We start from the raw sequence: 72,089 nt of genomic DNA, 5'->3' as shown, positions 1-72,089 counted from the left end.
CTTCGGATGGCCTAACCCATAGCGTTCACACGATATGTAGTACGGAATGCCGCTTCTGACTAGTTCCTCCATCGCCCATGTTGAGTAAAGCCACTATGGGCTATCGAAGATTTGCCTCAAAAAGGGCACCTTCATCCACTCATGATGCTCACCTACAACAACAACGTCATTAGCCCCAACCAATCACTATAACACTAAGACAAATTTCTCACACAACACTTAACTGGGCATTCTCTCCCACCATCTGTACGGTTTTTTACTTTATCTCACACGCAATGGCCTAAAAGGTCTATGAAGCCTCTGATCCGAATAAACCATCTGACTCTCACCTACCGTAATGCCTTCAATTAAGTACCAAACAGTGAAAAATACATCCAATAACACACCAGACAACCAACATGAAACAAAACTCAACTTGTATTGATAATTTGTACTATTACATATACAATTGTCTACATACTAACGGCCAAAAAGATCAAAGAATTCATATACTGGAATCAATACAAAACAAAACGTAACAAAATTAAGCAGAAGAGATAGTGTGACATTCATTCTACGGCACCTCTTTCACCATCTGGCTTGGCTTCTGCAATTGGAGCGGGTTCTGTCGCCTTCTGTTTAGAAGCCTCAACAACATCACCTTCTTCTGTAGCTTCCCCGTTCGCATTATAAATCGACCCCAGCGCGTTGCCTTTCAACTTCAGCTTCTCCAGATGATGTGCCGGATAGGTAATCTGAAGATCCCCGAGTTCATTCAGATACTTGTCAACATTGTACTCTCCTACTTTCACATCGACGCTTTTACAATACATCTCGAGTTTCGCCCATTTCTCCTCTGGTGTCTGTTTCTTATTACGCAGTGCCAGATCAAGGTACTTTGCAGTATCCACCTTGGCCATCCTCATGAATTTTCGTTCAGTGATCTCACGATCTCGGATGCGCTGTCTAGTGGATTCCACTGCCGCCTCTTCTGCCCTCTGCAAAAGTAAAGACATTATGTCATCAACACACGTGCCATATAGACCCAATATCTTGCCAATACATTAATGACTACAGAAATAACGCATACCTCAGCCATCTCCTTCAACTGCTTCTCCGTTTTGATGATCGCTTCTTCTTTTTCCTTCAGCCTCTTCTCTAACTAGAGTTCCACCTCCAGCTTCTGCTTCCTGGTATCTACTACGCTTATCTCCAGCACCTCTGACTTTCATTGCAGTTCTTTCTTTTCTTTCTCCAAAACCTCTTTATCTATCTACAACGACACTATATCCTCATGAAGGTCATTTATCATGCTGTCGAGCTTCCCCATACGGGCTTCGTGTTGAATGCAGACTTGATTTCTCTCCATCCACTTATTGGTCATTGCCACCAGATCAGCTTTCAGTTTGCCTCACTCCACCTCGAGTTTGACAGTGCCCACTAGCTTATCCTCTATGGCGGTCACCTTCTTTTTAGCCTCTGCCAGCTCTATTTCTAACTTCTTTATGGCTTTCACAAGAACATTTTGGTTCGCTTCGGCCATCATTCTCCGCGCTCGCTCCTCTTCTAACTTCATCGCCTGTTCTGCCAGTTTGGAGCTGTTCTGCATACTCCCGCCTCACAGCAGAAGCACATACGTCGCTCTGCCAAACATCAATTACACATCAAAAATCACATTACACACTTGCCACGTGATCTATTCTATAATAATAAAAGGTGCTAGTTTTCAGCCGACTTACCATCCAAATGTGGTCCGACACTTGTTGCAGCTAGTCACCTTGCCCACTCAGCCATCCAATAGCTTCTACAGGAAGATGGGGTCTGCTTATGTGTAGCATTTCTTCCATCACCTCCGTAGAGGCAGAAGGACCATATTCGGACATGACCCCCGCTCCGTCATTTGCTTCTCCCCTACTAATGCAGTAGCAGAAGCAACGGGGGCAACCGACTCCCCACCTTCTGCTAACGATGACACCATAACACTGTCAGACGTTAACGCGATTGTACCCACCCCAGAAAGATATGGCTTGGAAGGGCATACAAGTAAACTATCATCTTCACCTAAGTGGCTTGGCAGGTACACTGGCGTCTGCACGACAGAAGACGTTAGTTTCTCTAGGAAAGCACTAGGAGACTCGAAAGTACTTGTACCCTTCGGAGATACGATGACAACCTCTCATGGGTGGGACTCAGAAGCCACAGGTGGTGATGCAAATACGGCAACATTAAGAGTATACACACCCGCTACTTCGGCAGCCCCCGATTCCTGACGTACGGGGAGAGTCTCAGAAGTGACGGTCATGCCTGGCTCAACTGGCTGGGGAGGAGTGTTCACAAACTCAAAACCACCTACGAAGGCGTCCTCTAGAAGCCGGTTCTTATGAGAAGCAGAAGAAAGGCGTCTCCCCTCTGAGCCATGCTTACGACCAGCATCAGAACCCCCAGCCAAAGCAGAAGCAGAGGGTAATGCCTCTGACGACTTCATACAGACACCAGGGGACTTTGCCTCAACTGGTAGGCCACCTTTCGCACCATCTACAATCGTCGCCTCAAGTGGTTTGGTTGGTATGGGAGACACGACCACAGCATGAGCCGCCCCTTCTGGACTTGCCTTCAAAGAGGACCCAACTACATCCGAAGGAGAAGACGACCCAGGTAAAGATCCAGTGGGGGTAGACCCTCGGGGTTTCTTGCACAACGATAGGGCCTAACCAGTTGGTAACTTCCCTGGAGTAAGCTTGGGGATTGCAAGGGGAGAACCCTTAGCAGTAAGGGTAGATCCCTTTGGGATATGAAGCTTGGACGAAATACACTTCCCATCATCTAAATCTTCGTCAGAGGATTCCTCGCACGTCTTCCTCTTCCCTAAGGCATCTTTAGGCAGAGGCACCTGCTGAAGAGGCTAGATTTGGAGAGCATCAGAAGGCGTGGAGGATTGCCCATGAATACGGGAAGATCTGCGTGACAAAGCAGACTTATCAGGAGATGACTCTGCAGTAGTAGCTGAGGCAGAACCCTCTTTCTTTTTATTGTCGAGGATCCCTTGGCGCTTGGCGCATGCAGCGAAGGCCTCAGAGCACGCTCTTTCACACTCGGTCTTCGATAAAGACAGAGTCGAAGAAGCAGGGGGAGACTTCTTCAAAAAAGCTCTCAGCTGCTTTGCACAAGTAGCTGTAATTTTACCTACGGATATGTCACCCTTCTGTGATCTAACTCGCACGGCACCAGGATCGACTCAATCCATGAAGCAGAGCCGGGTCTTAATTTGCATACAGTAGGGGTTCATCACGCCCCTAATACTAATGGCGTTCTCTTTGGTCTCATGTAGAAGCCCCTTCTCTGTCAGCAACCTCTGTCGTTCAGGACTCATGTTAACCTGAGGCCATGAAAAATCTGATACGAGGAAGTAAAGCAAAGTCAGAATAATAGGCAATCATCCAGATATGATTAACTCACACTAAAAGCAATAAGGAATAAAATAAGAACATAACTCACCTTTTATGAACACCCTGGCCAAGGGAAAAATGTCTTGAGGCAGAAATTCAGGATACCATGCTCCACCAATGGCGAAGAAGTATTTATCCCAATTTTGATGGGAACTGTCGAAATCAGTTAAAATCGTCTGATCCTTTTTAGGAGAAAGATAGAAGGTTTTCCAGGGTTTACCTTCTATCGCCTTGTTCGTCGACTTGGTAAAACATGCATAAATGTCATTTGACTGAATTTCGACGTTCCTAAGACTCCCTATCATCTGAGCGCCAACTATGGATTGAATAGCGTTTGGAAAAAATTGAGAAATGTGAGCTCCGGAGTTCGAAATTACATGCACCAACAGAGCAGAAAGAGGGAAACGGAGCCATTCGATGTGTCTCAGACTCATGACAATTTCAGTGGGCTTGACTACATCCTTGAATCTCCATTCCCGAAGTTCAGCATCCGAAAGCATCCGCACCATGACGTTGTCAGGAAAATCGAACGATTTGCTTATGCGTTCATACGCATTCTTGTATCCTTCACGATCCAAAGGTTCGAGAGATGAGCATGAAGACATGATCGAGAAGGTTGAGATTATCGTTGTAAGATTAGACGAATGGGTATCTTTAGGGCTTTTCCCCTCAGAGTTCTTTTCTGGAAGGTTTAAAATAAAGTTTGAAAAATTTGAATGAGAATTAATTTGAAATAGAACTAGTTAAATGAGAAGTAACATTCTGAATCGAGTGCTTCACTCGGTAATTGTGTTTGCATTAAGTTTTGAATGTAGCTTGTCAGGAGATTGAATGATCGTGTACCTATGAATCGCCTCGATTTGTGGAGAATGACGGCTTTAGGTGAAATTTTTGGCATTGAAGAGTCGGCCCAAGATTCGAGTAATTTAGCATGCCTCTTCCGTTCGAAGCTTGGGCCAGGGGGCATCTGTTGGGCCCAAAATATTCGGCCCAAAGTCCTTTCCTCATTTACCGAACATTCAAAACTGATCGTTTTGACCTGCAGAAGCTCCGTAGGCAGAAGCCACGGGTCAGAGGCGGTCTGCGCCTCTGACCTCCGAATACATAATTTAAAATCAACATGTTTTGGAGGGAAATTTGGTTATCTTTCCTCCACCAATCAAGGGTTTTCTTAAACTAACTAACCACTTTACATTTTTTGTTATACGAGATTCTTAGAAAAACAAAGGCATCGAACTTTTTACTGACTTAAGCATCGGAGTGTCTTTCTTGCAGGTAACCCCGACGAGTCAAAGACGATCTTAATCACCGGAATAGTGACAAAGCATCATCTACCGTTGGATTATACCTCCAGATATAGAAAGACAAATTGTTGCTTCAACAGTAACATTACAATAAATATAATTATCAGTATAATAAATTCTATATTTTCCTACGGATTTCTTACCTACAAATATATATTGGTAGGGAAAGTAATATTTTCCTTGGTAGTTAATATTTGTAGGTGATTATTCATCCATTATATTATATTTCCTAAAACATTATTGTAAAATCTTTTATTGAATCTTTTATTAGCTAACTTTAATTTAGACAAAAATATTTTAAAGTTATTGAGGAAATCAGTAGCATATCCTTATTGATTCATAATATATTATCAAATTGATTCAGTTGATTTTTTAGTGTGAAAATATCTTTTAAACGTGAATACATTTTTACCTTATTTATCACAATTAATCATTATTTGGTAAAAATATGTATTTCAATTATCTTAAGATTATTTTCAGAGATTATGTTCATTCTGGAATAAAGAATGTGTCGAAAATGAACATGGTCAAAAGAAATGACCATGTTCGTTCTGCCAGATAAAACTGATGGCATTGCTGACTCTTCAGTTTCCATTTCTGTCGACACAAAATTCATCTGGCTGGCTGATTTCCTAAATCAAAGGAATTTGCAATTTTATTTCAAAGATCTCAGAAAATGATGGTCTTTTGACGATTTCCTTGCCTATAAATATCTTGCCAAGGCCTTTGGAATTTTTATCTCTTCCATTTTGAATATTTGTAAAACACTATGTTATGTTGAAGAGTATTTTTATTTGTAGAGATTAAGTTTGTTCATTTAATATTTATGAGAGTTCTGAGTGTACGTATGGATTTCTATCTAGTCCCTTGTAAATAGGTAGTGTCTATTGTGAACGTGTTCATAAAGATCTTTAGGAAGAAGTGAGCATTCGCTGTTCTTTGAAGGGATTTCAAGAGAATCAACGTTTTATCAAAACCAGATTCATAGAGAAGAGTACAATAAGATTGCGACAATAGTTTAAGAGGGAGTCTTACATTGTTTAAGTCAATGCTTTTGTACACATTATTTCTTTACTAATTGGTTTATTCTCTAGGCGTGGCCTAGTGGATGTAGGTTATCTGAAATGAGTTCTGAACAACGTAAAAATTCTTGTGTGTTGAATTTTTTGCCTATTTTTCTGTTTTCGTTTAAACAATTGCATAAGTAGTGTTAAAAAAACTGGAATCTGTCTAAACAACATAATTATTTTTCCACTTTTAATTAAGTTGTTTATTTTATATCACTTGGTAATATTATAATACAGAATTTCAATTGGTATCAGAGTGGGTCACTAAACTCTTAGTGAGATCTTGTATTTTTCCGTTTATTTTGTGCCTTGTGAAATGTCTTTCTTTGTAGAAGGTGGATCTATAACTCACCCTCCCTTACTGAATGATTCTAACTATCCTTATTGGAAGGTTAGGATGAGAGCCTTTATTAAATCTCAAGAAGAAAAGGCGTGGAGATCAATCTTAACCGGTTGGACACCTCCATCTGAATCAAATGATGTAACAAAGGTAAAATCTAAACTTAACTGGACCGATGGTGAAGATAAACTACCTAGTTATAACAACAAAGCCTTGCATTCTATCTCTAATGGAGTTGGTGAAGGATACATAAAATTAATATCTTCTTGTGAATCTGCCAAAAAAGCTTGGGAAACCCTTCAAACTCAATTTGAAGGAACTACTGATGTCAAGCGTTCTAGGCTTGTTATATTAACTACAAGATTTGAAAATCTTAGAATGATATAAACTGAGTCTCTCACTGATTTCTATGAAAGACTATCTGACATTGCTAATGAATATTTTGCTTTGGGTGAAAAATTGGAAAATAAAATGTTAGTTCGGAAAATTGTTAGAGTGCTTCCTGACAAGTTTCAAACAAAGATCACAACAATTGAGGAGGCAAAAGATCTTGACACAATGAAAGTAGAGGAGTTGATGGGTTCTCTACGAATGTTTGAACTCAATCAACAAATTCGTTGAAAGGAAAAACCAAGTGCTCCCAAAGAAAAATCAGTTGCTCTCAAATCATCCAAGATGAAAGATTCAGATGAAAATGATGATGACGATGAAATGGCTTTTTTGACCAAAACTTTTCAAAAATACATGAAAAGGATTGGTAACAAAAAATCCACGTTCAAATCTTCCAAAGGTAATCATTGCTCTAAAGCTTTTGACAATAGCAATAAAAGAGGTGTGCAATGCAGGGAATGTGAAGGATTTGGTCATATTCAATCTGAATGTGCCAATACACTGAAGAAAAATAAAAAGGTAATGGCATCTACTTGGAGTGATCAGGACTCTAAAAGTAGCGATGAAGAAGATAACTGAAACCTTGCCTTAACCTCCATTGTTTCTGGATTAACTATAAATTCGTAGGTTAGTAAAAGGCTTGTGTGTCTGAACAACACAGTTCTAGAAGAAAACTCTGAATGTGAATCCAATGAGTCTGGTCTGGATGAGGACTCTTTGAAAGAATTGTACAAAAATAGATAATTGCTTAATGACAAGCAATAACAAATCCTTACAGAAAAAGAATGATGAACTTGAAAACTCTGTGAAGAATCTTGAGGATAAAGTTATTGCCAAAGATTATGAAATTAGGAGATTATCAAATGAAATTAATCACATGGTAAAAGGTGTTAAAATGCTTAATCCAAATTCTAGGATCTTGGATGATGTCATTGGTGCAGGACAAAAAGCTGGTAATTTTTCTAGATTAGGATCTGATGGTTTTAAATCGAAAGGCAAAACCATTTTTGTGAAATCTGGCATTCATTCTGGTTCAACCACTAACGTCTCTACAGGTACATCTCAAATAGGTGATGCTATAAAAGTACAATCTGTTTCCACATCTGTTAAACAGACCAAGTTTCTCAAGATAAATAAAATAGATTGGTTCATTCTAATTTGTCATTTTTGTGGAGTGGAAGGGCACATCTGACCCAGATGTGTTTACTATGATGAATTTTTCCAATAACAATTATTTCAATCATTATACTACAACAAAATAGGTTGTGAAAAAACCATCAAAAAGTGTTTGGATTGTAAAAACAAGAACAAATTGTCTTGCTGCTTTTACTTGTCATAAATCTCGTGCCTCTAACTCTTGGTATTTTGATAGTGGATGTTCTAAACATATGACAGGTGATGCAAATATACTCACAAATTTTAAATCTTTGAAATGTGGTGTTGTAACTTTTGGTGATGGTATGTTAGGTAATAGTGTTGGAAAAGGTATCGTAAGTCTTGATGGATTACCACAGTTGAGAAATGTTTTGCTTGTTGAAGGCCTTAAGGCTAATTTAATTAGCGTAAGTCAAATTTGTGATCAATGCTTCAAAGTAAAATTTTCTCGTGATGATTGCAATGTTATTGATCAAAATGGAATTAGTGTATTGAAAGGATATAGATCTATTGATAATTGTTATACACTTTCACCAACTCTCACATGTCATTCGACTATAGGTAATACCACTGACTTATGGCATGAAAAATTGGGTCATATAAATTTCAAAAGTTTGAAAAAGATTGCAAGTGCAGGGTTAGTTCATGGTTTACCCAAATTGGGTAAAGAATCTGCAGGTAAATGTGAACCATGCCAATTGGGGAAATAATTAAAAAACTCCCACACAAGTGTTACAAGAATTAATACTTCAAAAGTTCTTGAACTTTTGCATATGGATCTCATGGGTCTTATTCAAGTTGAAAGTATTAATGGAAAAAGGTACATCTTTGTGTGTGTTGATGATTTTTCTTGTTTTACTTGGGTTGACTTTTTAAGGGAAAAATCAGACACTTTCGATGCCTTTAAAAATCTTTGCATAAAACTAAGAGTTGAAATGGAATGCAATATAGGTAAGATTGTGAGAATCATAAGTGATCATGGTAAGGAATTTGAGAATATTGTTTATGATGATTTTTGTAAATCTCTAGGTATTTCTCATGAGTTCTCGGCTCCCAAAACTCCTTAACAAAATGGGTTTGTTGAGAGAAAAAAATAGAACCTTGCAAGAAATGGCCAGAGTAATGCTGAACAGTAAGAAACTCTCCAAATGATTATGGGCAAAGGCAATATTTGCTACTTGCTACACAATTAATTGAGATTTTCTTTTCCCAGGCACCTCCAAAACTCCTCACGAAATCAGGAAAGGTAAAAATCCCAATGTAAGTTATTTTCATGTTTTTGGGTGTATATGCTATATTCTTAGAGATCATGAGAATGTCGGAAAATTTGATTCAAAAAGTGATGTAGGAGTATTTCTTGAATATTCTACGAATAATAGAGCTTATCGTGCTTATAACATGAGAACTCAAATTGTTATGGAATCATCCAATGTGGTTGTTGATCATTTAAAAGATTTTTCTTAATATTCAAATGAAGAAGAAATTGATAGGTTCATTGCCGAAAATTCTCAGACAGAATCTCCTGCTGTGACAATAGGTGATGTTATGCCTTCTTATACAGAAAAAGTTGCAACAAAAGCTGAATATGTTCCACAATCATCTGAATGACCAACAAAGGAAGGGCCAGAAATCATCCCACATTCAATACATAGATAACCTTCTCCCAGAATTAAAAAGAATCACCCTGCATATCTCATTCTTGGTGATATTGAATAAAGTATGGTGACAAGAAAAAGGTTTGTGAATTTGGTTCAATTCGTTTACTTTACATCTAGCTTTGAACCAAAAAATGTGAAAGAAGCTTTGAGTGATGAGTCATGGATAAAAACAATGCAAGAGGAATTAGAACAATTCACAAGAAATGAGACATGGACTCTTGTTCATAGACCAAATCATACCAATGTTATTGGTATCAAATGGATCTTCAAAAATAAAACTGATGAATTTTGTACAATAATAAGAAATTGGGCTAGGCTAGTTGCCCAGGGGTATACTCAAATTGAAGGAGTTGACTTTGATGAAACTTTTGCCCCTTTCGCAAGACTTGAGTCAATAAGATTGCTATTGGTTGTTGCTTGTATTGTTGGTTTCAAATTATTCCAAATGGATGTTAAATCTGCCTTTTTAAATGGAATTTTGAATGAAGAAGCATTTTTTGAACAACCAAAAGGTTTTGAAGATCCACATTATCTTGATCATGTTTTTCAACTTAAAAAGGCTCTCTACGGTTTAAAACAGGCTGCTACAGCTTGGTATGAAAGACTGACTCAATTTCTTGTTTTGAATGGTTATAAAAGTGGCAGAGTCGATAGAACTCTTTTCATAAAAAATGTTGATTTTTGATATTGTTATTGCACAAATCTATGTTGATGATATTGTTTTTGGCTCTACTTCTAACACCTTAGTGCAGGAGTTTGTCAAACAAATGACAGATGAGTTAGAAATGAGCATGGTAGGTGAGTTAAACTATTTTCTAGGACAGCAAGTCAAATAGTCAGAAGATGAAACCTTCATCTCTCAAAGTAAGTATGCAAGAAATCTGATCAAGAAATTTGGGATGGAGTTTGCTAAACATGCCAAAACACCAATGGGAACCACAGTCAAACTGACCAAGGATGAAAATGGTGTAAAAGTAGATCCAACATTGTACAGAAGCATAATTGGAAGTCTTTTGTATCTCACAGCTAGTCCTCCTGACATTAGCTATAGTGTGGGGTATGTGCTCAGTATCAAGGGAATCCTATGGAATCCCATGTGACAGCTGTAAAGAGAATCATTCGCTATGTGAATGGTACTCAGGAGTATGAAATTTGGTACATAAAAGAAACAACTTCTAACCTTGTTTGTTTTAGTGATGCTGATTAGGCAGGCAATGCAAATGATAGAAAGAGTACAAGTGGTGGATGTTTCTATCTGGGAAATAATCTGGTTTCTTGGCATAGCAAGAAACAAAATTCAATCTCCTTGTCTACTGCTGAGGCTGAGTACATAGCTGCAAGAAGCTGTTGTACTCAATTATTATGGATGAAACAAATGATGACATATTATGGGTTTGATCTTAAAACCTTGACTATTTTTTGTGATAACACTAGTGCAATTAATATCTCAAAAAATCTTGTTCAACATTCTCGCACTAAACACATTGACATTCGTCATCATTTTATCAGGGAACTTGTTGAAAATAAAACTTTGATCTTAGAATATATTGAGACGGACAAACAAATTACAGATATTTTTACAAAAGCCCTTGATACAGTTAGGTTTGATTCCCTCAGGAACTCCTTGGGGGTGTATCCTAATTAATTTTTGTTTGTATTGTGCCATATTCCTGTGCTAGAACAAGTTGTGTAATTTCTTCCTGTTCTTGTCCACCGAAAAAGTCTCAATCATTTTGTCAAAATGTATTTTTACTTCAGGTTAGAATTTATAGTTAATATATATCATGTACATTTTTAAAAAATATAAAATCAAAATCAAAATAAATAGTCCCTCCAATTAATATTCTTCCAAATCAATATGTGTTTATAGTGTATGAGCATTTGATCCTTGAAAAGTATTTTCAGGCTCCATCTTAGAATAGAGCTACCTACACTGTTGTGTAATTGTTATCTTTGAGTAAGTTGGAACTATTTAACAAAAAATTATGTAGAAGATACTCTACCACTGATAAAGGCTGCCTTCAGTGTAGTGTGAAAGCGTCTAATTTTGGTACTCTTTGAGAAAAAGGCTAAAAATTGCCACATAGGGCAATGTCCTTGAAAAAGGCTAAAATTGACATACAAGGCAATGATCTCTACTTTCACAATCACACACAAATGCTTAAGATATACTATTGGAAAAATTTGTAAGACTCATACACACTCCTTAATTTGGATAAAATATTTTTTGTGTTAGAAGTAAATATTTTGCGATAATATTTTTTTTGAAAATAAAACCATGATTTATATTAAATATATTTTCTAACCTTATAGTAAAAATTTGTTATGAATTAATGATTGTTTCTCTCTCCACAGACAAGGGCACGAAGACTTTGGGCACAAATAAAAATGGGATATTTTTGGTACATTTTGTTATATATATAATAATTAAATAAATATTAATAAAAAAACAAAAAAGACTATATATATAGGAGAATCGAATCCGTGTGTATCAAAAAGGGCATGTTGTATCAATTTTATTTTGTCTTTATCACATATTTTTTTTTAAGATCAAAAGTTTCCTATTACAGCCTGTTTCCAAATTTTGTTTTTGTGTGCTAATGTTACCAGTTATTTTTCTTTTGGGATATTATTGTGTACTTTACAAAAGTGTATATTCCATTTAATTCTCTAAAAGGGAATAAAGATCAAATCCCCATCTCTTTCATTCTTTATATTCGGACATCCTAGGCCTCATTCTCACAACCGTCTACATCCTTCTTCTTATTTTTTCTTTTTCGGTTTCTCTTTTTCCTTGTGTCAGTTTTCTCTCTTTCTCGCGCAACCATGGTGAAAACTAGAGGAAGTGGCTCTCAGTCTATCAAGGATTTGAAGGCTGGCTCGTTGACTGCATCTCCATCTCTCACCAAGGAAAAGGCTTGAAAGAGTACATTGTCTCAACCTAGCCTCATTGATGCAACCACCACGAAGGGCAAAGTCGTGGTCATTCCTGACCTTGAAACCGCCAAAGCTCCATCTGGACCTCCTTCATCGGCGGTTCCACTCACCACTATTTCTGGGTCTTCCAAAAAGGTCCGAGCATCACTCTCTGATGATGTCTCTGATCATGAAGTTGCGTCGGCCAAAACCCATTCTGACTCCACCGAATCTCCTGATGTTCTTGCACCCGAGAAGAAAAACAAAGGGTGGTTCCAGGTTTCCTCTTCTCGAAAATTCCCTCAGTCGAAAGGTACTAATCCTTCGGATTCCACTCCAAAGGCTTCTTATTCCATGGGTTCCACTCCTCTCTCCACGTTTCGAACAAAGGTGAAGAATATTCCTCCACCTTGTTCCTCATCTGAATCTGACCCATCTGAATCTTTTGCACCCTCTGATGATGATCCCCTTGAAGATGATGCCTCAATTGATGATGATGTTGCATCCAAAGTCGAATCTGACCCATCAGAGGACCCTTCTATTTCTCCAAAGGCAAGAAAGCTGTGAAAATTCCTGAGATTCGAACAAAGTCACCAGTGGTTCCTAAAGCCACAATAGGTTCATCTTTTAAAGCTCACTCTTTGAATTTTTTCTTCAATGACAATGAGAAAAATGTGAAGCATTATGTGCATAGAGATGTTATTTGTGAGAAAAAAATTATGTTCTCTGCCCATAGAGTGTTTGGGGTCATTAAGAATATTGAGGATAGAGTGTGGTTAGGATCTTTAATCGGGTTTGATGGTTTTGTTCCTCGGGTTGTTCACGAATTCTATGTTAATCTTAATGATGATTTGTTTGATAGCAAGTCTTTTATGTTTGGTCAAGTTTATGTTCGGGGCCATTGGTATTTGTTTAGTGTTGTTGAAATTGCCAAGGTTCTCAATGTGACTTCTGTTGTTATCAATGATGTTGTGGATTTTAACAAAGATAAGATTTTATCTGAGTTGGTGGGAGAACATATGGTTTGGGAACAACACTCAGTTCTCATAGTGACCGATCTTACTCATTACTATGCCATGCTTCACAAATTTTTCATCAACAGCTGGATTCCCACCACTCATACCTCCACCATTACCTTTGACACGACCTTCTTTCTGTTCAATGTCGGGACTGGTCTACAAGTTGATCTTGCTACCCTCATTTTTTATCAGATCACTGCCTTAGGAAAAGCCAAAAAGAAAGGCCAATATTTGGTCTTTCCTCATTGGATCTACAAGTTGCTTGATTCTAAAAAGCCTCTCTGGTTGGAATATGAAATCGTGACACCTCCCACTGCCGGTGTAGATTACAAACTCAAGAAGGAATCTGTAGTGCACCAAATATTTTTTTTTAGTTTATTAAAATTTTGTGATTTATTTTATTAAAGTGTTAAGTATGATGAATTGTTTCATTTAAATGTTGTTTATTTTATTTAATTGTTGTTTGTTTTATTTGATTGTTTGATATTTTATTTAATTGTTAGAATTGTTTGTAGAATATTTTTTGTGAAATTACTTGTTAAATGATATATATTTATTTTTATTTTAAAATTTTGATTATGTGAGATTTGGTTGAATGCACTAAGGTGCATGGTAGATAGTGATGCACCCTAGTGATTTAGTGTGTGCTAGTGCATGGTAGCATGGTACACGTGTAGATTTTCTACACACCTTATATTTCCTTTTATTAGATTTTAATTGATTTAATTGAAAAATAAATAAAAGAATGGGTAAGCAATGGTGGACGTGTAGTGTGTAGTGAGAAAGGGATTGATTTTCCATTTATTTTCTAAGGCAATAAAATCAAAATTTGAAGAAGCTAGCTATTTTAGGATAGGAATGTGATCACCATTTATCTTCTATATCAACTATCATAAAAGAAAATAATAAGAAAATTAAGAGAAAATAAAAAGGAGAAAGGAAACTTACCTTTTTATTTTATTTGGTCATTATGAGAGGATTAGGTTAAGAGGGAATGAGAATATTGGAAGAGCATTTTTGCTCTTGGCTGCCGTGAGCTAGAGAGAGAATAGAGAGAGAGAGTGCGGCGTGATAGAGAGAGAAGGAGAAAAAGAAAGAAAGGAAGAAGAAGAAGAAGGAGAAGGAGAAGGAGAAGGAGAAGGAGAAAGGATCAATCTTAGGGTATGGTCTTGATTTTGCTTATGTTTTTCTTTCTTTTAAATTTTTAGTATGTTGATTGAGTTGTTTTTGACTTGTTGTTCCACTTCTTCTCCATCTTGATTTTTCAAAAGAAAACCTCTAGGGTTTGAGCAAGGAGGTGGTCCTAGTGTGTTCTTGATTTTACAATCAAGAAAGGTATTGAAAATTTTCCCTCAATTCTTTGGGTTATTGGTATTTGATGATTGATGTTTTGGAGAGATTATGGCTGAAAGTGGTGTGTTTTTAAATAGGATAATGTGTTGTGTTGATGGAATGTTTTTCTTATATTTTGATGCATGGGAAAATAGACCTAGGCATGGGCATGGGTTTATGTTGTTTGGGTTGATTTTTATGGTTGTGTATTAAGAATATGTGTAGTGATGATGAATATTTAAATGCATGAAAAGAATGGGTTATTTTTTTTGATTAAATGTGTTTCGGCCTAAAGGTGATATTCAAAAGCATGATGGTTATTTTTATTATGTTTTATGTCAATGAAAATTTTAGAAACATGATAGGTTGTGGCAAGATCTTGTATGAAGTTATGATGGTTGTGATCTTTGGAATAATTGCATGGTAATAATGTATTGAGGATATATTTAACACAAGATCAATGGTGGTTATTTGTTCATGACTTGTGAATAAGTTCTAAGGTGAATGATGAATTATTGTATACTCATGGTGTGATTAAAATGGATAAAGAGGTTAGAAGCATGCTAGGGTTTGTGTTGAAATATTGTGCATAAATGAGCATGAATTTTGTGAATATAATGAAAATAATGAATTTTATGATTTAATGTGCTCGCTGATTTTGGGCAAAAATGATGTTGTTCATGATGAGATTAATGTTTTGAGTGCTCAAATAAAGTTTGCAAGTGTTTTGATGTTTTAAGAAATTTAATGTGAAATTTAATCATGCTTTGAAATGATATTGTGTGTAAATAAATACCTACAGATTTTTTTTTATATTTAGATGAAAATATGAGTTTTAAAAAAAATGAAAATGGTGATTTTAATGATAAATTTGATTGCTGGAATTTTTTTTGTAAAAATGTGAAATGTGTTTTAATAAGAAGAATTTGATTAGTATTTGAAATAAATTAAAAATCCTAAACTATGGTAATATTAAAAGTGGTATTTTTAATATGGTATGAGTGTATATTTTAATAGTTATGATTTTTCTTTATTTTGATTAAGAAAAATATTGAATTTAATTTATTTGTGATTTTTTTAAAAATTAAATGTTGGCTCAAAGTTTAGTTTAAAAATTTTAAAATAATTATTTAATTGTCATTTATGAATTTATGTTACATAAAATTAAGCCTTAAAATAATTCAAGTAAAAATATATTTTTCCACACTTAAAATATATATTTTTCTCACAACATTTATGTAACACAATTAATTAAAATTAAATTGATTTTTCTAAGGAAACATGGTAATCATAGGTATTTTTCTTTTTAAAAATAATTTCCAGTGCCTTTGTTATTTCTTTGTAATTTGAAAATAATAAATGTGTCTTTTATATTTTCTTAATGGCTAATTAAAGTTGTTTTTATGAAATAAAAAGAATGTCTTGGGATATTTAATCAACCTAGTAATTTTAAGAAGATAAACAATGGTAAACAACACATGCTACAAGTCTTTTATTTTTAAAACGATAGAAGTAAGACGCATAGAATTATCGTTTTAACCGCCACAATTACGCAACGTTCCCACGTATGCATGTTACATGCAAATTCACTTTTATGTCCAAAACATGTCTATTTTTCAACCATATAGTTTTATAGAAAGATCATGCAAGCGAAGTAGGTAGAATGAGCATTATTCTTTTTATGACCTTATGTGTAATTAAGTATATTTGTATGTTGTGTGTAATTCTTACTATGTGTGCATGGCCCATGCACACATGAATTATATGAAAGGGAAAATTAGTAATTATGTGAAGCTAAGGAATGTCCTTTTGATTATGGTATAGGCTCGTTGAGAAGTTGTGGTTTACTGAGCTTGGACCTGAGGTAAGGAAGTTAGATAGAATTTATGATTGTTATATTATGAATGGTAAGACTGTTGTGTGAATGAAATGTTATGAATTATGAATGCCATAATGTGATGATATATTGGCTTGTATGAACATTGTATGATATGAATGGATGTTAGCGTGATGTACGCGACACATCAAAATGGGTTGCTAAGGATAAGAAGACGTAACCCGAGTTACTAAGGATATGAAGACGTAAGTCCATGGGCGGACGTGTCAAGGTTATTCAAGGACCAGAGACTCTTGTTTACCTCAAAGGGTGGCACAAGTTAGCGGGTCATGTTCATAAGGAATTGTTTATGATTATGTTATGATGTTTGGTGATGTTTATGGTTATGTTATGATGTATTGTTTATGAATGTGTTATGATGTCTGGTGATGTTTATGGTTATGTTATGATGTTTTGTTTATGATTTTGTTATGATGTTATGATGCTTATGATATGGCGGTGGCAATATGTTTATGTTTATGATATTGATGCCAATTTTATGATGATGCTATGATGTATAAAGATGAATGATAGTGTTTGTAAATTGTTGTATCTTACTTGCTTGTTGCTTGTACTTCCTTACTGGGCTTTTAGTTCACCCCCTTACTTTCCCTTCCAGGTAGCAAATAGGTTTTCTATGTGGCACGCGTGGTGATGTGGGAAGTTTTGTCGTCCTGGTGTGTATGGCGTGGGGGCATCCTATGGACGAAAAACGATCAATTAAAAACGCCATTTTAATAATGTTATGTTTTATGAGACATTTTTTTAAACTTATCAGTGGGACTTGAATTATTGGTTGTTTTAGAACATTGCATAAAAACTGATATTTTCTTTTAAAAACTATTGGGCCCAACTTGCATGTTTTTAAGCAAGACCCCACTGAAACCTTTATAATAAGTGGCTTTCTTTTATAGAAATAGTTGAGGACTAGTTTTTAAACATGAAGAGGAAGTAGAATTGGTAGTTGAAGAAGTACTTTGAGCCATACCACGTCTGACGACGAGGATGGAGATAATGGCGAGCGCTCCTGGCTATTTCCACCTTCCTGAAAACGTCTTTGATTACAATTCAGAGGACGAGTCCACTGTTGAGGACTAGAGTTCTATTGCGTAATCGTCGCATGGGGTGCTAATAAATAAGATGGAATAATAAGAATTTTCTAAGACCTTAAAGGATTTATGTTTTGGTTAATTAAACACTTTTTGGGATTGTTTAATTTTGGAATAATTTAAACATTTTGAATGCTATGGATATTTTGTTGCAAACTCTAAACGATGTGGTTTGAATATATGATTTTGCAATATCTATCAAACCAATATGCAATGTTCCTTCCTTATGATTTTCATTTGATTGCCTTAGAGCTTCATCATGTCGACCAGAGGAAGAGGAGGAAGGGGAAGAGGAAGAGGTAGAGGAAAGGGTACCTCCACAAGGTCTGAAACTACAGCCACCCCAGACGTTGAAGTGCCATCTGTTCAACCTGCAGCTCCAGCAGCACCATCATGTATACCAAACTACTTATGTATACATAAATTACATCGTTTAATTAGTAATGATATATATATGAATGTGTATGAATGGTTTTCTTAATTTTAATTTATACATTATGTTTATTTAGATAATAATTTATAAAATTTAGTTATATAATAATATAACATATTATTACATAAAATTTAATTATAAAAACTATGGTATTGTATATTAAAAATATTTATATAATTTTAAATTCACTATAGTATTATTAATATAATTTTATTGGTATTCAAAAAATATATATAATCCGAAATCAAAATTAACTATATATATGAAAAGAAAACAAAAATAATTATATATAAAAAAACTTTTCACAGTGGTTTTTTTAAAAAATCCGTAGAGAAAAATCATACTTTTCACTACAATATTTTATGACTTTTCTCTGCAGTATTTTCATGAACTTTTCTATATGGTCGATTACACTGTTGTTCCCATTACTCCAAAAAATTGCAGTGTATTAAGCAAAAAAATTGCAGAGAAAGCCCAATTTTGTAGTAGTGGAGAAAGATGTGGGACAATATGCTGAAGAGAGAAATTGTGGATCTAGATGACTTCTATGAGGGGGCCCAGAAGTACATACGTGTTGAAGAGGGCCATGAGATGTTACATGTTGGAGAAAACAAACCTCCTTCCAATCCTCCTTCTACCAATACCTCTGGAGACTCCACAAAGAATAGATCATTGTGAAAGAGAAGTCGTTGATCAAGTTGAAGATTGGAAGAGGTCTACAAGAAGACTTCAAGTAGAAGCTAATGGAATTCATCAAGGATAACCTCCATGTATCTAAAAGAATGAAAAATAACGTACTTGGAAAGATAGATCTCATCAACCACTTGGGAGGTATTATGCCCAACCTCACTATAGGTGCCAGGCCTTGTGCAAAATAGGTACCTAATGTAATGACCCAACTATTTCTAAGACCTTGGACCATTAGAACTACTAGACATAGCTACTATTTTGGGAAAGATACATAAGAAATAATATAACTTTATTAAATCTCAAAATATTGTATCAAATACATAATAATAGAAAATATGGCAAGGGTACCCATTGTTTAAAAGAAAAACATAAACTTTAATTCAATTGTTTAAAAAACTAAATGCGGAAAAACATGATCTAAAAGACTAAAAATAAATAACTTCATCCTCGATCGACACGCAGTCCACACATTCCATCAATCCTCAACACATAAGTCAACCTACCAAGAATCCTTCCACCTTCCAGATTCATTTTCCTGCATCACACTAAAAATAAAGGAATGAGCCTAATGCCCAGCAAGGAAAACCTACTAAAAACATACATCATATATCATAAGCATAAAACTACATCATAAACATAAACTATAAAACATATGACAAGAAAAACATATATCATATATCATAAGCATACACTATAAAACATATGGCTATAAAAACATATACCATATAGGACTACAATATTAATGGTCATTAACTCATTAACATGGCATGTGATAAACCATCTAGTTCCCCTGTCTAATATCTGAGCTAGGTTAGACCACATGGCAGTATATGATAACCCATCTAGGTCCCCTGTCTAATATCTGAGGTAGGGTAAACCATAACTCTAAACCATGAAAATGATAAACACTAGGGCTTGCTAGCTAAGCAACTATGAACCCTAGATAACATAAAAAAAAACATAATATAACATAAACTTATCATAACATATTATACATAACATAACATATAAGTATATAGAAATTATCCTATTTTCCTTACCAACACCGGGATATTTGAGAACAAAGACGGGATTTGGAACACTCCTAAAACCAACAATACAAATGGTGAGTATTTCTAAAGAATAAAGAATGAATGTGGAACTAAACCATCAAGAAAAAACTTACCAAGAAAGAACTTAAGTTTCAAGAACCTAATCAAGAACCAGTAACGAAAGTTAGGATCTGAATAAAAGAAACTAAGAAAACTAAAGAGTTTTAAAGAATTGGAGTTAAAGAATAGGAATACCTTAGTTGACCTTATGGATTGGTCTAACTTCAATACCGAAATACACTAATCCTCACTTCCCAAGTATTTTATAAAGCTTAAGAATGGCAAAGCTTTTTCCCAACCCAAGTGTTTATCACTCTTATGGTCTTACTAGCACCTTGGAGTCTCTGATCACAGCTTGAAAAATGACAGGAAGGGCTGGGTACTAGGTCCTATTTATAGAGTTCTAGGAATAAATATCTTCTTTCTGGCTTTGAATAAAAATAATGAATATTAAATGAAAATATTTGAATATTCTTCAGTCAAAGGCTTAGGACTCGGTCAAATCATTCAGAGGTAGGTCTAAGGAGTCAAAGCTTGTTTTAAAAATTAAAAACAAAAATAAAAAAATATAGAATCCTAACTTCTAACTTCCTAAATCTCGTAACTCTAAACTCACCTATAGTAAAATCAGAATAACTGGAGCTATAGGACTTCAATTTAGACTATCTTTATATCCTTAGAAAGATAATTCAATTATCTACAACTTTTTAGAAATATTATTTTTCGAAATTCATAATATAACTGGGTCAAAAATAGGTCAGAAGTTATAGTACCCTAAAGTTACAGAAAATCTATTTAATTATCTAAATAGCAACCTAATCCACAATTATCTTAACTAACCATAAAATAACAAAGTCTAATTCCCTAATAATCATGTTTATGACAAGTGTCATATTCTTATTGGCTTAATCTAAACCTTAGGTTATAATAAATAATACACCTAGGACCAACAATATTAATCAAACCTTATGTTATAATTAATATTCTTAAACTATAGGTTAAACATATAAAATTCATAACTATTGCTATGAGTTTCTAACTAAGTCCCGATTTGAACCAAAATCCACGGAATCTAACATACTACAAACTAATACTAACTACTACTACTACTACTACTACTACTACTACTATCTAGCTAGTTAAGTAAATATTCTGGGACTCTACACCTAACCTCGAGATGTGCAAGAAATTTATAGGCGCCTAGCCTTGTGACATATAGGTGACTAGCCTCGTGAGCCTCAATAGGCGCCTGACCATGTGCAAAATAGTTTCTTGCCTCGTGAGTTATATATAAAAATATTTATAAGACACCATTTTAATCTATAAGGACTAGCTACCCTTATAGAGGCTGAGATAGTCAAAAGTCCCTCAAAAGTGACTTCCTCACAAACACACCCACCCTACAAAGGGACCGCGTCTTAGAAGGAAAAAGGGGAGCCCAAAAAGATCACTAAGTCTAGATTGACCAAGTACATGGAAAAAGGGCTCTAAAGGACGTCCAACTCCCCCGCAATCAATAAATAGGCCTTGAAAAGAGGCGCTTGCGAGGTTTCACAAGAGCCATCTCCCTAGAAGGGTCCTATCAAAGGGGAGATTACATCTAGGACCAAAAAGGGTCCTCATAATAATCATAGTTTGACCAAAGTCACCTAGCCCAAAAAGGGTCTCAAAGAAGACACTTACAAAAAAAGTATTATGCATAATAACGAGAAGGATGTTTCTCAATCAAAAATAAAAAGTTAATACCGCATGCCTGAAGAATATAAAAAAAGGATGGGAGATACATAAAGGGTTAACACACCTCAAAATAAACCAACATCCATACATAAGAGGAGCTCAAATGCTCCTTCAAGGAGCATGAAGTAGAGACATATATAAAAAGGATAAAGAGAAGCCCGATGGCCAATGTGTCCTTGCAATAATAAAAAGTTCACATATGTCTAGTGAATAAGCTAGCAAACAACAAAGCTCCTTACATAAAAAGACTTTCAGGAAAAATACTCACAAACTACTTGAAAGTCCTTGTGAATTTCTTTAGCCAAGCCTCCCACAAAAAATAACTTTGTCTTCAAAGTCCTAGGATTAGAAACAAAACCCCACATCGAAACTACAGTGGCACGAAGTTTCCCTTGCATGGTCAGTAGGTGGTAATGGAGGTTCAGGCGGTAATGAAGGTTCATGAGGGATATTCCTCTCCATGAAGGCTATCTGCACCGATAACTCTAGGAAGGTCATTTAAAGATGAGCCACATAGACCATAGGAACACAACCCTGTCTGCTCCATGGCCTCTCAAGACAAAGTCAAGTTCACTCTCGACAACCCACACCATCTGCCTAAGGGACCACGCTATGAGATATACTAGGCAACCCCTCAAAGTCCATAGGCAAAGGTCTCGTGATTGGCAGGAGTTCAAGGACGTGTGTGTACAAAGGCGATATTCCACGATGTACAAATAGGCTTGTTTATGTTTAGCTACATATGCATGTGTAAAATCTAAGGAAAGGTCCTACATGAAAAGCCTATATAGGAGTCATGTTTTATGCCTATGTTTCAAAATGGCCTCCAAATGACGTCCTAATCGCATGTGTGTAGGTGTGGAGGTGCAATATCCTATGAGGCATAAAAATGAATGCCTAAATTTTCTCTATGCACATTCATGTATAAAAGAAGGCCATATACTAAGCCTGAGGGTCATGACCTATGGTTATGCTATAACACGTCTAAAGACATGGATGGGAGCTCGATGCCTCCAAAGGACCTCAAAAAACCCATGAGAGTCTCTCCATATCTCCTCCCAAGCACCTAAATGACAAACAAGTAAAGAGATGCATTGGTCAGTGTGGATACCAAAAATTAGGTGTGGACACATTCATTTGGCCTCCCATGACACCCAATGCCAATAACAAGGCTTAGTACAACGAAGATCATAGGGACCATGGAAAATGTTATATTATTTCATATAATATAATGTTAGATTAAATAATTTGAAAAAATGTGATTTGTCACACCTTGTAACATATTATTGAGAGTCACAAAAATTAGACACATGTGTGTGCCCAAATGTGACATATTTTGGAGTTACAAAATTAGTTACAAATTTGTAACTCCAAAATATTACCCAATAATGTGTATATTATATGTTACACATTTGAGATTGTATTTCACAAAGCCATGATGAAATATGGCTATTGGAGACATGCTTTTAACTCCCAATAGGTGTTTGGAGGTTACAAAATCATGTGGGAAAGGATTTGGGACGTTTTGGAACGTTTTGGAAAAATGACTTTTTTGTGCTGAAAATGGCCTGCGGCCGCGGCCTGGTGGACAGAGGCCAGTGGCCGCGGCCACTGAAAAGTCCTGGCAGCGTCCAGTGAGGCTGACAACCTATTTGGTTTTTCAGTTTTTTCCAAATTGAACGGTTCTAACATCCCAAATAACTCCCAAATCTCCATTTTAATTCCATAAACATCCAATTAAACATTGGTAACAGCCATGGGGGTTGGTGTAATTTGAAATTCAAAGGGGTATCTCAAACTCTATAAATTGGAACCTAATGCTCACTTGTAAGACACACCATTTTCCATACACAAAGAACTTGGCTGGAATATACACCATAGAGGCTTGATAATTCCAGAGAGATATTTCCTAGAGAGATCCCTTAGTGCTTAGAGAATAGGGAGAAATAAGCATTTGGACAAAGATTTTGAACCTTTTTCAAATTGGTGATCCACACTACTCTACACTTTGGTTGTGTGAGAGTTTGTTCTTTTTATTGGTTTTATTTTCATTCTTTTGATCTTGTTGATCTTATTTACTTGTACTATTATTGTTTTGAGTTTGTAATCTGCTTCTTCTACCTCTTTATATTTACTTGTATTTTGAGCAATTGAGTTGTATTGTTTATTTAATCAATTACCTTGTCTATTGTATTTTTTGCATAGAGTTGTATTTTGTTTTTTTCCATGTTTCCATTGAGTATAAAAATATGTTCTGTAACAGACAATCCATCTCGTAGTCCCAAACGATACCTGCATCTCACAAAGACCGCACATCTTGCACACGGGGCCTAATGGTACGCTTGGCCTCGCTGGAAAGGGCATCGCCTCATGTGGAACAAGGGTCGACGCCTCATACTGCCTCACGTCGCATGCAAGACAGGGAACCTTCCCGAGACACCTCTCTTGAGGTGTTTACTCATCATGAGGTGCACCCTCTACGCGATGTTCTTCCTCTGGGCAAGCTGCATCCTATTCACGAGTCGTCCTATAACCCGTCCACTTATCTCTCTTGCGAGCCTCATGCCCAAGCTCCCAACACGCCTCATCTCACAAGGCTTAGCATCATCTAGCCCACGAGACTTGTACCTAATTTGAGGTCCTTCAGAATCATCTTACGAGGCCCTATCGCATTGCAACATCCATGCCACTTGGAAGGGAATTTCATGAATATTACAAGTGTTTCATTGATGAGGTATTGCCTTTTCCTTCGGGGTAGGTGCCACAAACAAGCATCTCATTGATGAGGCATTTATGTGACACCCTCAAGTGTAGACATCCTCTGGTGAGACCTTGAGCCACGGGACCCCTGGGCATGAGGACCCCTCGTTAGGCCCATTGCCTCATGCATCTCCCATTACCTTAAGTAGGCTCGTGGGGTCCATGGCCTCATCTTTTGCAAGGTCATCTATGTGAGGCGTGTCGCGAGGCTCCTTCGAGCACCAAGAGGTGGATAGCCACTATAGGTAGCACATTCACACACCCATGTTCGCAGAGGGTTTGTTGGTATGAGTCAGGGATGAAAACTCGATAGGTTCAACACCAGGAAATACTTTAAAGGATTGTCCAGATGCCATGGGTAGATTAAGACTTGACCGATGTGTGTGCCTGAAAACAACCCTATGTCTACAAAACAAAAAAGGTTCAATTAAGGTAAAATAAGACCCTACGCATACACTCCTAGGATACCTTAGGCATAGGGAATTCATAAGGAAAAGATAAATACAAACCTACGACGTCTACCCTCATATAAAAGCAAAGAAAAGTGCACATGTGTCATCAACGAAGAAAAGAATACCTAGATGTGCGTAAGTGGGTCCTTGGATATGTGAGGGTGGGCCTTTGGATGTTCAAAGAAGAATCCTTGGTTATGTGAGGGTAGATCTTTGGATGTGCAAAGAAGAATAGTTTGATATGCGAGGGCGGACCTTCGGATGTGTAAAGAGGAATCCTTGGATATGTGAGGGCGTACCTCTAGATGTGCAAAGATGAATCCTTGGGTACGCAAGGGTGGAACTTTCAAAGTGCAAAGATAACCTCTCAAGAGAAAGAAAAAAAACTCACGCTCCCTACGAAACTTGCATGAGACAAAAAAAAATTAAAAGGGTGAAAATTACCTCAAGAGTGCTTTTATGGATGATAGAACCTTTGAGCCCTTGGACTTAGAAGGAATACCCCTAGGCTAAGAAGGTTTCGGTGTGAAAAAATAGGTCAAACCCTTGAGGTATTTACAGGGAGAGCCAAGACTTCTTAGCCAATGGATCATTTCTAAGGTGAAGCATGAAGATCCAAAACATGGATTCATTATTGAAGGGCATGGGATCCGCACTAGAAAATACCCACATTCAATTACAAGGAGGAACTTGGATCACCACCCTAGCTATTTGATTTTTGAGTTTCTCTATACACTACAAAGTAACACGTTAGCCAAATGTATTTTGTGCTCTTCATACACCACAAGATAACATACCAGTGTTGAGCCTTCAGTGCTTCTTAAAGTAAGGTAACGATGAAAGTCATATATATCACATGAGGAACATATGAAGAAGTCTACAAGAATAATCAAAAGTATACTTATTGACTCGGGGGCAAGTCAATATCCCTTAAAGTATCCCAATTCAAGTTGCAAGGTTTGACCTCGCGACGTGCAAGGGCCTCGCCCAATGAGGCTAGGTGCACAAGGGACCCCGACTAAGGGCCTCCCTATGTGAGGTCCGGTGTAATACACCCTTCATTAAGGGCATCACTATGCGAGATCTAGTGCGCAAGACACCCATGCTTGGATGCCTCCAAGGGACTATGGGCCTTTCCCTGAGATGCAAGGTACCTTTCATTGAGGGCCTTGCTTTGCGAGGCCAGTGCACAAGGAACCTATGTCTGGATGCCATTGAGGGACTATGGGTCTTGTGCCAACATGCAAGGCGCCCTTCATTGATGCCCTCACCATGGGAGGTAGGGTGCGAAAGGTACTCGCGCCTGGATGCTGCCGAGGGACTATGGGCCTCGCGTCGAGATTCAAGGCACCCTTGATAAAGGACCTCGCTAAAGGAGGCGAAGTATGCAAGGCACCAATGCATAGATGCCACTGAGGGATAACGGGCCTCGCGCTGAGATGAAAAGTACCCTTCATCGAGGGCCTCACTATGCGAGGTCGGGTGCGCAAGACCTCATGCCTAGGATAGAAGACACCATTATGCACAAGGGTCTGGCTATGCAAGGCCCAACACCCTTCTGTGCATCAAGGAGTCCAATGCTACCATGCTCAAGAATCCATAATCCATTCAACACTTAGCAAAATATAACAAAACATGGAGCAAAGGTGTATCTTGGACATGTGAGAACAACCATTAGGTACATGGTACGCGTACAAGTACGAGACGTACGACCATATAGAGGAAAAAGGTGTGGCTCTGACATCAATGTCACACATGTGATGGTTGTATGAATTATTACGAAGAGTGGGAGCACTACCTACATACCTCTGACCATATAATAGGGCCGACACCACAACCTTTTGACCACTACGTCCTATGCTACTATCCTGACAATGTACCTATGTACAATCTTGTCCCCTGGGACCACAATGTATCACGAGCCATCAGAGTATTACTATAAATAGATCTTCATCCCTCCAGTATAGGGGTTGGAAAATTCATTGTATACTCAGGCTATTAAGAATTGTATGAGTTTTTGCTCCATTGTTGTTATGCATTTTTCAGCTTCTTAAAGTTCTTGCTAAGTTATTTTCTTACTAAGCTTTGACTTTTCTGAACTAACATCATTGACGAGTTCTTACCATCATCAAAATCAATTAAATTTTATTGGTAAATAATTGAATACAAAAGTTCAAATTTAATAAACAAAATCGAATGAGCATCTTAAACATTGAAAAATAAATTTTTTGAGATTAGATTGTTGACCTGTGAAATTGGCCAATGGTCGTATGTACGATATACGATACCTTTTGAATGATATAAATGTAAATATATGACAGAGTACAAATATCTAAACAAAACACACAAAAATTTATAGTAGTTCAGCCCTGTTCTGATGAATAGTAATAACGTAATCCACTTAGTATTTAGTATTGAATCACTCTATTAACAATTACCAAGATGAAATGAAGAGTTCACTCGTCATAGATTTGCACCAAAGTTAATCAAATGATCGATCCCAAAGTCTCTCATTTTTCCCTATAAAAAAACATCCCTTTTTATGAAGCCTTGGGTCCTTTATTTATAGTACCCAAGGGCTGTTAGATGATCAGGAAGACTGGGGATCATGGTTTGGTACACGATCATTGGGAGTGGAGACACGTGTCCACCTTCCCATGATTATGAGATTGTGGGTCTTCTCGTCATTTCTCTGGATCATGGTTGACAATGCACGATTGAAACCTTCGGGAAAATGCTAAGTCTTGGTTGGTTTATGAGACTTAGGTGCTAGGCACGATGACCCTTTAGAGCTTGGCTGCTAGGCCTGTTGATCTTCTGGGTGCTAGGCCTGTCGATATTTTGTGTGTTAGGCCTGTTGATATCAGCTTGAAAGAGCGTGAACTTTATCCAATGAAGGTGTATTTCAGAGTTTAGGTCGACCACCCTATGAAAAATAGGGTAGGGCGACCACCCCATGTGGATCTTAGGCATGCTAGGCTGACCACCCCTAGGGGTTGGGGTCAGGCCGACCACCCCAAGAGGGTTTTGGCCTGGTCGACTTCACTATAGGTCCTGGACCTATCCACCTTTGTTCATCAGTCTTTTTCAATACTTTGTTGTACTTTCCATGACTTGTGATTCCACGTATCACTCTCTCATTTGCCAAATCATATCTTGAATTTTGAGGGATAACATAGATTTTCTTTGTTAATCAAAAACTTTCTTTGTAACTCGTCACTTCAAGATCATGTAATTTCTAATATCATTTTTTTTATAGGATATTTAATTCTTTATGATTTCTAATTTTATATTATATCATTTATGCATTTGAAAAGTGTAAGCTTAATTCATCTGTTTTTTTCCTTATAAGTTGAAAAACAACACAAATCTAGTTTAAATTTTGTTTCATTCTTATAGTTTATTTTAGTATTATTTTATTGTTAACTGTTGACGGTGAGAACTCGTAAACGAAATTAGATAAAAAAATAAAAGTTTAGTAAACAATCAATGAACTTAGATGGACTTGTGATATGAGTCGTGGTGTTACCCATATCCAATACCATAAAGATATGGGCCACATCATGGCAGAGTGTACCTATTTAAAAGGTGAAATTGAGGAGCTCATTCGCAAGGGGTACCGTGGCAAGTATGTTAGAAGGGATAACTCGAGAACAAAGGACAGGCCAGCTTCGAAACGAGCTCAAGAATGAACCCCAAAGGTACAGGGGATGTTAGAAAAATATTCGGAGGTCCAATATTTAGAGGGGATTCGAGAAGAGGAAGAGATGTGCACACCCAAGAGGTCAGGTGAAGCACACCTCTTGCACGATGAGTTTAGAGCAACATCCCCCAAAGAGCTTTAAAGGGGAAAACCATTTGATACTTTCACAAAATCTATGTTCATCGTGAAAAGGGGTGGGCTTTCCCATCCCCTTCATGATGAGCTCATCATGCAAGGGGATGGGCAAGCTCATCCCCATTTAAAGCTCTTTGGGGCATGCTACTCTAAGCTCATCGTGCAAAGGGGTGAGCCTCGCCTAACCTCTCTTCCTCTTCTGGAATCTCCTCTGAATCCAAGACCTCCGAATATTTTTCTAACTTCCCCTTGTACCTCTCGGGCTTGTTCTTGAGCTCGTGACGAGGCTGGCCTGTCCTCTAATCTCGAGTTCTCCCTTCTAACATACCTGCCCAGGTGCCCCTTGCGTATGAGGTCCTCAATTTCACATTTTAAATTGGTGCACTCTACTGTCGTGTGGCTCATATTCTTGTGGTATTGGCAATATTTGCTGGGGTCCCTTTTGGATCGGGTTTGCTTCATCAGCGAAGTTCTCTTGAATGGGACCTAATTTTCGTTCGTGAGGAAGATCTGTTCTATGGTATCTATCAAGTCTATAGAGAAGGTACACGGTGCATGCTTGGGCTCACCTCTGCATTTGTGCCTCCTTTTGTGATCGTCGTTTTGCCTTTTTTACATATGCTGTCTTCTTTAGGCATCGTTCGGGCCATCTGTAGCAGAGTGCTTTGGTGAAGGTTCATTTTCTCCTACGCTGAGATGTTCATGCCCATCTTCAACTCAGATATATTTTTGTGCTCTCTTGAAGAAGACATCTAAGTCTACGACCTCCCTCTTGAACATGTTATCCCATAATTTGCTTTTGGGGCGTACTTCAGCTGTGAAAGCCACCTTGATTTATCGTCTAGTTAAATTTCCCACCTAAGCTGCTTCCATATTGAATCCATGGATATAGCTCTTCAGGCTTTCACTCTCACCTTGCTTTATGTTAGCAAGGCTAGTACCTGGCATAGAATAATCACGGACCGCATGGTTTTGTTGGAAAAATTTGTCGCAAAACTGGTACCATGACCTGATGGTTCCTAGCCATAGCCTCTTGAACCACTTGTACACAGGTCCTTTTAGCATAACAACGAAACTATGGCATATTTCTTTGTTGTTCACCCCACATAAATTTGTTAGATCTTTGAAGGCGTGTAAGTGATACTTAGGCTCTATGGTTCCCTCGTATGGGGTCATGTGAGGTTCCTTAATGTTGGCAGGGAGTAGCTCAATCTAAATTTCCCTTGGGAAAGGTGATTCGTTATCGAACTCATTATCACCTTCGTTGCCTCAAATGCAGTGACTATCCTACTATGAAGGCTTTGTATTTCCGTGTCTAGATCCCCTCTCCTTTTATTCAAGGAGTCTCGTAGGTCCTCACAGTGGACCCTTGCCTTGGATGTGTCCCTCGAAGGAGCTGTAGAGGGTGTGGTTCTTATATCGAACCCTTTTTTATTAAGATTTTCCTTAAGTCGGGTGGAGCTCTCTTGGAAGTAGTGTTGAGTTCGTATCTCCCGTATGTAGGGTCCACATTAGGTTGTTGTTCCCACTCTCCGGGTTGCATTGTTGGTGTAGAATCTTTCCTATGTATTGGGCGAGGGGTATTACTAGTGGAGAGTTGTGTTTTTCCATCATTTATAGGTATATGGGGGTTTCTCTTCATGCATGCTTTCTCTATTTATGCTTAGGGAGGGACGCATCAGACTTATCATGTAATAGGTCATTAAGTACCTCTTCCATGCTTTCCAATAATCTCTAGTATTTTAGGTGTAAGTCATGTATCTCATCTTCATAGCGACGAGTTCAGGAGCTTGAGCTCACTGAGTGTACTTGTGGGCTCTTGTCAAGCCTCTGCTTGGAGGGACCAAGGTCTTGATGGTTTGAACGTGGGGCCACCAGCGGCCTTGATGAAAGGCTAGTTGCACAGCCTTCCACTGGACTGGTGGCATGTGTTATAGGGCCAGTTGTAGGACGAACGGTTGTGGATGATACTTCTTCGTCTTTGCCATTGTCTCTGGGCAAGTCCGGCGCACATCCATTCATTGGCAGATGAGCTTTCTCATGGATGTCGTTAAGAGGGTTTTGCCTAGGTGACCCTTAAATTCTTGGTGATCTTGTTGGCATTTCAAACACCTTGCCATGTTTCCTTACTAGAATGAATGGAAGAACTATTGTTTGTTAGTTGTTATTCCCACAGACGACACTAAACTGTTGATGGTAAGAACTCGTCAACGAACTTATAAAAAAAACCTCAAAGTTTAATAAACAATCAATGAACTTAGAAGAATGCGAAAAGAAATTAGATCATGAAATGAAGTTGCAGAGAAAGAGTGTTTGTATTGCTCAATTGCCTTTGGGTACAACGAGTTTTCAAACCTCATTAAATGATCAAAGGAGGTTGTATTTATAAGAGAGCTCTAATGGCTCTCTGTACAAAAATGTTCTCAAGGAGACAATGGGGTGGTAGTACTACGTGGAAACTCAGAGGATCACGAAGAAAGCATTAGTGGTGTCGGGCTTCACGAGTGTTGGCCTTGGCATCTGTTGGAGGCATGGGAGGAGGTGCTCCTCCTCTTAGTGATGGAGTACTTTTATAGTGTTTTAAAGGTTTATTTTATTTAATTTTTGAGGTTTATTGATTAATTTTTGTGCAGTATGACGTTTTGTTGCCCGTGTTTGATAATATTTAAGATTTTATGGGATGTAATTGATAAATAGCCACATTTGGCTTCAAAAAGATGGAATTTGTTGAAAAAAATACATTTGAGCAACGACTCTAGGAGTTAGAGCCGCGGCGCTGCGATTAGACAGAGAAGTCAATCTATCGAGAATCACAGAGTCGTGACTCCCCTACATTTGAGCCGCGGCGCAAGCACAGACAGAGAGCCCAGGGATTTTCGTAAGTGCCAAGGCGCCGCATCACCCTAACATTCAGTCATGGCATGTATCCCTAGAATTTAACCCAAAATTTCACACGGGTCGCGGCATGCTTAGTCGCAAAATTGTTATAAACCGTAAGTTTTCAGTGTTTTCCCTCACTTCCTCATTTTTTCTCTACACAGTCTGAAATTCCCACCTGCATTACACCATTGTTTCAGGCCAACCAATAAAATATTTCCACAATTTCTTTCATAATCTTCCTATAACCTTGATTCTAACATTTTTCCATCATCACTTTAGCTTAAATCCTCTTTCAATTATATTCTCACCATTGAAAACCTTAATTTCGAATTTTTGGGAAAGCTTGAGGAATATCTATCATCTAATTTTCATTGTGGGTAAATATTTTTCTCTTATTCTCTGAATATTTTGGTGTTTTTGACAATATATTATTGTGATTTAGGTGGTTAAGAGTTGTATTGTTTAGATTGGGTGTTGAGTGTTAGTTTGAAAAGTTTTTCTTGTGTGATTTGTGGTATTTTGTTGTTTTGGGAAGTGTAAAAAACAAGGGGAAGTACTGTCAATTTTTTTATAGAATTTAAGCATTAAGAAGTGTAATGGGACCTAAGAGAACGAGTCATGGAGCATCGTCATCTAGGGGGCAGTTTCTTATGATAGATCACGGTTTGTAAGCAAAGAGGCTCAAGATAGACATGCGAGATTAATAAAATGAAGTTTAGTTCAAGAAAGAGGAATGGATTATCAGAATTTGCCTTTTGATGACTCAACCTATGAGCTTATTAGGGTTATCCTTCAAGATAGAGGTTGGCAATCATTGGTCAATGTGGACAGCATTCCTAAACCTAATGTTTCTCTAGTATATGAGTTTTATACGAACTGGCCTGAGCATGAGAATAATACTTGTTTTGTGAGGGGGAAGCGGGTGCTGGTTAGTACTGCGACGTTCAACAATTTTTATGAACTGCATTCTTACCCAAATGAGCAAGATAAGTATAATGTTTTCTTAGGCACTGGGATTTATTATGAGGAGGTGGCAAAGTTCATTGGTTATCCTGGAGCCAGAGTTACTTATACACATGATGAGCCCAAAAAAATGTACAGGTGTCAACTCAACCAAATAGCATGTGCGTTCTTGTATTTTGTGAGTGCTCGGTTGATCCATTCATCACACTTTTCTGATAATGCTATGGATAGATTGCTTATGGTTTAAGCAATCATGAAGGAGATGAAAATTGATGTGGGAAAATAGTTATGAAATAGTATTGGATTTATTTGTCAGCTCACGACAACTGGTGGATTGGGGGATGGAACTTTTATTACAGATCTGTGTGAAACTTATGGAGTTCTAATGCATCCAACTGATGTTAAATGACGGATCCAATGTATTATTACTTGGAGTGTTGTTTACGGGTATTTTGCACCTATAGCAGTTCCTGATCTAGAGGAACAAAGACCGCGTCATCGTCGGCGTGCCTAGGCTGTTCAACAAGAGAAACCATCAGATGCAGAGGAAAATGTAGCGGCTACTATGTATGAGGATCTGATGATGGCGATTGGTGGACCGATTAATCCTCATGTCCAATATACAAATGCTTAGTAGAATTATATTATTCGGTATAACAACCATATTGAACAATATTGGATGACCAAGAATGCAAATGAGCATACACATGTCGATCAACTGAATGCTTTGGTTAGTTATTGGAACCTGAATGACACGCAATAGCCTTATTTTCAATATCCTCCAGAGTTTCATCCCTATGAGCAGCAACTACCTCCTCCACCAAACTGATGTAGTGATTGGGTAAGTTTTCTTTTCCTTTTATTTATTTTTTAACACATTGCGGGCAATGTGTTATTTAAGTTTGGGGGAGGGATTTCTTTGTTTTGTTTATTTTAGTTTTATTTATTTTGTTTTCGTTGGTTTTAGTGTTTATAATTGTGAATCAAGTTGTTTTGAAAGCCAATGATACTTATAACCATGCGATGTGAGTGATTTTTTCTGACAAATTATGCGAATCTGTGTGTTTGGTGAAAGTAATTTAGTGATTAGCTTTGATCTGAGTTTAATTGTCATAAAATCATTTATTAATAAATTTCTTACAATCCTTTAGTATATGCATGTTTAGTAGGTATGTGGATCAAAATTTTGAAAATATTTTAGAACTTGAAAATTTTGTCGATTGAGCTGAAATTTGAATAATACATGCTTAGGAAGATGATTTAGGCAATTTTTTGTTAAACGATTGAGCCTTTCAAGCCAACCTTAATATATTAAATCCCTAGTTACCCATATTTTGAGCTTAATGTGAATTTTTTTTGTTGTTCGACACTTATTTTGAGCTAAATTGAAACGTTGTTATTTATCTTTCCCTTGAATGTAAACCATGAGCATATGATAAGTGATTGGGGGATGGATTGTAATGGGGTTTATATTGAGAAATTTGTGTCAATAATGAAGAAAAGTTGAGAGAAAAAAATATATATTGAAAACGAACTACACTCCAATTGAAAATACAAAAAAATAAGTTTGGGGGACTGTAGTATCATCATAAAAGAAAGAGAATTGAGAAAAAATATATATAATTCAGTTTATGAATTTTCTCTCAAAGTAAAAAAAAAATGGGAAAGTTGGGGAATGATTTTGGGATCTGCAAGTTGATACAAAAATGGTTTGATTGGTTGTGTGCTTATGGTATACTTTAGCCTAAATGCCATTTTCATCTACCTTTACATTAGCCATTCAATTATAAGCCTAAAAGTCCTATTGATTTGTTGAACATGTGTTATCATATTAAGGGAGATTGATGAATTATGCAAGCATATGAAATACTCTATTTTGATGGAATGATTTGGAAGATTTGACATGAATATGGTATTGTGATTGTGTGTTATTTATTGGTTGAGGCTGATTCGCATAGAAAGATTGAAGTTGATTATTGAATTGATTTACTGAAATTCTAGATGAATGTAGCTTTAAATTATGAGATTGTATTACATGGTTTTCATGAGGTGGAGGCTTGCTAGGTAACCTTGATTCATGTTTGTGATTAGTTTGTTTTAGAAAGTGTCAATAGATTTTACTCGAGGACTAGTAAAAGTTAAATTTGGGGGAGTTTGATAGAGTAGTTTTTATATTGTTTTAAAAGGTTATTTTATTTAATTTTTGAGGTTTATTTAATAATTTTTGTGTAGTACGACATTTTGTTGCCTGTGTTTGATAATATTTCAGATTTATGGGACGTAATTGATAAATGGCCGCATTAGGCTTCAAAAAGATGGAATTTGTTGAAAAAAAAAGGCATTTGAGCCACGGCACTTGGAGTTAGATCCGCGACGAAGCACAAGGCTACGGCGCTGCCTTTGAGAGTCGCAGCACTATTGGCTGGCAAATTTTAGCCGCAGCGCAAGTTTATTAGAGTCCTGACGCTTGAGCAAGTCAGAGACTAGAGAATTCCAGATTTTGGACACCGGCCGCGGTGCCCTTTTATAGAGCCACAACGCTTGAGTGGCATATTTCGCAGAAAAGGACATTTTATTCATAGACAAAATCAAGATTTCACATCCAAAGCACAGATTACTAAAGCATCATTATGACGTTTTATGGAAGAAGAAAAAACCTAAGGAGACTGCTTGTTTTATTATCTGTTTATTATTTTCTATGAACAATTATCTGAATGTTATAGTTATTATGTCTGATATGAACTAAATCCTCTATCTAGGAGTTAATGTAGTCGCTTGAATTTTAATTTAATTTTATTATGATGTTCTATTGATACTTCTTCTTTATTCTAATCTATATGATGTTTGCCTAATGCTGGTAAATGCTTAATCAATATTTGCTTGATTTATGATTTTGATTCAAAAACTCGAAAGATTCGAATTGAATATGTTATCGTTATATAGACATAGGTTACATATTGGACGAGAGTACTTGTATGACTTGTGTAGAAATTAGGTTACCATTCTTAATGCCCACTATGTGTTTAAGTTTATCACAGAGATGTAGAAAACTTGCATATAGGTTGAGATCTTATATCTTGAAAAAGAATAGGAGTCAATTTTTGTTAACCTGCTATTAGAATAGGCAGAAGAGATTTAGAACTGATTAGTAAAATTGATAGAATGAAATGTTGATGATGAAATTAATTCCCTAGGCTTTTTTATTTTTATTTTTATCCTTTGATTCATTGTTCTGTTTAAATTGTGTTCATAGTTTAGAATTATTCATCTTAATTCTAATCACCAAATAGAAATTCAAAAGTAATTTTTGGTAATTGGTTAATAGTCTCGGTGGGAGGATATCCTTTCTTACGGAATTTATTACTTGACACGATCACGTATACTTGCGTGCATATTTTAGCGATCACTTAGTACTTTGTATGACCACTACCATTCTGACCTTGTACGACCACTACTCTCCTTACTTAGTGAGACCATTACTCTTCTGATGGTCGTGTCTAGTTAGTACTCTGTACCACTCAAGCCTTTCTCGTACGTCCTCTTTACCCGTGTCTTAATAAGTCCTTTAGAGCTTGAATGCAAGGAGTTTATAGCTCGTGGTTGAGGAGGTACTTTGCCTCTAGGCTATAAGGACTCTTTGAGCTTGTTTCCTTTCAAGCTTAGCGATGGTCGTAAGTTGGTATTCCAAATTTGTTGAGGCCCTTAAAATCATCTCCTTAGCTTCTAGGGAGTCTTGCACGTGTTTCATGCTTCGGGGAGGGGTCAAACCTATGCTTGGGCTTCAGGGGGGCCCTGAGCATGACCCTTTGCTTAGCTCGCCCCCCTAGTCGCCCCCCTAGGTGAGCTCGCTTCCTAAGCTCACCCTGGGGTTGTAGGGGGTGTGAGCTTGGTCCTTGTGTCTTCTCCATCTTTCAAAGAAACTTTTGGGCATTGGCGTCTTGTTTGGCTTCTCTTGTAATTTCTCCATGATCACATTAGTTGCTTAGTAAACAATAAATTCCATGTAGGCTTGAGCTCGACCCCAAGCTCTATGGAGGCTTGAACTCGGCCCCATGCTCCAGGGAGGAGCGAGTTTGATCCCTGAGGCTTTTCCTATCTCTTAGGACTCCTCTTGGATGCTTGTTCCATGCTTGGCATCTTTTACATTTTTTCCTCATCCTCACCTCGCACTGCCCTTGAGTGAAATGGAGGCCACCAATGCGAGACCATGAGGCTTAGGTGTGTGAGGCAGAGGCCTCGCTAGAGTGGTGAGGCTTTGTAACCCTTAGGTTGATATTTACATTAATAAATTAACTAAATTAATTTTAATATTGATATTTAATTAAAATTAAAAAAAAACATTACTAGTCTGTGGAATTATTTTATTTCTTAATTTTATAATTAACCAAAAAATATTTAAACTTTTTCTGTTAGAGTTAAATATGACTATAAGAAAATTATAAATCATATATGTAAGGAAATTCTACAATAGGGCATGCCTTTTGTCCACACCGGTAGGGGCGTTTCTGTTTTTAGTAAGTAAAGAAATTATAACCCAAATTTTTTTATATGACGGTGTATATTGTAGTTATAGTAAGCATCCCACCAAGTTTTAAGAAATTTTGAATCATTTACAGTGCTAAAAAAAACTTTAAAAGAATTTTTTTCACGAGCGTATAAAAATAGGCTTAAAAACAACCTATTATCGTCTTTTCGATACATGGAAAGATTATAATTCAATTTTTTTTAAATGACGGTGTATAATACAGTTATTAAGAATCTTCTATAAATTTTTGAGAAATTCTAAAAAATTTATAGTGCTGAAAATAATAAATAGGTTGTTTTGAAGCTTGTTTTCAGTACAATAAATTATTCAAAAAAATTTAAAAACTAGTGGAATGTCCTAAATAACTATAATGTACATCGCCCAATAAAAAAATGAATTATAATTTTTCCACATGCCAAAAACAGAGACGCCCCTACCGTAGGAGCATTTTATGTTTTCGGTACTTTATATGAAGTGTACATGACAGTATAGTAGGCATCCCGCCAATTTTCGAGAAATTTTGAATAATTTTGTCTCGATATGAGAGTTCTAACAATCAGTTGTACGCGAGCATGATTTTTTTTATACGCATGAAAAACATATTATTTGAACTCTGATTTCAGTAACGTAAATTATTCATAATTTCTAAAAAATTGAGGGATGCTTGTTATAACTATGATAGGTCATCATACAAAAAAAATTAGGTTATAAGTTCAAAAAGTGCTAAAAATAGAAAACACTCCTTCATTATAATGCCCCTACTTAAAAAAAATACTTATATATATAGGACAATTCTCCTATAGGGGCTTCACTTTAAGCCCTATCGGTAGGACTCTCACTATTTCTCGACCCCTGAACAGTTTTCGACGCAGTTTTTTTTATGACCATGTATATTGTAGCTATTTTTGCAGGATGCCCTAAATAGATACAATATACACAGTCATAAAAAAAAAATCGCGCTGAAAACTGTTCACAGGTCGAGAACACTAAGAGCCCCACCGGTAGGGCTTAAAGTGAAGCCCCTATAGGAGAATTCCCCTATATATAGGAGAATTCTCCTTTAGGCATCCTATAAGGGATCCTATATTTGCTCAGTCAAACTAATTAAATTATTTACAAATTATTTTGTGCAATTTGTACATAAATAACGAATTGGTCATTATAGATTTCAATAATACTGAAGTTTTCTTTATCGATGACAGCAAAAAGCTGCAATAATATATATGACAATTTTTTTATATGGGCTTTATTTTAAGTCCTATCGGTTGGGCTCTTAGTCTTTCTCGACCCGTGAATAATTTTTGGCGCGATTTTTTTTATGACCGTATATATTGTAGCTATTTAGAGCATCCTGCAAATTTTCAGAAAATTTCGATTAGTTTACAGTACCGAAAACTAGGTTCAAACATGCTGTTTTCCACGCGCATAAGAAAAATTAGTCACGAGTGCAACTATATGTGTGAACCTAGTTTTCGATACTGTAAACTATTCAGAATTTTCTGAAAAATTTGCAAGATGCTCTAAATAGCTAAATATACACGGTCATAAAAAAAATCGCGCCGAAAACTGTTCACGGGCCGAGAACACTAAGAGCCCCACCGATAAGGCTTAAAGTGAAGCCCCTATAGGAGAATTCCCCTATATATATAATAATAAAAATATATTTATACGACAGGGGTGGTATTGTCTACCATTATGAAAATGATTTAATAATATTGCATCATAGGCCCAGGAACTATAGCGAGATCTCCTTCGCTTTTAATTTGTCACTTGATGGGTGTAATCCACCTTGAGCAATCATAATCAGGTTCATATATTAAAAGCTAGCCCATTACACTTGGTTTTCAAATCAATATTTATTGTGTAACATGAATACGTACATAGCTAAAAATAAAAGTAAAAAATTATAACGGATATATATGTCACATGAAACAGAATGTAAAATCATTTTATGCGATATAAAAAATCCTCTCGTATAATGACCAACTAATTTAAATAGTCGCAATTATTGCAAATTAAACGTTATTGTCGACGCTAACAGATGATGGAAAGCAAATTAGTAACAAATCTAATGGCGTATCACACTCTCTTTTCTCTCCTTTAAGGTATCTCACTCAAACTTTTCAATCTCTTAACTTTCCAATACAACAAAGTAGATATCAGACACTGCAACTACAATATTTTGCTCAATAATTTTAGCAAACTTCATTATTTATTATAACCTAATACTTAATCTCTCTTCAGCAGATTAACTTATTATATAAAACGTCATTCCTCCCATCCACCATTTCATCAAACACTCACCACAAATAAACTCTCTCAAAATAAGCAATAAGAATATACAATTAACAAAGCCTAGAAGATGAAACAAACTCTCATCTCCTTCTCCTTCCTACTCCTCATCCTCCCTCACACCACCATGAGTTTAACTCATCTGGCTCCAGCTAAAGCCCCATCCGCTGACCTGGCTGCTAAAACCCCAGCTCTAGCGCCTACTAAACCAACAGTTCAACCCCCGACTAAAGCAATAGCCCCGGCTCATGCACCCTCAGAAGTACCCCTGGTTCAAGCTCCCTCTGCAGAGCCATTGGTTCAAGCTCCACAACGCAAGATCAAACCCGAGCCAACCGACGTTGCCAAAATTCTCGATAAGGCTAGCACCTTCAGTGTCTTCATCCGCATACTCAAAAGCACCCAAGTAATCGAGCAGATCGAGAACCAGCTAAACACTTCCAACAGCCTGACCATCTTCGCCCCCACTAATGATGCCTTCTCTGCCCTAAAACCTGGAACACTCAACTCTCTCTCCACCGAACAAAAGGTCCAACTAGTACAATACCACATCCTTCCTTCCTTCGTTTCCATCTCAAACTTTCAGACTCTTAGTAACCCTGTCCGCACACAAGCTAGCAACACTAATGAGTATCCTTTGAACATCACTACGCAAGGTAATTGGGTTAACATGTCCACGGGTCTGGTCAATACTACTATTTCTGGCACAGTCTATGCCGACAACCAGCTAGCTATTTATAAAGTCGACAAGGTTTTGCTCCCTCTGGCAATTTTTTCACCGACCAAGCATAAGGCCCCTGCACCGGCGGCACCAGCACCACTGGCGAAGTCTACCAAAGGATTAGCTGGGTCAGATTCGTCGTCAGACTCGTCGTCTACGTCCACATTGGACAGCCCAGTTGCTGCGGTGCACGCGTCTAATGCTTTTCGACCTGCTAGAAATGCCATGGCAGCAATTGGAGTTGTTCTTGGAGCAACACTTTTATTGTGAGAGTTAAATATTACAAGTCCCTTTGTGGTGAATTATTATGGGTGATACTAGCATGTCATCAGGATGGGGGTTGATGATGATGATGATGAGTAGTTTTTGAATAATGTATGTTAGCGTTATAGCGTATTTATTAGTACATGATGGTATTAGCAGTAGATATAGATTTGTCATTTGTATTTCTCATCTTGTTCTAATATTTCAGTTAATTTATAATTTACATTCGCCCTATTATTTTTTGGTTAAACGTATTTAGTAAATCTTAATAAAATTACTGGTAATTAGTTTGCCTTTATATAGTATGATCACAAAAAAAAATATTGTATTTATATGTACTATGACACTTTATTAGAATTATGATTTTGCTAATTGATAATATTGATGTAAAATATATTAGTTTAAATTACTATTGATTTAATTATGTACAATATCCACCAGTTTTAACTACTATATTTATAAATTAGCAATAAAGTAAATAATATTTTTGTGTAAATTGAAATATATTTACTTAATTTTGAAAATGTATTTTATATAAAAGAAATTGCATGTTATCTTATTAATTATATTATTATTTTAATTAAAATTGAAGATTTAATAGTTTATAATTTCTCTAGGGATAATATATATTTTATGATAAACTATGTTGAAATTATTGAAATGAGACATCCGGAATAAACACATTACTTTATGGCATGTTACTTAAGGTGAATGATAATTATTTGTTTGGTAACGATTCTCTCACTTATTTACTAAAATAAGAAATTGGAGAGATTGGTTGGATAATAGGGAAAATAATGAGAATATATATACTCCTTTCCTCAATTAGATAATGAATGTCATTGAAGGCAATAACTACTCTATTTATTTAATTTTATTTCTTTTAAAATAAAAAATTATAAGACTTTTTTATCCTTTCAAAATAAATTTCACAAAATAATTTGTTTATATTTTTTTTAATAGCCAATTTAAACATTCCGATTATGTTTCCTAATGATGTAAACAACATAAAATGATTGTCATTCTATTTTCGAACAATTTTAGTAAATAATATAATACAAATAATGATTATGATTGTTTTATATTTTATTTTCATTGATTTATTTTGTTTCGTATTACATTTTAGTCAACGTGTCATTATTTCCCTAAAATTAACTTATATAATAGATTTAGAGTAAATATTCCTTTTTTTTCATCAAGATTAAAGGGAAATGATAACGAGAAATTATGAACAAAACTCTCAAAATCATATTTGAAAAAAAAAATATCCCAACATTAAAACTGGATTTGCCCAAGTTGGTAAAAGAGAAGACCTTACTATGTTAGAAGATTTATAGTTCGGTTACCTCAAAAATTCAGTTAGTTAAGTATAAATTTGGATGTGATGCATATTAAATATAAATTATTTGGATGCACTTAATAAGTTTGGATATGATACATATTGAAAAGAAAAATAACTTGTAATGTTGTCATGATCTCTTTTGAGTATTGATGGAAAATCAAAAGAGACAAATAAAGCCAGACATGAATATTTGTCGAGAGTTACGCATCAATTTTTATAAAGTCAGGTACAAGTGAGAGAAATCTCCAACTAGTTATTCACTTAATGTTGAAAAACAATAAAATTTGCGTCGATATATGTTAGTTTGTAAACAATGTTATGAGCATTATACCTATAAATTAGATTCAACAACAACATTAAATACTCATGCAACAACCCAAGAACACACTTTATTTAGGGGATTAATTTTGGAATGTAGAGAACATACTTCCCATATATCCCATCACATCTTGAGCCATTTGCACACTCCAAAATCTGCCAAAATCACACACAATACACAATATCAAGTGCAATGGTTATAGAAGACCAATGGAGAGCAACCCTTACCAAGATACCACCACATTCACCCCTCTTATACAACTATATGCCTTCTTCCCTTTTATTCCCACTTACCCTAAGGGGTATTAGTGAGTTAATTGGGTTTATAATGATAGTTGTGGTGGACTATAGTTTAATGAGCAACATATAGTCATTAGGGTGCCACCATGTGCCTCTAATGCAATTAGTAAGTGTGAACCATCCCATTATGGTTATTAGTAATTAATAGACACTTTGGTTAATGGTTGTGATTATGGAATAATGTTTATGATTATATTAGTCCATAATAATAATTCTAACAATATATTCATGCGCATGTAATATAGAGGAACATTTGCGCGAATATATTCATGCGTATGTAATATGTACACAATTTGCAATGAATTTTTTTTTTACCATATTTCGATCACTTTTTTTTCCATAAATAGTGTAGATATTATTTAAAAAATTTGCATAAAAGTTTGGAGGAAAATATTAATAGGTAAATTTTGGGGGATCAGTTAAGCCCTAATGAATAGCACACTTGTCGGCAAATTTAAGAAAGAAAAAAGCATAATTGGGGCATTAATTATTTCAGAACATTAGACTGGTAGAGAGCTTAAATGTTAAGAATTTTCTCCTACTATTGATCTAGAATACTATTACGAAGAAGGGTCGTTACGTGACCAGAGTCCTTCAAAGTGGGAGAACAAAGCCAGAATTTGTGGCAATAGGAAACGCATCTATTGTAACAACCCCAAAGTACTAACAGTAATTTTGGGGAATTCAAATCATTTATAATATTAAAAATGTCTTAAAAATAGGTGTTAGGGTCATTTTATGTTTGTTTTAGAGATCGTTTTAGGTTGGGTTTTTAGTTATTTAGGATTATTTAGTGCAGATTTACGCTTGTTTTCTTTTTGTTTCAGGTTTTAATGGTCAAGTGCATACTATGGCATGAGATGAGAAGAAACATGTTAAAAGTGATGAATAAGATGGATTTAGTGTTGATTGTGGAGTTTCAAGACATCATGTGTGGAAGATACTACATTAAAGAGGCTCAGCACACGTCGTTTATGTTCTATAATGCAAGTCTGAGACTTTATGCCACATTTTTACAAAGATTTAATCACTTTCTGGAACACATGTCTAGAAAAAGAAGTTGTAGATATTTCTCTGAGCTTTCCACAACTTTTTGAATCATTCAATTCGGAGTTATATTGAAGATGTTATGATCAAAAAACGATGAGCTGACGCTGCAAGCTATTCAAGACGAGTCAGTGTTATTCTGTGCAAAGTAGCGCCCCAGCGCTACAAACCAGCGCCCCAGCGCTGCCGAGAAACAGAGAGCATATTTTGATGCGGGTTATAGCGCCTAGGCGCTACGTTTCAGCGCCCCAGCGCCATCAATTTTCCAGAAACGTGTTTTGAGACTTTAATATTTTCATGTTTGTAATTGAATTCTATGACTGCTAGAATGAATATTATGGGCTAATTTCTCCTTTAGGGCTATTATGTGAATCTTTGGAAACCCTTTTTATGGATTAATGCAGAATTCATGTTCTTCTTCACCTCTTTCAATTCCTTACAATCTGTGTTATTTGTGCAATTATTGATTGATCACCTCTAATTGCTATTTCATGAATCAAATTAAAATCTGAAAAGTGAAATTTGATATGCTTTGATTGTTTGGATGCAAACTCAATTTAGAACGAATGTATCTAAGTTGTTTGCTTATTTTTCTGAGTTGCGTGTTTAATGCCTTCTTCATGATTCAACTTTGCCATAGAAATATAGGAAGTTGTCGTTTAGATTGAATTTGTAAATCTTAACCAGATTATGAATTGTTTTTTTGTAACTTGTTCTTGAATAGAGAGAAGGGAATATAATTCTTGCATTAGGAAGTAAAAAGGGTGGAAAATAGAGGATCATAATTGTCCTAATTTCATTTTCTCTGTTATTTCGTTAAGATTTTCATTGTGTTTCGTTAGTATTCTTTTTTTTTTTTGAAATCTCTAAAATTGTTTAATCAAATAGAATTAAAAAAATTGATTTCTTGGTAATTGATAAATCAGTCCTTGAGGACGATACTTGGTTTTTACCATATTATTACAAATTGCGACTGTGTGCACTTCCCCACTCTGACGGGAGTACAAAACAGTATACGCCCACCATCTGTAGAGGCTAACAACTTTGAGATCAAGCCAGCTATTCTACAAATGGTGCAATCCTCTGTTCAATTTAATCGGTTGCCTTTTGAAGATCCTCACACCTATTTGTCTAATTTTCTAGAGTTGTGTAGAACTTTCAGATACAATGGGGTGAGTGATGACGCTATTAAACTTAGGCTTTTCCCATTTTCTCTGAGGGATAGAGCTAAAATTTGGTTGAACTCTTTGCAACTGAACTCTATTATCACCTGGCAAGATTTGGCTCAGAATTTTTTTGTCAAAATTCTTCCCTCCGAAAGCTGCTAAATTGAGGGGAGAGATCAATACTTTTTTCCAGAATGATGGAGAATCACTGTATGAAGCTTGGGAACGGTTCAAGGAACTTTTGAGAAGGTGTCCTCATCATGGCATCGAACAGTGGATGTTGGTGCAGAATTTTTATAATGGTTTATATCCCACTACCAGAACCATTATTGATGCTGCAGCGGGTGGAACTTTTATGAGCAAGAGTGCAACTGGTGCTTATGAGCTATTGGAGGACATGGCCACCAATAATCATCAGTGGTCTGAGGAAAGATCATCTGGGGTCAGAAAGGTAGCTAGGGTGCATGAGCTGGATGCAATCACTGCTCTAACAGCACAAGTAGCCTCCTTGACAAAACAGTTACAACAGAGTACTGTATCTGCTAATGCGGTTCAAATGGCAGCTAGATGTGAAATCTGTGGTGGTTCTCACTCTTTTGATCAATGTCCTACCAGTATTAATAATAACACTCCGATGGATCAAGCTCAAGTTCATGCAGTGGGAAACTTTCAGAGGCCAATAAATAATCCATTTGCCAATACTTATAATCCTGGGTGGCGAAATCATCCTAATTTTTCTTGGAGGAATAATCAGGGCCAGCAACCTCAGTTTCAGGGTCAATTTCAGAATAATATGCATCAGCAACCAATGCATCAAGCCTCTTCATCACAACAGCCTAGGCCTCAACAATCAATGAATCAAGCTCCATCTGAAAGGCCTAATGAACTGCAAGCTGCATTATTGACTCTCACCAATACTCAAACTCAGTTCATGACTGAGACTAGATCTTCTATCAGGAACCTGGAAACTCAAGTAGGGCAGTTGGCTAATATGCTTAATAACAGACCGCAGGGAAATTTGCCTATTAATACTGAAGTCAACCCTAAGGAGAAAGTTCAGACAATTACTCTGAGGAGTGGGAAGCAAATTGAGCAGCTTAGATCTCCATAGGCAGTGGTTCAGAGTAAAGAGATGGGTGAACAGTCTGATCCAGAAAAGATTAATGAAGACCACCAGCTTTCAGAAAAGAGTTCGCCAGTTGTTAATGAGCAGCCAGTTCGAGTTCCATATCCTTAGAGGCTTAGAAAGACTACACTGGATAAACAGTTTTCTATGTTTTTAGAGGTGTTTAAAAAGCTGCACATAAACATTCCTTTTGCTGAGGCCTTGGAGCAGATGCCCAGCTATGTGAAATTCATGAAGGAGATTCTATCTAAGAAAATGAGGATGGAAGACTATGAAACAGTAGCACTCACTGAAGAGTGCAGCGCGATATTACAGAGAAAGCTACCCCAAAAGCTGAGAGATCCGGGGAGCTTCACCATACCTTGCACCATTGGCAAATTTGAACGCAAACATGCTTTAAGTGATCTGGGGGCGAGTATTAATCTGATGCCCTTATTTGTGTTTAGAAGACTTGGTTTGGGGGAGGCAAAACCAACAACTGTCACTCTACAACTAGCAGACCGATCAGTGACACATCCACGGGGTATTATTGAAGATGTTCTTGTGAAGGTGGATAAGTTTATATTTCCAGCTGACTTTATCGTTCTGGACATGGAGGAGGATACGAATGTACCAATTATTATTGGTAGGCCATTTCTAGCCACAGACCAAGCTCTTATTGATGTTCACAAAGGAGAGCTTAAGCTTAGAGTTCAAGGAGACGGGGTGCTCTTTAATGTCTTTAAGGCCATGAAATATCCGGTGGCTAGTGACAGTTGCTATAGTGTGGATGTGATAGAGAAGGCAGTCTCGAAGAGAAGGATGAATAGTGATGCCTTAGAGGCAGTATTATTGGGTGATGAAGTCGACGATGATGATGCTGAGATAAGAGATTGTGTAAACTGGATCAATTCCTTCTTGCCACATTGGAAGAAGTTTCAAGAATTAGCAGACGCGCCTGATAAACCGCTAACATCCATTCAGCAGCCACCGCAGCTGGAATTGAAGGTTCTTCCAGATCATTTTCGATATGCATACTTGGGAGAGAATGAAACTTTACCTGTCATTGTGTTAGCTGACCTGTCAAGGATAGAATTGGAGAAACTGTTGAGGGTTTTAAGGAAGCATAAATTGGCCATTGGGTGGACCTTGGTAGATATTAGAGGAATAAGCCCATCGACAGTAATGCATAAAATCTTATTGGAGGAAAATAGCAAGCCATCCATAGAGGCCCAGAGAAGACTCAATCCAGCCATGAAGGAAGTCGTACTAGAGCAAATTCTTAAATGGTTGGATGTTGGGGTGATCTACCCAATTTCTGATAGCGCATGGGTAAGCCCTGTGCAAGTGGTACCTAAAAAGGGTGGTATGACAGTGGTGAAAAATGAGAACAATGAACTCATTCCAACAAGAACTGTAACGGGGTGGCGGATTTGTATAGATTGCCGCAAGCTCAACAAGGCAACAAGGAAGGATCATTTCCCTTTGCCTTTCCTTGATCAGATGCTTGACATATTGGCAGGCCATATCTACTATTGTTTCTTGGATGGGTATTCAGGGTATCATCAGATCGCTATTGCACCAGAGGATCAAGAGAAAGCAACTTTTACATGTCCTTATGGCACATTTGCTTTCAGGAGAATGCCATTTGGACTATTTAATGCCCCTGCAACATTTCAACGGTGCATGATGGCCATATTTTCAGATATGGTAGAACGGTGTATTGAGATATTCATGGATGATTCCTCTGTTTTTGGCTCATCATTTGACCTCTATTTGGGTAACTTGGAGAACATGTTGAATTGTTGTGAGAAGGCAAATCTGGTGCTGAATTGGGAGAAATGCCATTTAATGGTAAAAGAGGGGATTGTTCTTGGCCATAAAATTTCGAGTGAGGGAATTATGGTAGTTAGAGCAAAAAGTTCTACCATTGAAAAGCTTCCTCCACCAGTTTCAGTCAAAGGTGTAAGAAGTTTTCTTGGTCATGCTGGGTTCTATCGAAGATTCATAAGGGATTTCTCTAAAGTGTCCAAGCCTCTCTCAAATCTGCTTATGAATGGAGTTGTCTTTTATTTTAATGATGAATGTTTGAAGGCTTTCAATTTCTTGAAAGAAAAGCTTATTTCTGCTCCAATTGTGATAGCTCCAAATTGGGAATTGCCTTTTGAGTTGATGTGTGATGCCAGTGACTATGCAGTGGGGGCAGTTTTGGGACAGAGAATTGACAAGGTATTCAGGTCTATTTATTATGCTAGTCGGACTCTAAATAATGCTCAACTGAATTATGCTACTACAGAAAAAGAGTTGCTAGCTATTGTGTTTGCTTGTGATAAATTTAGACCGTATCTAATTGGTAATAAAGTGATTGTCTACACTGATCACTCTGCCATTAAATACTTGATGTCAAAGAAAGATGCCAAGCCCCGCCTGATTAGATGGATTCTTCTACTTCAAGAATTTGACATGGAAATTCGTGACAAGAAGGGCAGTGAGAATGTGGAAGCTGATCACCTCTCTAGACTTGAGGTGGAGGAGACTGAAAATAAGAAAGCAGTGCAAATCAATGATCACTTTCCTGATGAGCAGCTGTTTGGGGTAAGTGAGAATTTAGTTGTCCCTTGGTTTGCTGACATAGTGAATTTCTTGGTTGCCAAGATTGTGCCTCCTGAAATGTCAAAGCAGCAATTAAAGAAATTCTTTTCTGAGGTGAAATATTACTATTGGGAGGAGCCTATTCTTTATAGGCATTGTGTGGATCAAATTATCAGAAGGTGTGTTCCTGAAGAAGAGATGCAGTCAATTCTCAACCATTGTCACACTCAACAATGTGGAGGGCACTTTGGAGCATCAAGAACTGCAGCCAAGGTATTACAAAGTGGTTTCTATTAGCCTTCATTATTCAAGGATGCTAATGCTTTTGTCAAGGCCTGTGATAGATGTCAGCGAACTGGTAATATCTCGAGGAGAAATGAAATGCCTTTACATGGAATTCTTGAAGTGGAACTTTTTGATGTATGGGGCATTGATTTCATGGGGCCTTTTCCACCATCTTACAACAATGAATACATTCTTTTGGCAGTAGATTATGTATCTAAATGGGTGGAGGCTGTAGCAACTAGAGCCAATGATGGTAAAACTGTGCTTAATTTTCTTCATAAACATATTTTTACTAGATTTGGCACTCCCCGAGCTCTTATTAGTGATGAAGGGAAACACTTTGTGAATAAACAACTTGATGCATTACTGGCTCGTTATGGAGTATATCATCGAAAAGCTTTGCCTTACCATCCTCAATCAAATGGGCAAGCTAAAATTTCAAACAGAGAAATCAAAAGTATCCTTGAGAGGACTGTTGACAGTTCGAGGAAAAATTTGTAGAAGAAGTTAGATGATGCGATTTGGGCCTATAGAACTGGATTCAAAACACCAATAGGTATGTCTCCTTACAGGTTGGTGTTTGGTAAAGTGTGTCATTTACCAGTTGAATTGGAGCATAGGGCATTCTGGGCTATGAAAAAGTTGAATTTTGATTGGAGTGCCGCTAGTGAACGAAGGCTGTTGCAATTGAATGAACTTGATGAGTTCAGAAATGAGGCTTATGAAAATGCCAAGATTTATAAACAGAGAACAAAGGCTTGGCATGACAAGAACTTAGTCAGGAAAGAGTTCCAACCAGGGCAGAAGGTACTTCTTTTTAATTCTAGATTGAGACTTTTTCCTGGCAAATTGAAGTCAAGATGGTCAGGACCATTCACTATTGTTCGGGTCTTTCCATATGGTTCTGTGGAAGTTCAAGGCAACTCAGGTGATTCTTTTAAGGTCAATGGTCAGAGATTGAAGCCTTACTTGGATGGTCAAATTGGTCATGCCAAGTCAGTGATTTATTTGAAGAATCCTTGAGAAATAGTTCATCGTCCAGCTACAAGACGTTAAAGACAACGCTTTTGGGAGGCATCCCATGCTTTTAGTTGTTTTGTTTTAGTTTTGAACAATTTTAAGTGTTGAATTGGTTTTTATTATTTTGGACAATAATTTTTTTATTTTGTATTATTATTTATTATTTTGTCAGTTAAATCGTGAAAAGCGTGAAAAAAATAATGAAGAGTTGTATCAAGAGGCAGCGCCTCGGCGCTACAAATCAGCGCCCCGGCGCTGCTCAAGTCAGAGAAGACCCCCAGAAAAATTCCCAGGTAGCGCCTAGGCGCCATAAGGCAGCGCCCCAGCGCTGATCAACCCAGAAAGTGCCCAGAATTTTTTTTTCACATAGCGCCTAGCCGGCCAAAACCAGCGCCCCAGCACTAAGACGAACCCGAGAGCCCCAGAAAATTTTTCGAGGCAGCGCCTAGGCGCCATATACAGCGCCCCAGAGCTACCTCGGCTCCAGTTTTAAAAAAAACCCCAAATTCTTTTCTTCTTCTTCTTCCCTTCTGACTCTTTCTCTCTCTCTACCTCCATAACCACCCATTCTACCTTAGATCTCACTCAAATCCTTCCCTAAACACCTCTTTATTCCACAAATTCAACATACCCAACCACTCAATCATCCTTTTTTTCTCTAAAAATTTACACCATCTATTCTACATTCAAGCCCTAATTTCAAATCTGAAAATTTCTGCTATTCTCATGGGGTTTTTGTTTGTGGACTCCTCATCACAACTTTTTGCTTATGGATTATCATCAAGTAAGGTCCCATCCTTTATTTTTCAATTTTAATCTCTATTAAGAAAAGTTTGGGGTGAATTTGCAAATTGTGGATGAGAACTTTAGGATTTTGGTATATCATTGTGATTATATTTGCTGGTGGAGTATATTCTGCATTACTATTGTTTTGGGAAAGGAAGTAAAATAAGGGGAGGTGTTGCTGAAATTTGGGTAGAATTGTTGTGAAATTTTTTTGTGGGTTGGTGGTGTATTGGTTGGTTGTTGTTTGACTGAAAAGGTTGTGATTAGTGTGAAATGGGACCTAAGACAAGGAATACTGGAGCTTCATCATCTAGGCATCGTAGGGACCCCTCGCCTCCACCGGAATATGATAATGATCGTTTTGTTAGTAAAGATGCGGCAGACAGATATGAAAAATTGTGTCGTAAGATAGTGATCCTTGAAAGAGGTATGGAGTTTCAACGTGAGCCATATGAGGATCCGATTTATGAGCCTATACGGGCTAACATAGCACGTAGAGGCTGGGTTACTTTTGTGAAGGGAAATTTGACTGATGTTAACAAGTCCCTGGTCTATGAGTTTTATGCTAATTTTTCCGCAAGATTCGCAAAATGAAGTCTTTGTTAGAGGGGTTACAATAAAAGTCAATCATTGTTCGGTTAATGCTATTTTTGGGACTACTCCTTTACAAGATGCGGACGACCAATATTATAATTTTATGAAAAATGACATTGATTATGATGAGGTGGCTGCTACAGTGTGTTTTCCAGGGGCTCAATGGACTATGAAGAATGGGGTGCCTCAAACTATGCCATTGTGTCAAATGAATCGGGAGGCTCGTGCTTGGACATATTTTGTTTTTTGTCATCTCCTTCCCGTGAGTAATTTTTCTACCATTCCTGTGCAGCGTGCACTTATGGTTTATGCGATAATGAAAGGGTTTTCTTTGGATCTTGGGCGTGCTATTCCTACAAGTTTAAAACATATATCTCGGGGCACTACAACGGGAGGTCTTGGGCATGGTTCTTTTATCACTGATTTATGTTGAGCTCATAATGTGCTTGAGTATACCACTGATATTCCAGAGGAGCCTTATGCTCCTATTGCTCGTGCTATTGTGGTAGAATATCCTCTTCCCACTGTTGCACAAGCCCCACGACCTCGGGCAGTAAGGCAACGTCGACCAGACATCCCAGCCCGAGACGAGCAAATGGAGCCTCCACCAGCTGATCCTATGCATGTTGATCCATTATTGGTTGCTATTGGGGATCCTATCGACTCAGGACCACAAGAAAATTCTAATCGGTTGGACTACATTATGCAACAAAATCAATATCTCATCCAGTCTCACCAGAATATGCACATGTACATGAATCAGCGACATGCTTATGAGCTTACTCATGTGGATCGTTTGAATAGCTTAGTGCAGTGTTGGTCGATGAATGAGCCAGACACACACTATTTTTCTTATCCTCCACCATATCCTCCATCTCCGGCTCCTCCACCGCCTCCTCCCTTTTTAAGCTCGTGTTGTCGTCCTGGTAAGTTTCTTCTCTTTTCTTATATTTGTACATTGGGGACAATGTATTCTATAAATTTGGGGGAAGAGCTTTGTTGTGTTTTTTTTTATTGCGTATGTTTTCTGTAATAGTCTTTGTTTTTTTTATTATGTAGTTTTTCTTATAGGATGTGTTGTGTCTAGGGTGTTTAGAACGTTTGATCAGTCGAGTTGATAATGATTAGCTGATGATAATGAATGAATGAATTGCTCATATAGTTGATGAAATGAAAGCCATAAAAATTGAACCAAATCTGTGTGCTTGGTTGAATATTTTTTTGAGTTGCTTGGTTCCATGTAAATATGTGAGAGCTTGATCATGATTTTTAGATAAATTTTGTGCATTTGATGATATTTATGCTTGCTAAATTTTGGTTCAAGGAAAGATGGATGATTATGCTTAGAGCTTGCTTGATTGCTACTTGAGACGAAATCCTAGATATTGCATGTTTAGGAAGGTGATTTAGGCCATTTTTGGAATGATTGAGCCTTTCAAGCCAACCTTGATTAATTTAATCCCTAGTTTCCTTCTTTTTGAGCCTTACGTTAAAATTCTTTGTTGTGACACCTATTTTTAGCCTACCTGAAAGACATTACAATGTTTCTTTCCCTTGAATAATTACCATGAGCATATAAGTGAATGATGATTGGGGAGTGGTTTTGTAGTGGTATATATTTTGGATTGGGTGTTATCAATAGAAAAAAAAAATTGAAGAAAAATAGATTGAGAAATATTCTGAAAAAAATATATATATATTGAAAGTAGATTACACTCTTTTTGAACATTCAGTGAAAAAAAAAACAAACAAAGTTTGGGGGAGTGTAATTTTGAAAGAAAATAAATTTAAGTGTGAATTTTCCCAATCTAGAAAAAAAAACATTGGGATTGTCATGGGGTTGTAATGTGGATATCAAGTTTGGTTCGTATGGTTTGTATGCTTATGGTAATTTTGAGCTTAAATGACATTTCATCTACCTATGCCTAAGCCTATCATTATAAGCTATAAAAGTCCTATTGATTCTTGGGCATGTGTTGTCTATATTAGTGGAGAGTAGTAAGTGAAGCAAGCATATGAGATAATAAGATTTGGTGGTTTTTGGTGAGTAATTTGGTAAGTTTAAATAGATTCAAATGCATGTTATTTATTGATCATGATCAGGCGAACATATATTTGTTTGGAATTGAGTGAGTTGAATAAATATTTTGATCAAAATTCTAGATTATCATGATGGCTGGATTTTCTGAAAACTATATGAGCATGACAAACATAATTTGGAGGCTTGATTTGTCGTTGTCAATTTGATTTGTCTTTATTTAGTTGTTTTAGGTTTCTAGGATTGTTTGGAATCCTTTACTCGAGAACGAGTAAAGGTTAAGTTTGGGGGAATTTGTTAAGGTCATTTTATGTTTGTTTTAGAGATCGTGTTAGGTTGTGTTTTTAGTTATTTAGGATTGTTTAGTGCAGATTTACGCTTGTTTTCTTTTTGTTTCAGGTTTTAATGGCCAAGTGCATACTATGGCATGAGATGAGAAGAAACAGGTTAAAAGTGATGAATAAGATGGATTTAGTGTTGATTGTGGAGTTTCAAGACATCACGTGTGGAAGATACTACATTAAAGAGGCTCAGCACACGTCGTTTATGTTCTATAACACAAGTCTGAGACATTATTCCACATTTTGACAAAGATTTAATCACTTTCTGGAAACATGTCTAGAAAAAGAAGTTGTATATATTTCTCTGAGCTTTCCACAACTTTTTGAATCATTCAATTCGGAGTTATATTGAAGATGTTATGATAAAAAAACGATGAGCTGACGCTGCAAGCTATTCAAGACGAGTCAGTGTTATTCTGTGCAAAGTAGCGCCCCAGCGCTACAAACCAGCGCCCCAGCGCTGCCGAGAAATAGAGAGCATATTTTGATGCGGGTTATAGCGCCTAGGCGCTACGTTTCAGCGCCCCAGCGCCATCAATTTTCCAGAAACGTGTTTTGAGACTTATTTTCAGTGCCTCAGCGCTATCCCGTAGCGCCCCAGCGCTAGGGTCCGTACAGAAACACAATTTAGGGGAATTTTCAGGGGTAATCTTGTCTTTTAATGCAAAAAATGAATTAGGGTCTATTAAAACTTCATTATTGACGTTTTTAGAGAGGGGATTAAGCAAGGAGGCACTTTTGGGGGAGTTCTGAACAGAGGGAGACGACGGAGGAGAGTGGAGGACACCATTGGAGGATCCATTCTTGATTTTTCATCTTCTATCTTTAATATTTTCATGTTTGTAATTGAATTCTATGACTGCTAGAATGAATATTATGGGCTAATTTCTCCTTTAGGGCTATTATGTGAATCTTTGGAAACCCTTTTTATGGATTAATGCAGAATTCATGTTCTTCTTCACCTCTTTCAATTCCTTACAATCTGTGTTATTTGTGTAATTATTGATTGATCACCTCTAATTGCTATTTCATGAATCAAATTAAAATCTGAAAAGTGAAATTTGATATGCTTTGATTGTTTGGATGCAAACTCAATTTAGAACGAATGTATCTAAGTTGTTTGCTTATTTTTCTGAGTTGCGTGTTTAATGCCTTCTTCATGATTCAACTTTTCCATAGAAATATAGGAAGTTGTCGTTTAGATTGAATTTGTAAATCTTAACCAGATTATGAATTGTTTTTTTGTAACTTGTTCTTGAATAGAGAGAAGGGAATACAATTCTTGCATTAGGAAGTAAAAAGGGTGGAAAATAGAGGATCATAATTGTCCTAATTTCATTTTCTCTGTTATTTCGTTAAGATTTTCATTGTGTTTCGTTAGTATTTTTTTTGTTTGAAATCTCTGAAATTGTTTAATCAAATAGAATTAAAAAAATTAATTGATTGGTAATTGATAAATCAGTCCTTGAGGACGATAATTGGTTTGTACCATATTATTACAAATTGTGACTGTGTGCACTTACATAGCTTAAAAATACCGCAACAATAGGCATATAGAAACTTTTAACATAATGTGTGCACACACTACAAAATATTTACTTTAAAGCTTAAAAGTATTGTTAGAAACTCAAAGTAGTTTGAACATAATTAAAATATTCATTTTGAAAGTGCACGCTCCCCCAAAGATTGGGCCACATGTACACTTATGTAGGCAAACTCTGGCTCTCACCGCCCCAACTTTTCCTTGCCATTACCTACAACATGAGCAAGGTAAGCAAAAACGGTTAGTAAGTCAATCTAACAACACAAAGTAAATACAAACAGTAGGAACCAATGACCTAGTCATTGTCCTTATAACATACAACTTACCATAATTAGGGTTCCAAATAAACCTGGGACCTAATCAAACAATTCAAGAACGTACGCCTATGCTTCGTGACGGCATCCCCTCGCCTTTAGCAAAAAACGAAAACATAACCCTGCAAATAATTCCAGACTATAGTAGAAGTAGGAAATAACATCCAATGAACCAATTGACCCTAGTAGCCATTTTGAGAGTTCCCAAGGTATCCCTTAGTATCTCAACTCAGTTCGAAGTGGAGACTCAAGTCTCTACATTGATATCTAATTCAGGCATCCCTCTTGTGAGAATAACCATCAGTTACCTAGGGAATTTATACTTATTTCAAACTAAAACGGGGTTTGGTGGATCCACACCTACTCATCGAAACTCCTAGGTTATCTGCACTACTACAAAAACGGGATTTCCCAACAGTTTTTAACTGTCGATATTGAGCAACGACGACAGTCGACTAACTGTCGTGTTTGCCTATTGAGCACTACTAACTGTCGTATTAAAGCATTTTGTAATGTTTCTATACACTATGAGCATCTACTCTTCTTAAAATACACTATGGAACTAAGAAAATCTAGAAGTAGATTCATACAAGTTTTGCTTGACCCATTGGAAGTCAAGTCTTAAACATTTTCTCACATAAAATCATAGTTTGCCTATGGAATGTTGGATTTCATCTCTAAACAATTATCCAAACACCCATACATATGTATGATCAGCCAACAAAAAAACATTATTACAGTTCCAACAGTAGATTTAAGCACATCAAATAACTCAAATATGGCAGATTATTAAATATTCAAGCATAAACATGATGGAGGTGACTATATACCTCTTGTAGACCTTGGATTGAACTTGGGAGACCTCTAGCACTTTAACTCCTTTGCTCAACCTTTAATATACATATTAATACTCCCCACAAGCCTAACAATTAGATTATACAAACTTACAAGCTCATCTAAGTACACAAAACTAATAAAACTCAAAATTTGACAAGAGGAAGTTTAGCTTTTTACCCTCTTGATGAACTAGCTTGAATAAACTCTCCTTAGCTTCAAGCCAACACTAGGTAACTTAGAACTAAGTGTGTGGTAGGACGTAGTGTTAGGGGTTTATTCCCTAATTAAAACCCAATATTTTGTAATCTCACTAATTTATTATCAATAAAAGAATAGAAAACAATTTTTGACTTGGTCAATCACTTTGCTCACATGTTTTATTTTTATGATTATTTGTTTAATATAAACTTTTATTAAATTCCGAGCATCTAGTTAATTATATTTATAGTGTCGTAATCACAGTGGAATATAAATATGATTATATGTTCAAAATAAGTTAGTCTTAAGATTAGTGAGTGCACAGGATTTACACTGACTTGCCAATCTACGATATGATCTACTTACACATTGTAGTGTTATGTTCTTTCCAGAACATTAGCAAAGTAGATAAGATTGGATGTATTTGTTACATTTGACTGGACTGATATTGACAGTAGATAGGATAAGTAAATATACTGTTATTATCTATTGTAATCATACTATATAGTAGACCATAGGTCAATTCAATCTCAATTCTGAGTGGTTAGTATTCTAACTGATTGTATTATTTGAGTTCTTTGACTTGTTTGTTACCAGCTTACCCTACGGACTAGCCCATACTTACATCTTGGGAACTCGGTAGTATACTTGAGTGGGAGTGTTAATCATAGATATGAACATCTACAACTTCTGATGAAAAAGTAAAACGATGGTTTCCTTTTAGTTTGGTTTAAGGTGCTAAATGATAGAGATCTCATTTCAATAATTAATATTAGCTTATTCAAATATCATTTACAATGAACTAAATGTTTTAAGGATAAAATACAACGAGGTGTAAAACTTTTAGTCACATCTCATTGTAGACCGTCTATAGAGGATTGATTGGCAATTAAAGTTGTAACATTGAATAATTAATAATGTATCTTTATTGGTTATAGAGCGTTCTATGAATTCAAGGGTGCAATTCTGAGTCTTTAGTAGAGCCACGAAGAATTAATAAGTTAGTAAATTTATTTGTTAAATTTATGATAACTTATTGGAGCATGATTTAATAGGCCCATGATCCCCACTGTACCTTGGATAAAATCATCTAGATAGTCTCAATTAATTAATTTAATTATCAATTAGAATTATCAAAGTCGACTAGGTCAATTTTGGATAGTTTCACAGAGTTATACAATTTATAGAAGAAAAGAGATATAATGGAAAATTTATTAATTAAGATAAATTGGTGTCTAAATTAATAAATAAGTTTAAATCAATGTTCATATTATAAATAATTAATTTGATAAAAGATTTAAATAATTGTTTAATTAATTAATCAATAGAAAATAATACAAGCCTTGATTTTAAGTCCAATGGACTTATAATTAAATGGAAAATTTCACGGGCCTAAAGCTCATGATAATTTCGCCCATTAGGCTGATATTATTAGTTATTTTATTGAATTTTTAATTAAAATAAATGACCTAATTGAGTCTATAAAAGGAATGCTACGTGCGAGTTGAAATCAACTTTTTGAAAGACTTGTTTTGAGAAGATCAGAAGATCTATTCTTAATGCTCTAGGTTTTAGATTCTCTCTATTGCATAAGTTATTTTCTAAGCCTCAATATTCTCTTCTATTATTCTTCTCTTTGTATCTATCTAACGTGTTGAGAATTTCTCACTCTAGTCTAAGTGATTCTAAGGATACTTTGGAAGACTGTGAAGAAAATTAAAAATTGGTTCAGTTTCTTGGTGATACTCTGCGACAAAAAGGATACAAGGGTTAAAAAAACTGAAGGAATGACTAAAACATTCCGCTGCATATAATGTAAGTGTTCTTATCATTGTCTTGGTTTAAATTCAATTGTAGAAATATGTTCTAGGTTGTCTTATATTAATATGTTTAATATATGATTTACATGAAAATAATTGAGTTCTTGTATAAGTTTTCTCAACAAGTAGATGAGATATTTGAGTGTTTGGATGAGGGTTTGTGAAAAAAAAAAAACAGAGAGAAATGGCTTATAGGCAGTCGGCCAAGCTTGAGCGAAGTAGAAGGAATTTAAGAGAGAATTGAAGCCAAAGTTTTAAAAAAATGAAAATTATGAAGAATATTTTTTTTTTAGTTTTTAGCCTTTATATGTGGTACAATTAGAACCCAAAATTACCTTTTGACCCTCCTTGCTGCCACCTAGCTATACTAAAGCTTGATTAAGCTTTCATTAGTTCTTAATTAATCATAACTTAGTTACTTAATTCTAAGCCTAATGGTGTAATTTTCCAAAAGTTATCATGTACTAATTTTTTTCTTACCTCACCAAATTGGAATCTTAACCTATGGTAATTAAATTAAATAGGTCTTTTCATTTAATTTAAGTGGTCAGTGGTCACACTCCTACATTTATAACACATGTAATATAATCCAAAATCTCATTTTTGGCTAAATGTCTATTTTTCATAAAAATTAATTTTTGGAGATTTTTCACACAAAAAAAAATCAATTTTTTTACCTTAATATATATTAATCCAATAATTAAATTCCCAATAATATTTTTCCATAATTATGCTTCGTGAGTAACAATGAATCCGAGAATTTACCCGGTTAGGATTTTCATTTCGATTTGAGACCGAAATGCTCGGTTTGTCACCAAACCGCACATATAACAGTTTGGCTAACATTAGTAACATGAATTTTGCTTCTCAAGCATATATTATCATTTATAATAATATTCATACAGAACTCACCACCTCGCTCTTTGATACTAGTTGGTGCCCAAAACATGGGGCAAAAGTACCTAAGTTTTTCAATTTCAGCACTTAAATACCTAAGTCTTTTTTTAAGGCATAAATACCTTCCATCAATATTTTTGTACATTCTAGGTACCTGACGTTAAATTTTATGTTAAGTGTCAAGTAATTGCCTACGTGGCAACACGTAATTGCTCCATATTTATTTTTTCAATTTCTATTTAAAAAAACTTCATTCACATATTAAACATTAAATAAATAATTATTTAAAATATAATAGAAATTTATTTTAAATTTGAATTTTATAAATTAAACTCAAAATTTTTAATTTAACATATTTAAATTCAAACAAAAGAATAACATTAAATTAAAATCAGTAAAACTAATTTTAATTAAACTAACTACAAAAATAAATACATAATCGAAAAGCGTAGATCTAAAAAATCGGTTTGAGAAATCTAAAAACTAATTTCACTGCCATTTCAGGGACAACCATGATGCACGAACTTAGCTAATTTTAGTCATCTTCTTCACATTATGTCTATCTTCTTCTTCTTCTTCTTCTTTTTTTACCTTTTCATAATAGATCATCTTTTTTTTTTTCAAAGGACGACTTCTTTTTAAACCTAATAAATTCAAATATCTCAATTTCAATCTCAGCCAACAAAGAGAACTTAGCAAACCCATAAAATGGTTGTGAAAAAATGATAAGAAAAAAGACCTAAAATGGGGTTTCAATATTGAAAAAAAAACAGGATAAACTACATTTATATATATATGATATTGTTTTCAGTAGAAAAAATCCAAAATGTTGGTATTGTACACTTAATTCCTAGCATTATATATGATATTTTTGTGCCTATGTTGTATATGCTTCATTTAGAACAAAGAATCCATCTAACCCACAATGAAGCCAAATCTGTCCTCACAACCATCATAGTTCCTACCCCAGCACTGTCGTAGATCATCGACGTCTAGCCTCGCCTCTTCTCTGACTACCTCAGATCTATTTTCTCACGTCATCGTTCCACCTCTTGTCGGCGTCCTACAATAGAAATACACCTATTTTATTGGCTGAGTTTGTTAGTTGTTGGGTTGTTTTGCTCTTGGGATTGTAATTTTCCCTATATATAGGCCTTCTTAGGTGTAGCAAAAATAATAATTTTCTTTTCCTTTTTGGATATTCAAATCAATTTTGTGTTTGGCCCAAGTGGCATTTTTGTTTTTGATTTTCTTGGAACTGTTGGTCCAATATGGTTATAGAGAATTCATGAACACATTGAAACCCTACCTTTCTTTCTTTCTTTCTTTCTCTCTGGAGTACCTCTCTTCCAACCTTAGCCACATACACCCTTGTCTTCTTCCTCGTATCCTTCTGACTTTTAGCTGCCCAGTTCATCAATCAAACGCTACCAGTCGATATCCCTAACCTCCATTGTTTCATTCCTCTACCACCGGTCGACATCCTCTCCACTCATTAACTGCCCATCTCCTCTTCCCGCAGCCATGGCAAGAACACGATCTCAGCGGCATACCTCTGAAACCGAAGCCACTTCCATCGCACATGGCGTCCCAGCCGCTCCTTCAGATGCTACCCCTTTCATTGATGGTCGCACCTCTCAAGCAGCTCCACCTCCGTCTGTCGCTGCTCCTACTTCCGCAACTCTGCCACCATCGGTTCCTCCGGTCATAGCTCCATTGATTCCTCCTATATATGAGAATCCCTACTCTCTTTCTCACGTTGACCAACCAGCAGTGGTTTTGGTCTCTAGCATCCTCCAAGGCAGCAACAACTACAACTCTTGGGTTCATTCTATAACCATTTCTCTTGTTGCCAAGAGCAAGACGGGTTTCGTTCTTGGTACAATACCCACACCCCCGATTCTTGATCCACACTTCAATTCTTTGACCCGCTGAAACTCCATGGTTATGGGCTGGATTATTAACTCGGTCTCACCTCCCATAGATGCCAGCATTTTGTACCAAGATCGTGCTTCTGCAATGTGGCAAGATATTCAAGATCGGTACTATTAGAGCAATGGCCCTTAGATTTATCAACTGAAGCAGTCCATTTCCAACATCAAACTAGGGGATCTTGACAATACTACATATTTTACCATGTTGCAACTCTCTGTGATGAACTGACAATCCCATGACTGATGGTGCCTCTTCGAATTACTAAGAACAAGATTATGTCTTGTATTTTCTAATGGGTTTAAATGAATCCAATGCTCAAATCTACTCTAATATTCTGATGATGGAGCCCCTTCCTCCCATTAACAAAGTTTTTCCTCTCATCATCCAAGAGGAAAAACAAAGACCATTGTCTAATCTTTAGTTGCCCATTGCTGCCCCTGTTCACACAAACATATATGTTGTGAAGAAACCTTTACTATGCATTCACTGTGGTCTCCAAAATCACACACATGATCGTTGCTACAATCTCCACGGTTTCCCCCCTGGTTGGAAACCAAAACCTCATGACTCAATTGCTTCATGGACTGCCAACAAACCAAATTTTCAATCCAAGTACCAACCAAAACAGGGAATAGCTGCTGCTGTTTCTAATGGTCCACCAACTTCCACTTTCACATATGAACAATGCCAACAACTCCTCACATATCTCGCTAGATGCAATCTCAACATCCCGAGACCATTGCCTCAGTTTCACAAGATTCTGGTATACATTCTAACTCTTCTTCTTGGCTGCTTGATATTGGTGCTAGTCATCACATTTGCGAAGATAGATTTTTTTTTATTGACTTTGATGATGTTGTTTTTCATACTTTTATCTCCATGCCTAATGCCATGACTGCCCCTATCCTTAACATTGGCATTATCAAACTATCAGCAACACATATTTTACATAATGTATTATTTGTCCCTACATTCACCATAAATCTCATCTCTGTTAGTGTAGTGTGTCAAAAATCTGCTTATAATGTCATATTTACATTACATGAATGCATTATTCAGGATAAGGATTGCCATACACTGATTGGGAGGGCTAAATGTAATGGGAATTTATACGTCATGGACGTACCTAGGATTGCATCTATCTCTATTGACCTATGGCACTCAAGACTTGGGCACCCTTTTCTACATGTTTCTACTAATGCAGATTTTTTAATTTATTTTTTAGTTTTAAATAAACAAGATATTCCTTGTAACATTTGTCATTTAGCAAAACAACGAAAATTGCCTTTTCCCTCAAATAGCCATATTTCAAATTCTATTTTTGATTTAATACATATTGATATATGGGGAGCTTTTATGCATGAAACTAGAGAATGATATCGATATTTCTTAACTATTGTAGATGATCACTCTCCTTAAATATGATGTTTCCAAAATTATACCATTTTTTTTACAATGGTTCACTCTCAAGTTGGCGCTAAAATAAAAGGGGTTAGATCTGATAATGCCAAAGAATTAGCTTTTGATAATTTTTTAAAATCACAAGGCACTATTCAATACTTATGCTGTGTTGATTGTCCTGAGAAAATTCGGTGGTTGAACGAAAACACCAACATTTACTCAATGTTGCAAGAGCTTTAATGTTTCAATCAGGTGTTTCTTTAGTATATTGGGGGTGATGTTGTTCTTACAGCCACTCACTTGATCAATCGGCTTCCCTGCAAGCCTCTCATAAACATTACACCATATGAGGTATTACACTCTAAAACTCCTACTTATGATCATTTAAAATGCTTTTGCTGCTTGTGTTTTGCTTCCACTTTGCCAAGCTCAAGAAACATGTTCTCTCCAAGAGCTCTTCCTTGTCTCTTCCTAGGGTATTCCCAAGGTATCAAAGCCTACAAAGTCATGGACCTAACCACTAATAAAATATTCATTTCGAGATACTGTATTTTATGAGAAAGTGTTCCCTTTTCTCAATAATCGATCCATTGATAACATCAATACTTTATTTTCTAACTTTACTTCTTCGTTGCCACGTATGTACCAAATGGAGTTGCTGCCCCTGAGTCTTGTCCGCTCGAAATAGACACTTCACAAAGGAAACAACCTAATTTCGGCATTGACAACAACACAAATGAAGTCATCACTAGAACAGGGAGATCTACTACTAAGTATCCTTTATCTGATTGCCTTGATTATTGTAAATTGCATCCTTCTTTTCATAAAATTATTTGCAATGCTAGCTCTATAAGTGAACCCACATCTTACAAGTCAGCTAGTGTAACGCCCTGGGTAGCCAAGACCATTACACTGTGTGTTTATAAAGGTGAACGACTTGTTAATCAAGTCACTTAGTTAGAAACGTGTTACAGAAACTATAATTGAACAAGGGTTAAAAGATTTTGGTCATAAAAGATATATTTCATTTAAATAAACATTTCATACATGGGATCCCAAAAGAAATAGAGTTTAAAGAACAATTTACAAAATTCCAAGATATATACAACTACTGGCCACTCTAAGGGCAAAATAGACATTTTAGGTTCTCCTGTCCCTATACCATCTCTCGGTTGTGACAGCTAATCAGCTGACTATGTAAATTTAGTCCCAAAGCTCTCCAACTCAGGACTGGTCCTCCTTGCCCTTGCTTTACCTGCACCACGCAACACCCATGAGCCAAGGCCCAACAAGAAAGCCATGTTACAGAGCATAAACGATAATCAACTGTTAAATATTTCACAAATCATCACTCAGATATACAACAGATCATATTGCACACATAATCAAAGACATCAAATTATAAGCCAATAATCAGTCATCCAGATAAAAAACTTGTCACAATCATCAGTTAAACAACAATAAAGTAATCACACAATATCCAAGGTTGACACCCTTAGGCCGCACCCTCTGATTATCCCACTGACTCCTACTCGCTTAGGCCAAGCTCAGTGATTATGTATGTACTTAACCTCAGCTACCAATGGTCGAGCCGCGCCCTTTGCATAATTATTGATTCCAATACTCTTAGGTTGTTTATCGCATGTCCCTATGGCATAATACCATCTTCTGACTCCACATTAAAATATAGGGAACTCTTAGTCCTAACATAATCATAAAATCGGGTGCAGTTTCTTTCCTATGATTCTGATTGCTTTGATTAATGAAAATGACCTTCAAGCACGATCCCATCTGAGCCCTAGCGTACACCTAGTCACAACCGTAAAATAGAACCATCATTAAACCTAAATTTCGTTACCTAACCTTAGGACCAATCCCGAGCCCTCGGGAAGCCCCAATTCCACCAAACGGGGTGGTGGAATCAAACCCAGAGCCCTCAAGCGAAAACCCTAAAGAAAATACCCAAAAATCCATTTCTAAATGCAGGGTAGCGCTACAGTGCCACAAGGTGGGCGCTACAGTGCTACAAACAGAAAGAAAACCCCCTAGAAAACCCAGGAATAGTGCTGTAGCGCTCTACTGCTAGCGCTACAGCGCTACAGATAGCACCAGAAATCCCCTGAGTTTTTCCTTCGAATTTCCCTGAGCCAAAACTCCATAAATCCCCTCCAAACCTCAACCATACTTCAAATTAAGCCTACCATCAACTAAATCTCATCCCACATAGCCCAACAACATCAATCTTGGCCACATGCATCATTAAACACAGAAAAACAAGAATTGAGTTTGAAGCTCAAAAACTCATCAGAAAATCCAGAAAAAACCCAAAAACTCAAATGATCATGTTCAGAATTGTTACCTTTAATGGAAAATTTGTCCCTAGGTTGCTCTCTATGCCCTTCCAGCCTTTAGCTCCTCAGAATCTAACGCTCAAATCCCGTAATTTCCATCCAAAGTTCAAGTTCAGATATCAACTCCAACAAAACTCAGAAACTCATCAAAACTTTTAAACTTTACCTTAAGTGGGTAGCTAATTCCTGATAAATCTTCTAGCTTCACCAAGAACCCAAGCCCCAAGCTCTAGCCTAAGCTTCCTCTGAGTTACAACTTCAAAAATCCTTAAGGAGAGTGAGAGAGAAAGTGATCGATAAGTAGAGAAAAAGGAGTCTCTCTGATTTTCTTCTTTCTTTCTTCCTTTTCTTTCCTTTAGCTTCTAACATATTCTACAAATCCCACTAAGTCTAAAAAGGCAGAAAGACCCTTATCCTCTTTTTAACCTTCAAATGAACATTTTCCCCTCCCATTCAAACCTAAGCCTTTAAACATTTTAAGGGCATTTTGGTCATTTGTTCCCAATTCCCGCTAATTCCTCAAGTGTCCCTAATAATTACCGCTTAAATCCCATAACCTAACTTATCACCAATTATTTTCCTCAATGTCTAATCGTCTCCAATATATTTCCCAAATTCCCAAAAATACCCTCAGGCTCCCTCGAGCCGGGTATAAACCCCTACTGTGACTATTTTGCTAAATCGCTCACTAGGATCACCTTGAGTCACAAGCTGCAAATATATCCACATAATAATGCGGTCTTAACAATTTATCGCAAATAATTACATTTATGCCCTCAACGGGCCAAAATTACAAATATGCCCTTATAATCTAAATAGGGCCTACATGCATACTAATACTCATAATCATGCATCTCATATATCCATATAATCATATAAGCATGCTTATCACATAATCATGCATTAAATAATTTAAATCGCATATAAACCAATTATGCCCTCCCGACACACTAATCAAGGCCCTTAAGCCTTATTAGTAAGTTTTTGGGTTGTTATAGCCAGCCTTTCCTTAGAATGGACCAATGCAATGAATGAAGAACTAAATGCTTTAAACAAGAACAGTACTTGGACCATAGTTGATCTTCCCATTACACATAAACCGATAGGATGAAAATGTATTTTTAAACTTAAAAGGAATTCCAAGGGTATTGTTGAAAGATATAAAGCTAGGTTAGTTGCTAAAGGCTACACTCAGCAAGAAGGAGTGGATTATTTTGACACCTTTGCCCCTGTTACTAAAATGGTAACTGTTAAACTTTTTTTGGCCATTTCTGCCCATTATGGTTGGCACTTACACCAATTAGATGTAAATAATGTTTTGTGAATGGTGATCTCGATGAAGAAATTTACATGTCTCTACCTCAAGGATACACACTTAAGGGGGAGCAAACTACTTTCCAAAAACCATTTTTCAAACTTAACAAAAGTTTATATGGCCTTAAGCAAGCTTCTAGATAATGGAATACTAAACTCACTACTTTCTTACTTGCTTATGGTTTTCAGCAATCATATACCGATTATTCTTTGTCCATTAAGCATGACAATACAATGTTTTCGGCTCTATTAATTTTTGTAGATGATGTTATGATTGTAAGCAAATCTACACATTCCATAAACACTTTTATTCTATACTTATCATCTTGTTTTCAATTAAAAGATCTTGGTCAACTAAAATTCTTCCTTGGTCTTGAAATTGCTAGGAATCACATAGGTCTTTTCCTATCTCAGCGATGATATGCTCTCCAAATCCTTGAAGACAGTGGCACACTTGGATGCAGAACTACATCTTCACCTATGGATTTCAACCTCAAGCTATCTGCTGAAGATGGCGAGCTACTTGAGGACCCAAAAGCCTATAGAAGACCATTGGTCACCTCATCTACTTGACCATCACTCGGCCCGATCTTTCATATACCATCAATAGATTGAGCCAGTTTGTGTGTTCGCCATGGCAGCCCCATTACCAATGTAACGCCTTGGTTACCCCAGAACAGTTACGGTGAACGGTGGACCGGAAATTTGGCTCGCTACCCGAGTCCTTTGGTCAAAAACGTGCTCTAAGTGTAATTAATAGGTTAAGGTATAAAACCAATAAAAAGGAAATGGAGATTTTCATTACAAACTGCTTTGTAGAGCTAATCAAAACATTTACAAGTGGTTCCCAGTACAAAATGGTCATTACAGTTTTAAATTTACAATCCCGCCGACCTAAGCGGCAAAAATAGGGTAAACCCCCTAGTTCCTCTGAGAACTCCTTGGCCGTGGTGGTCAAGTGGCCGCATATGTACACATCACCACCTAAGCTCTCCACTCAAGGCTAGGTGAGCTTTTATTTTCCTTTACCTGCACCACATAGCACCCATGAGCCAAAGCCCAACAAGAAAACATAACACTACTCATAAACATTATCAAATGATTATCATTATAATCACACTGAGCATAATGCTTTCAAACAAATGAGTGTATATCACTTGAGGTTCTGATAAACCATACTGAGTGACTGGCAAGCAGGTGACTAATTCAAATGGAAGGGTGGCTGTTGGGTAAGCCTCTAGCCTTCAAGTGCTTACAACGTTCATCGGCCCTTGAGGTCGGTCTGGCATTAATGCTCTTTGAGTCATTCAATGCTGATAGTCAATTAGATCTAATCTTTGTTGGCTTGCGTGATAAACGCTAAGGCCGTTTTGACTAATGAGTCAGCGCTATGTGACCAGTGTCCAGTATCACTGCCGAACCTGACTAATAAGTCACAGCTTCACAGTTGGTACTAGCACCTTTGCCAAGTCTGACTAATGAGTCAGTACCATGCACAAGTGAGCAACATATGCTATGCATTCTATATTCAATCCATGTCCATATTTACACAACCAACATGCCTCACGAATATCCATGCATGTCACACTTGGGGTGCAGTTTTCTTACCTCTGGTTCGAGCAAGAATGAATACAAGAACAACCCCTGAGAACGATCAACTTTTTGGTCCTTTAACGGATACCTGGTCATAACCAATTATGGGATTCCATCAATAAAATGAATAATAAAAGGTTCCCAAACCAAAACCTAACCTCCGGGACCTCAAACACTACTCAACCGGGTAGTAGGTTTGACCCCGAGGCCTTAGGCTTGAATCCCCATGCTAAAAAAACACTATTTTGGTCAAAGTTACCTTAAGGGCCGCGACCCTCCCCAGCTGCGCCGCGGCGCACCTCCAAACAGAGGTGACCTAACCCTGACAGGCACCTTGGGTCGCGACGCACCTATGCCATGCTGCGGCTCAATATGCATTTCAGTCAAAAACCAGCAACGCGCCAAAAATCCTCCCCTGCGTTTTTCCTCTCAAACCAGCCCTTCAAACCAACCCAAAACCTCCTCCAAACACTCAATTTAACCACTAAAAATCACCCATAACTCACCCTCATCAAAACCCAACCTAAACATCAACCAAAACCTCTTCAAATCCACACTTCCATCAAGAAATCAAAAGCTAAAAACTCAAGCTTAAAACAAAGTATAACCAGAAAGTTGATGGATAAAACTTACCTCAAACCTGGAATTAAACCCTCTCTAATGGCTGAACCAAGTCCACAACCTCAGCCCCTTGATTCCGTATCTTAATTCCACACCTTGAGCTCAAAAACTCCAAAGAAGAAAATGAGGGAAATGAATGTACGGGAAGGAGAAGTGTTGCTCTGTTTCAGTTCTGTTTCTACAGCCATCTAACCCTCACATATATCCTAGCCAAATGACCTTAATGCCCCTAGGTCATTTAAGGCTTCTAAAACCAACTCAAGGGTAATTTTGGCACTTTTGAACCTATACCGTTAATCATAATTAACGCTTCCCAATTCTGGCTAATCTCAATATTCTCAAACACCAATAATTCACATCCCGTTACCCTTAAATGCCCGGTAACACTCTAATCATTAAAACACCCCGAGACTCACCCCTAGCCCCGAGCTTAAGCCTGTTATGACCAAACCAATAATTAACATTCATTGATCGTCTCATGCCAAATGGCTCGAACAAACCCACATCATAATGTGGTCTCAAAATATATCACCAACATGCATCCAAATAAACAATTTACCCTCAACGGGCCAAATTACCATCACACCCCTGTAATTAGAAATATGGACTCACATGCATGCATTTCACATCATATTATAATATAATCAACATATACATGCATTTTATCAATTAATAACATAATTAAGCAAGTATGGCCCTCCTGGCCTACTATTCATGCCATTAAACACATCGGAGAATTCAGGGCATGCTGCCTTCAAAGTGCTTCACTACATCAAATCCACTCCCGGACGTGGTCTCTTTTATCCCACCAGCAAGGAATCCATCACTACCACTCATTGGACCTTAGAGCACTTACATTGGACGAGCTAAAATGTGTTATTCTTTATAATATAGAGAAAAAAATAGTTAAGTAGCCTTTCCATTGGATGATGTAAAGTTATATTTTTTTACCTATATGAATAATATTTCTTTATATGTAGTGAAATACTATTCATCAAGCTATAAATATTTTATTATTTTTTTATAAACTTTTGTATATATATACATATGAGTGTGATACTATTATGTTTAATTATTTTATTTCTTAAAATGAATAAAATATTTTTAAAAATATTATATATAAATAATGTAAAAGTTTTGAGGTAAATTATAAAAATGTATGTTTTTGTGATATATTTTATAATACACTTTCTTTATAATATTTAGCTAAAACTCATAAAAACATCTTCCATCAGCTCCTTTATACATATATTTATAATAGCTATGCACAAACTCCAATTAATTCATCTCTACATTTACATAACATTTACATATCCTTTATATAATATTTTAATCTTATTATTTTTCTTTATAAGCTTTTTCTCTCCATTTAGTATATATTTATTATTTCTTTTTTATTTTTTAATTATTTTATTTTATTTTACTTTAAGTAATAAAATATGTTTAAAGATATAATATTTAAATGATGTAGAGAAATATATAGAGAAGCTGATGTATGGTATAATGTAAAATTTAGAGGTAAAATAGAAAAAGATGTGTTTTGATGAGGTATTTTAAAGGATGGAGTAGAGCACCCAATGGGAGTGCTCTTAGATCACTCCATCAACATGTTCTATCACTACAAGAAAAAATAGTATTCATAACACTTAAAAACTGCTAACCAGGAGTATTGATAATGCTTCTGAAAACGCTAACATAGCCCCTGTTATTAAAAGTCCTGTCTTTTCTATAACAGTATTCGAATGTTATGTTCGATGTTATCTTAAACTATTCAATAACACATTTTTAGTTGCTATAATATTCAAATAATAACATTTAGTTAGAGTATTTGGTTATAAATTTGAAGTTTAATCTTATACTTTTTGCATAACACTTTTCAACTGTTACATTTGATTATTTTGATAGCATTTTTAGTTTGTTATATTATATAAATCATAACAATTTATTACGCTTATAATATGTTTCTAAATCATAACATATTAAGGTTTTTTATTGTGATAAGGGTACTTATAAGTTTTTTTTTAATTAAAAGATTTTCATTATTGTATTTTGATAAAAAAAAATCAAAATTAATCAAAAAATGTAATTCTCAATAGATTGATAAACCATAAGTATTACATTAAACAATAACTAATTCAAACTATGAATGTGTCTATTTCATGAGATCTTAGTTCTAACTTAAGTTTGAAAGCATAACATAATAAAGTTTTATAATCTTGAACATTTTTTACATCAAAAATGAAAAACAAAAAATTACAAGATACACAAAAGTAAACCATGCATGAAACTTGCTCCATCCTTCAATTCATCATCCTTTGTGCACTTGTCTTTGTTGTGAGTCCATTTGTTGTGCACTTGTCATATACCTGTTTCCCTTTCTTGTTTCCCTTTCTTCCACAGGTCCATGCGTAATCCCCTTTGCAATAAAGTCAGTTGTAGTCCACAAAATGCCTATTGCTGTCGAGCTTATGTTAAGCTCCGTCTTTAGAGCACTGTAAGCTCCAGTCACATCTACACACCTGTAATATTCGAGTGTAATAATGGAATCACACCAACAATTACTTAAAGTGGTAATTCTAGGGCTTTTATAAAAGAAAACATAACCAAATTGATTTGTATTAATTAAAAATGCATGAAAGTTGTAATTCTAGGTTTCTATGTTGGAAGTAATGAAATTATAAGATTTTATCAGTCAATCCAAGTATAGGTGTCAGTGTGTGCCTATGCATGTGTGTAATCGGTCACTTGATATATTATGTCACTGCACAATATAGTATCTGATAAAACTGGAAGATTAGAACTTATTAAAGTGGTAGCTATAGTCATCCATGTTGCATTAATGAAATTATTAGCTCTTATTAAATATATATGTATTATACTTTCAAAAGCATCAATCAAGCAATCAAAGAATATGTACTATTATCTGATGGAAGTGTCAAACGTAAGCATGAAAAATCATAGACAACCTATGACTTCAATACAGTAATGTGTATAAAAAGGAAGAATGAAAAGGCTAATAAAAGCAGACATTACATTTATAGGCTAATAAAAGGCTAACTTTAAAAAGTTAGTAATATAAGTTTACCTCTAAAACATGCAAAATAATCTTTAAAGACCCAACACATGCATCCACACTCTCAGTAGAGAAATATAGAACCCTCGACGGAGAAATGACAGCACATTCAAGTGATCTCATTTATGCAAGTGTGGTTTGATTGGTTTCCATCTAGAGACAAAATGTATCAATGATAAGAAATTTCAATTCTTATCTCACTAGTTAAACAGCCACAAACTCTTAGGAAGACAGAGTTCTCACATTCTATGATATCCCTTTGGGTCTGGTTGACAAGTCCTGGAAGTGATCTGAACCTAAAACAACACATATGGATTGATCTAATGCATCTAGTGCCATCTAACACTTTCTTAAAGATCTTAAATTTTCACCTAAAATATTATAGATATATATAAAAACATATGTCCTACTAAACAAACAGTAAGTTACATGATTTACCTGAGAATTTAAAGAGGAAAGAATACTGAAGTTGCTGTACTGGCCAGACGATTCCCTCAATAACTTTTTCACACTAGTAGAAACCTCCTGTCAAGATAAACTAAAGCTTAATATACTTAAACAATTAAACTCTATAACAATGCTGCAAGAAAATCCCAAAAAAAAATACTACTTTCTAGTTACCAAATAGCAACCAAAATCAACTTTTCCTACCCTCTTCATGTTTCTTTTCCACTTCTCGTTGATAAGTTCTAACAAGACAAATCTATAATTCCTCCCTTTTTCTCTCTACTTGATCAATAATCATGTTCTTTTTTTACTGAACCTCGGAAGACATTTCTTATGCAGCCTAGGATTTGATTTTTAAACCAAAAGACAAACAATCATTCATTTATAAGCTATTTTGGTTGTAAATTTTTTTTAATTTAATTTCCCTTCAAACCAAATAGATTATTACATAGATATGCATGAACATCAGATGAGATGAACCTCATACCACTAGCTATTTTGCACAGCTTAATGATTATATGTGCTAAAGACAAAAAAAATAGAGATGCTTAAAAATTATCAAAGATTTGTAAAA

At 36.3% G+C, this 72,089-nt stretch overlaps 2 protein-coding genes and 1 non-coding gene across 3 annotated transcripts; 2 read left to right on the top strand and 1 right to left on the bottom strand.

Annotated features, from left to right (window-relative positions):
• The first annotated feature begins 9,400 nt into the window (after positions 1 to 9,400).
• On the top strand, positions 9,401 to 13,687 carry LOC133792078 (uncharacterized). Its single transcript, XM_062229986.1, has 5 exons — positions 9,401 to 9,590; positions 12,143 to 12,213; positions 12,310 to 12,807; positions 12,936 to 13,595; positions 13,682 to 13,687. The coding sequence occupies exons 1-5, from the start codon at positions 9,401 to 9,403 to the stop codon at positions 13,685 to 13,687; spliced, it is 1,425 nt and encodes a 474-aa protein (XP_062085970.1).
• A 25,583-nt stretch (positions 13,688 to 39,270) lies between these two features.
• On the top strand, positions 39,271 to 40,487 carry LOC133789840 (fasciclin-like arabinogalactan protein 12). Its single transcript, XM_062227551.1, has one exon. The coding sequence runs from the start codon at positions 39,323 to 39,325 to the stop codon at positions 40,241 to 40,243; it is 921 nt and encodes a 306-aa protein (XP_062083535.1). The 5' UTR covers positions 39,271 to 39,322; the 3' UTR covers positions 40,244 to 40,487.
• Positions 40,488 to 44,570: 4,083 nt separating this feature from the next.
• Positions 44,571 to 44,677, bottom strand: LOC133793031 (small nucleolar RNA R71). Its single transcript, XR_009874495.1, has one exon. It is a non-coding gene; the product is annotated as a small nucleolar RNA R71 (small nucleolar RNA).
• Between the last annotated feature and the right edge of the window lie 27,412 nt (positions 44,678 to 72,089).

The sequence above is a fragment of the Humulus lupulus genome, chromosome 7 (genome assembly GCF_963169125.1).
Source record: "Humulus lupulus chromosome 7, drHumLupu1.1, whole genome shotgun sequence".
NCBI classification, from domain to species: Eukaryota; Viridiplantae; Streptophyta; class Magnoliopsida; order Rosales; family Cannabaceae; genus Humulus; species Humulus lupulus.
The sequence above is the reverse complement of the archived record's forward strand: the minus strand, read 5'-3'. Positions and strand labels throughout refer to the sequence as shown.

Bases quoted from the DNA above. Each gene is read 5' to 3' on its own strand.
- LOC133792078 (XM_062229986.1), top strand. From the start codon at position 9,401: ATGGTGACAAGAAAAAGGTTTGTGAATTTGGTTCAATTCGTTTACTTT. The intron at 9,591-12,142 runs GTATCAAATGGA...TCCTTGTGTCAG, and splicing joins AAATCATACCAATGTTATTG to TTTTCTCTCTTTCTCGCGCA. The intron at 12,214-12,309 runs GCTGGCTCGTTG...ACCACCACGAAG, and splicing joins AGTCTATCAAGGATTTGAAG to GGCAAAGTCGTGGTCATTCC.
- LOC133789840 (XM_062227551.1), top strand. From the start codon at position 39,323: ATGAAACAAACTCTCATCTCCTTCTCCTTCCTACTCCTCATCCTCCCT.